Source organism: Cinclus cinclus, chromosome 2, assembly GCF_963662255.1.
Source record: "Cinclus cinclus chromosome 2, bCinCin1.1, whole genome shotgun sequence".
Lineage (NCBI taxonomy): Eukaryota > Metazoa > Chordata > Aves > Passeriformes > Cinclidae > Cinclus > Cinclus cinclus.
In genome coordinates, this window is record NC_085047.1 from 31950996 (window position 1) to 32002856 (window position 51861).

General features: G+C 43.4%; 1 protein-coding gene across 1 annotated transcript; it reads left to right on the forward strand.

Annotated features, from left to right (window-relative positions):
• The first annotated feature begins 27298 nt into the window (after positions 1 to 27298).
• Positions 27299 to 51631, forward strand: LOC134057857 (alpha-2-macroglobulin-like protein 1). Its single transcript, XM_062514901.1, has 37 exons — positions 27299 to 27364; positions 27932 to 27997; positions 28565 to 28716; positions 30661 to 30844; positions 31925 to 32087; positions 32434 to 32486; positions 33416 to 33433; positions 33945 to 34104; positions 34604 to 34688; positions 35482 to 35596; positions 35921 to 36035; positions 36400 to 36509; positions 37057 to 37224; positions 37546 to 37776; positions 38165 to 38228; positions 38991 to 39136; positions 40107 to 40256; positions 40622 to 40738; positions 41266 to 41413; positions 41854 to 41965; positions 42926 to 43151; positions 43625 to 43751; positions 44013 to 44134; positions 44614 to 44668; positions 45359 to 45442; positions 45843 to 46019; positions 46177 to 46258; positions 46639 to 46795; positions 46993 to 47067; positions 48270 to 48432; positions 49010 to 49227; positions 49410 to 49625; positions 50103 to 50227; positions 50585 to 50675; positions 51108 to 51176; positions 51397 to 51499; positions 51591 to 51631. Exons 1-37 carry the CDS (start codon positions 27299 to 27301, stop codon positions 51629 to 51631), a joined length of 4554 nt encoding a protein of 1517 aa, XP_062370885.1.
• Positions 51632 to 51861: the final 230 nt, after the last annotated feature.

Genomic DNA, 51861 nt, shown 5'->3' on the forward strand with positions numbered 1-51861 from the left:
GCAACTCTCTAGAAACTTCTGTGAGTTACTGCAGCAGTTAAGTCTCTTCTACCTCTGTAAGGCTTGATCCTGTAAATTGCTGAGTGCCTCAAATTCTTTATGTGAGCTGAAGGTGTTAAATACAAAGTATTTCAAAATTCCTAGACACCTACTGTTCCTACACTTGTAAATGGGAACTGTAAGTTCAGGATCCTTTTAAAGTTGTCACTTTCTGGCCTTGCAGGATATGGCCTTTCAAATGATGAGGCTGTGAGAAGCGTCAGTTAACTTAATGTGAACTTCCTGTAAAAATCTGTAAATTGTACCATCTTGGTATTAAGTGTCTAAATTTCTTTGTAAAACTTTTAAAGGAGGATACTTCTGTTTTTCTCATTTCAAATCCTGATTTTGGAAGGTATATAGGGGAATTGGTCATATTCTATTTATGGGCAGAAGTGGCACGTTTTTAAGTAATTTTTGCATGGTTGGAGGAGATAAACAGCACTGTAACGTTTGGTATACAAAATGATGTTTAATCTAATGTGAAAAAGAATTACACTAGTTTAAAAGCAAACGTGCATCGACTTGTATTTGTTAGTGTTTTAGTCTTTCTGAGAGAGATCTGCAATGTTAATGTTCCTTTTTCTTTAATACATGCTAGTCCAACACTCCCCTTCTCTATGCCTGCATCTTTAACAGTGGCCAAAGTGAAAACACCGCAGACTGTTTGTTAAGAAAACACTGAGTTAATATAGCCTGTACATTGGTGGGGGGGTTGTTTGTTTGGTTTTATTTTTTGCTTTTTTTTTTGAGGGAGGAATGTGGTAAGGTGTGGAGGAGGGAAGAGCTGGTTAGAAGTGATTAGTCATCCAGAGGAGCTTTAGGATAAAGCCGCAGTTCATACAATCCTTACCAGACTTGCTTTTTCCCCACTGAACATAAAAAAACTGATGTTGGCATAAATCCAAAGAGTGTAACTGGGGAGAAATATTCAGTTCTTAGCTTTGGAAAACGTGGCAGATTTGAAAAAGGAAAAAAAAAAAAGAAAAAAAAAGAGCTCAGCCAGAGTTAAAAAAAAAATACCCTAGGTCCACAAACAGTTAAGGGGTTGATCCTGGACCCTTACATGTGTGTGGTGTGAGTGCACACACTCATGTGTGTTTGTGTGTGCACAGTTGTTTTGCTTTATTTTTTTGAGGGTGTTGGCTGTTTAGCTCCTATTTTTTTTCCAGACTTCCTGATTTTCCTTAATCCTTCTGGCTGTACATTTTCTCATTAGCCTTGAGCTGGTTTGGAAAACAGGTAGCCAAAACGGATACTGAGTCCATTTTTCAGTCCCTGTCTTCCTCCTCCTTTTCCTCCTCCTTCTCCCTTTTCATTCCCCTCTTATTCTTGGGGTTCATAAAGCCCTGGAACTATATATATATATATAAATATATATATAAAGATAAGCCTCTTTTTTAAAAACAAAAAGTAAAACGTTTACAATTGAAAAATCATCTTGTGAAAATAGGTTTGTTTGGAGGGGGGTTGTGTGTGTGCAATGCTGCTGTTTTCTGGATACTTTAATGGAGCATGTCCCATGTACCCTCTGAGGTTCTGCACTGCCCACCTCTGTGGCCCTTCCTCACCTCTCTGCTGCTCTGCTGTTTTACCTTCACTTGGACCTTAAACACAACTCACGGACACTATGCAGAGAGTCTTCAAGAGGCAATAAACAGAACAGTATTAACCTACTTTATGGAGGTTTGATCATGCTTCTTTGTACAGTTTGGTTTTTTTATTTTAAAAGGAATGTAATAAAATGGCTTTTTTTTTGTAGAATTAAATATTATTATTAAAATCAAGTGAAAGGTTGACTGTTGGTGTTAAGCAGGAGGGTGGACCAGCTGGTCCAGCAAAAAATGGATCTTCAGCAGTAAAGGTATTTTCAATCCTTCTTACTGAGCCTTCAAGCGCACAGGTTATACCTGAAGAATATAAAGGTCTTCAACTTCTGTGAAGAGTTACAGAATGACAGAACATGAAAATAACCTAATTCCCTAGTCACTGAGGGGTAAAGTCTCTCTTCCAAGAGCTCTACTTCCCTTGCTTTGTTTATCCAAGGGGAATTTGGGGTGGAGGGTGGCTATTATTTTTTGTTTGTTTTGTTTTTGTTTTTTCTTTTTTTGTCTTTCCTTTTTACTGATAGGTGCCTGCACTCCATGAAAGGCTGATAGGATCAATCCTTCCCTTTCTAGCTGTGAAATACATTGAGCACATGTGGAATAACAGCAGAGAATACACATGTGCTAGTTGGTATACTGGGGCCTTTGTGTTTCTATCACAGGAAACATCTTTTAGAGGAAAAGGCTGTTAACTGAGTATTCTGGATTGTTTTTTTCTTTTTTTTTTTGAATCCCCATAGTATCTTGTAGCACACAGGAACCTTACATTTCTAGCACCCTTTCAGAATGTCTAGGTTACACCTCACAGTTGTAAAATTACTGAAGTTAGTATAAGATTTTTTTTAAAAACTCCAAGTGGGTTGAGGGATTTGCAGTTTGAGTCCCTTCTGATACGTTTCTCCTCTGGTTGGTGCTTCCATTACTAGTTTGGAGATAAGTCTATGCACAGTGGTCACAGAGGGAGACAGGATTTGAAACATCATGTACAGTGTTTGGACATTGGGTGTTGATGCTGTGTGAAAACCTTGCTTGAGGGTTAATTTATACAAATGGGCACACTTGTCTCATGTATTTACTTCCTACTTACCCATTGCTCCTGAAATAGTGAAATGCATAGAATGGCCTGGGGATACGAGGAGGGGATATCTTGTTTGTACTTAAAGGAAAAAACACCAACAAAACTAGCCCATGGTAACCAGGCAGCATTTCCCATTGAAGGTGAACTCCACAGATGTCAGCTTTATACACTTTTTCTTCTGTGTGCTGAAAATCACATGCTAAACTTCTATACATTTGCACTAACACTACGTTCATATGTGGGTTTGGAAGCATGTGCTGAAAAAATGGTCAACACAGTGGTGGATTACAGTAGTGCCAATACAGCTGATGGTGATGCAACTTTTTTTGTATATTTTAATGTTTGAAAGAACCAGTTAGAAACTCTTGTTTGCGAGAATAAGTTTCTTACGCTACATCTGATGAAGTTTCGTTCTTTGTAACACTGGAGATTTTCTTCTGTTGAACTTAGTGTGTTTGTAATTGATGTCTTGCTGTCAGTGTATGGATTGTATCTTAATCCTTGTATTTAATGGTTTAATGTGTTTTATAAAATCTTTTCTTGCAATGTTACAACATCTTATCTGTAAAACAGTGTCAATGCTTGATGTTTACATTGACTTATATTTTTTGTTCTGAACCGATGGTCAGTTTCAAAGCATTTTCTCCCACTTCATGTACTATGTTTGCCATGTGATATTTACTCAGGAAATAACCTCTGGAACATCTGGGTATGTCAGACGCAAAGGAGATACTTCTTCAGATGTTATACCGGACTACCAAATCCAACAAATGAAACCAGTGACGCTTGCTAAATTCCCTCATTGCAAAAATCTGTCAGTTAAATACATAAGGGACCATAAGGGCTTAGAGAGACTTTGAAAGCAGATCGTACAGTACCTTTCTCATGGCTCACTCTTTTTGAGAAGGTTTATGGGCTTTATGGCTGGTGTGAGACACACGACCCACTCCTGTTCTCTCTATGGAATAGTAGGTGCTCGGACAGGTAACTTCTGTTGCTACTGTCTTTTTTAATTTTTCATTTTTTCACTGTTCTAGGAGTTGCTTTAAACTGAACACTGCAGGATTTATAACCAGGTGTTTGCTGCCTTTTCCTTTGTTTAATTTCTTTAAATCTTCCTTAACCTTTGAGGGTGACTTTTGGAGCATTCTGATGGTGGATCTGCTGTTGGAAGTCTCCAAGCCTCTCATGTTTCTAATTTCAGTTGAAAAGCTTTTGTTTTGTTTATTTGTTTAAGACAATGACACAGATTTACTGTGGGGGATTCGGGTGGGATTTGTTGTTGCTATTTTGGGTGACTTATTCTCCCTTTTTTTACAGAAATGTGTTCTAACAGTTCACACTTTGTTACTGTTCTTTGCAAAACTTTTCAGGAGCCAAAAATGTCACAATCCAGAGAAAACCCCTTCTCCCCTTTCCGATGGCAAGAGTGAGAACTTATGAAAAATCCTTGCGAATGTTCCTTCCTAAACTTTTCCCCCCAGTAATGCAAGCGGGTAAAATGGTAAATGCAGCAGTTTGGTGACATCCAAAACCGACCTGTTGTCAGGTAAATTGACACTTTTCTGCTCTTACTCTAATTTTCGTAAGTTTGCTAACTTGTCTGCCTTCCTTTCTTCCCATCAGTTCATTTTGGTGATACTTGTTGAATGATTTCTTTAACCGGATGTAGAGAAAACCCTGCTTTAGTTCCTTATTTCCCCTCCTTATACTTGTTGACTTTTAAGAAAACTGTCATTGTGCTTTGCTGCACTCAGGTGAGACAAAAGTGAGTCCCCCATACAACTGTATGAGGGATAATTTTGAAATACGTTAATTCCATTTCCTCTTTATCAGTTCTAGATAGTTTGTCTTCAAGTGTACTATTTTAGCTTGGATTTTTGAATGATACATTGCTCTCCATTTGCTAAGTGAACATAAAATATAGCTGCAGAAGTAAGTAGTTGATAGGAATGAAAAACTAGTCCTAAGAATGTTAATACCATTAAAATTCAATAGAGCAGGATCCCCTAAAGAGGACAGATGGAATATGTGTGCTGCAGTAAAGGACTGTTGAGCTGATGATTTCTGTTTGTGGAGGATGGGGTGACAAATTTTATCTTGCCCTTACTGCTATATCTAAGCACTTGAACATTTTATCCTTCTCTTCATTTTAACTCTCTCCCGTAATCTCAAACAGTGTAAAAGTACTGGGTACTTAATGGTTTTTTAACTTAATTTAAAGGGGAGAATCTTGCATTTTACTCAGAGATAAAATACCAGACAGTTGGAATACCATTCCAAGTTGAAGAATACTAGCCTACAAACTGGCTTCCAAGTTTCCTGATGCAGTATTATATTTCCCATGACATCTGTAAAGAATTAGCACTTGTTTCAGATTATTTTTCTGTGTACATTAATTACTCCACTACACCATCATAAAACAGTCTATTTTTCATAGACTTAGTTTATATTTTCCTGAAAGAAAGCAAACTTAGCAGTGATATAATAAATTGCAGCTTCAAATTAAGGTGGGAGGGAATAATTTTAGAGCCAAATTTTCCTCTCAATTACACTGAGATAAACGTGGAATCACTCTCTGGAAGTCAGTGGAGTGATACCCGATTTCACTGGTACAATTGAGTGTATAATTTGTGTCTTAATTTTACTTGCAAGGTAATTTTGCAGACCTGTTATACTTATGTTTCCAATGCTTTTTCCTTTCAGACACACCCACTTCTTGCGTCTCAGCATTGGGCAGGCCTATTCCTTTATTTGTGTATATTTTTGTGCATCAGCTGCTATAGGACACGGGTGTAACACTTTCAGGCATGTGGTTGGGTGTCTTTTTGGGGTTTGTAATAATGTCTGAAAATAAGAATTTATTTTCCTCAGATTTATTAATTAATTCATGCTGGATCACAGTTTTGCATCTCTAACCTGATTTTAGATACATATTATGTGAAGATTTTCTTGAAAGAAATACAGTACTAGTTCTTTGCAGAGTCTGCAATTCATCTTTGGTGGGGAGAGTTAACCAAAATTTACTGTGCAATATTCTGCAATAGTTAGTTTTAATATTTAATGTAGCTTGAAAGGTGGTTTTACAGATCATGCTCCTTCTTCTTTATGGAATGGCTTTCTAAGCCCTGTATTGATCTTGGTTGTGCCCAGTGCTTTGCCTAGTGTGTGGGGAAATGAAGAACTTGAATAGGCCATGACTTCTTAGACAGGGGATGATGATTATGTGCATGCTGAACAAGAACTTCTTCTATATGCCCTTCTGCTGCAACAGAATAATAAAACTGGTAGGTGGCAGCAGCAGCAGAAGACACTCATGACTGTGACCTGAGAAACCTCCAGTACTGGGAGAAATGGATTGCAAAATACTAACTGGAGTAAGGGGAATGGAGAAGAGAGGCAGAGTCCCTGAACTGTCCCTTTGAATGGTGAGTCTGATTTACAGAATTCTGACCATCAAAAGACTGCCTGTAATATAAGAGGCACATTGATCTACCTCAGTTGGTGTTTGGTTACCTGATGTCCTAATTCTTATCTTTGATTCAACATTCCAATTTCCCTTCTGCCTTTACAAGGCACAGTATTTGTCTTAAAAAATAAAATTTCACCAGAATTGCCACGTATTTAGAGTGCCAGAAAAATAAGGCTAAAGGAATTTAACTAGCCCAGTCATTTTCTGCTCCACAGAAGACTGATCCTATTTGTGCCATTGGTGAAATGTTTATTGTAACCTAATTTAAAAACCAAGGAATAAATGAGGAAGACTCTGCAGTCCTGTGGAATTTTATTTTATGAATTTAAAAAAATACCTTACTGTCAGCCAATGACCAGCTCATAGGCTGAGAGCCCAATTGCTTTTTTTGCTACTTAAGAGCAACATATATAGATATGTATGCCTTAAAGAGATATATGCCTTAGATATATATGCTTTAGAAACACCATGATAATAAAGAACAGTGTTATTTATGGAGATTTCCTAAACCTTAAGGTAGCAAAAAAAGGTTTGAATCACCAATGGTTAAAATTATTTTTGGAAGTGGAAAATACAAATTATAGAATGTTTCTGACTTAGTGGTTAAAAATTGGTAGTTGCAGCCACCTCTTCACTCCTAAATGGTTCTAAAACTTGTTTGATTGCACATTCCTAACAGAAAAAAGCATTTTGATCATGCACCCCAATAAATAGTTTTTACAAGTTGCGTACGTGTATTACTACATACATTGTAAAACTTAAATAAACCCAAGAAGTTAAAAAAGGAAGAAATAAAGATTAAATGAAGACTGTTTTTGAAAAATTTACTTGTATTTATTAATGGTGAAAAAAACATTTTCACCCTGCATCCTTACAGATTGTCTTGCACAGCTCCCTGGGGAACATGGGCTTCTCTTAGGAGACCACTGATGTAGACGGCATCAGTACTTTTTGTTGTCATCAGGATGTTCCACCGTAACAAATGCTACTCCATGCTAAGTAGTTCTTCTACTACAGATTAAAATGCTGACTCTCTAGTAGGATGACTGCTCTTTCTGAAAAGAAAATAAGAGGAAAGAACAGCACAGGACGTGCTGTTGAGCTACCTTTTATAGGAAAAGTTTGAATCTGGATCAGCTGAAAATATGGATAAACATGTCCAAGTGGATAAGGAAAAAGGAATTGTGTCAGAATATATACTAATATGCAGAATACATAGTAGCTTTTGTATTTCCATAAATGTTTCTGTTTCATTTGCAGCTGAGTATTAGTTGATAAATTACAAATTCTATTTTCTTTTGTTGTCTGGGGTAGTCACACTAAAATCAGGAGCAACGCTCATATAGAGGAACTAAGATGGACCTGAATTTTGGTATCTAGGCAACTAAATAGTCTCCAGTGCATGTCAGGTACCACTTAGGACCATTGAACAACTGGTGTGCTTTTCTCATTAGCTTCTTTGTTATCATATAACCTTTGAAAGTATTCTGTGGACCACAGGTTGGAAATCCCAGAACTGAATTTTTATAGAGTGCAAGAAGATTGCATATACAAAGTGGAAGATATTTTGGATAGAGAATTGATTAGAATCTTGTTAAATACAATAATGAGCAAAGTCTGTATGTGAGACGAAGCTCAAAGAGGAAAGGTTTCAAATCCAGTCAGGCTGGAGATGTGATGAAGAGGAATCATTCCTGATAGTACAGACAAAGAAATCTGAAACCTATGTCAAGTCTGTCATCAGAGATAGAAATGAGGCAGGAAAACAGCTTTTGCTGATCCTGAGCATTCCCAGCTGTTTCTGTAAGGAGGAATCTCACCAGACTTTCTGTACATAACGTATGCTAGGCATAGTGGCCTTTAGGAACAGATCTTGGGGAGAAGAGCTGAAAGTTCCATTGATGCACAAAGTAACTATAGCACCTGCCTACTTGAATGGGTGGTCATGTGGATTAAAGGTGCTACTGCACTTAATTTACATGACAGTAACATTTGGGAAGAAGGGTGTTCCTCTGGCCCTGGACCATGGGCTTGTTTACCCCAGTACACCTGTAACTGCTTCTTCTCGGCGTAGTAGGAGATAGAGGCACCTAAATGTATGTAAGCATTTTCTATTGAGCAGAAACCAAGGTGACTTAGTCACTGGTCAGGAAAGAATTTTTCTTTTTGTTATAAACAGGAAGGCATTTAGAACACTTTCAGATCCTCTGCGGTTCTCCTTGTGGCTGTCAGTACAAGAGAGTTTTGGTTTTGTTTTTTTTTCTATTAGCTATGACATATCAAAGCGTCCTGTTTTCTGCAGCTTTGATGTGGTAGAGATTTGAAGAAGACAGATTATTTTCCATTCTTGTCATAGACTTCCACAGGCAGGCAAGGGGTGATATTTGTGAAAGGAGGGAATGGTTCCTCATGCTGACTGAATAGTAGGTGATGGATTAGGCTGATAAAGAAGTTAACATTCACACTGCAACCATGCAAGGCGTTTTCAAGGTATTTCTGCATCCCTCCTTTGTTCCCTTTAGAAACAGTACAAGTGTTACTAGAATATAGAGTCTGCATAGTAATGTGTCAGTGTATTAAGCTCTGCCAAGTCTATGCATAAAGGGCTTATAAAAGATTTATGTGAATTTTTGTATGTCTACTTTTTTATTTGGAGGCAGGTTGCTGTATGCATCTACGTACAGTATTCTGTTTTAGGGTAATAGATATTTTTTGCTTATTTGGAGGGAAGTGTGTTTGGGCAGTTAAATATATAATACTGTTACCTGTTTCTGTAGGAAGCAGAACAGCTAAGAAAAAGCATTTTTATGTTAAGACAAATTGCAATATAATTGAGGTTTTTAATACAGGAATGAAAAAAATATTTTATTAGTGGTCATTGGAAATTTTTTTTTGCATAAAGTGTTCTAATAGCAAGAAACTAGTTTCACAAAGTCACAGTATCAAGTTAGGTGGGAACAGACCTCTGAGACCATCAAGTACCCAGCCTTTGAGTGAACACCATCTTGTCAGGTAGATCATGGCACTAAGTGCCACATCCAGTCTTTTCTTAAACACCTTCAGGAATGGTGACTCCACCGCCTCCCTGGGCAGCCTGTTCCAATGCTTTACAACCCTTCTGTGAACAAATTCCTCCTCATGTCCAACATGAACCTCATTCACTGTTGTAATATATAAAACTAAAAAATAAATAAATTTATCACATTTGTAATTTTCCAGGCATATGTGCTAATTTCCAGGATTTATTAGGACAATCCCTCTTGTACAAATTAGCATTTGTTGTTGGAGAGGGAGGGAAGATCCATATTGCATAAGCCAGTAACCCAGTTGTTGCTGCCTCTTTGACCAGTCATGCATTTCTTCTATGCAGATTGCCTGGAAGCAGTGACACTGATGAGCTTCCTTGATGCTTAGTTTATCTGTGTTGTAAAATAGTTACATTTTGGGGAGAGAGGAACTGAAGAGGTGAAAACTATCCACAGTGTTACATGTACTGAATGGGAAGGTACTCTGAAGCAGGGATAGAAGATAAGCAGTAGCTGTATGCACAGTTACCCTTTTGGTTCTGTCTTACCAATGTATTGGGAGGCCAGGAATCCAGACAAATGTTTCAGTTATACCTTGATGAGGAATGGGAATGTCACACTGACTGTTCAGCTGTATATATTTCATATCTGTAAATATTTTGTTTACAAGAAGTGTGGTTTGTCCAAGAGGGTGTGTGTAGTTTCCCCTCCTTGCTGCTACTGTGCAAAGCACTGTCTGGTAGTCTTTTTTCTCGGGATTCGTTCTGTTCAGTGGTATTGTGCATTAAGCCTGAAACTTGGAATTTGTGAGTTGTAGGCGGAAGCTTGGTGTGCTGTATATATTTTCCTATGCATGGAACAAACACAAGGCAAAAGAAACAACACAAATGGTTACCCTGTCCACTGACCTTTACAACTTTGTATGGGAGGGGTAGTGCAGTGTAATGTAATGTAGGAATGCTTGTCCATGCCCAAACGGAAATGGTTGTTTACTGGATGGCAAATACTGAAGCTGTATCAGTGGGAGAACTAGGCAGGAAGAGTCTGCAGTTTGACTTTGCTAAACTTTTACACAGTTTTTCCTCCACATGAAATATTTCCACAGGAATCTAATGCGTGTGAAAGATGCTGGATCACCAGGTGCAGAGATTGAACTCTACCCTCTGGAAAGGTAACAGGAACTAGATTTTGTCTTCAGAACACAACCTTCACTGCATCTCACTCCTTGACCTGGAATGGCCTTTTCCAAGGTCAGAAGAGGAGTTTGGTACCCATGGCTTAGACCTTGGTGTGTGTCTGTGATGCAAGCTATCAGGGAAGCCAGATAGGTGCAGGATACAGAATTTTTTTTTTATGATGTCTGCTTGCATATCTGATGTTCATATTTTGGAGCAAAGACTAACTTCTTCAATGATTTATTTCTTTAGGTTTTTCTACAGCAGCAGGAGATCTTCTCTTGCTTCTCGTGGGAACACTTAGCGTTTTGATAATGCCTCCTTCACAATGAAGGGAAGAAAGGCTGGATCAGCAGGGATGTGCAATGGAGTGATGTCCGCACGTGGTGTTAACAGTCACGATCCCTATCCTACTAACTTGGAGAATTGAATAAAAGAGTTGAATTGTAATTCATGAGAGTGTGAGATTCTTTTTGGTACCTCTTGCACCATCTCCCCTTTCTTGAAGGGCTGGTTAACTTCAGAAATCTTGATATTGTATCAAAGCTTCACCTAAGCCAAAAGAGTAAAATCTATTGGATATTTTTCACTTTATTAACCCTTTTTTCTTTCCAGGAATTTAATTCCTAAGAGTTCTAAATGCTTTGTATTGACATGAATAATCTTCCCAAATGCCTTAGAAACTTCAGCAGCAGGTGCTTTTTATCAGTCATGTTACAAGTTCACCTAAGTCATGGAGAGTACAAATCTTCCGAGTTTTAAAAGTGAAGTCACCGTACTGATCATGCTATACTTCATGGTCACTTTGGTGACTGCTACAGAAAAAGTGAAACAACTTGGTTAACCTACCAGAGATAATGTGTCTTTGGATTTTGAAGCCATAGTGGCAGGACTTGTTACAGATACGGGCTTGTACATTCTTACTGTCTGTTGCTTCTGGAGCCAGCTAATCTTTAAGACCATGGCACTCCTGGTTTTGTTGTTAGTTAAGCACCGTAAAGAATTGGACGCATCCTGATGGTATTTCCATAATGTGCCTACTTGAAGTTTTTACAAAATTTACAAAAGTGAAGCAAAAAAGGGAAGCAAGATGCAGAGTTGGTACATTATCAGTAAACACCTCTTATTCTTGACATTCTTCCTGTTCGTTTCATGGGTATTCATTTCATGTAGATTTTTATTCCTGTTTTCTGTGTGCTTGTTCTAGTAGTTGACATGTGAATGTAACCTAGCAATGTGGCTGGTAGCCTGTCTGCAGCTATGCCTTTGCTCCAGTAGCTGCCATTTATGTTTGGGTTTTTTTTGCAAATTTTTGTGTCACACCGTTCCTCTGGCACCTCTGAGCAAGTGGAATGGCTGCCCCCACACAGTAGTGGTCATTTTATCTCTTGTGGTTCAGTGCCTCTTCATGTGCTGATGCATATGCTGATGCTTCCTTAAGTGCATTTCTGCCTTAATATTTCATGTTTAAAAAGTAGGACAGCTAAGAACTTTCCAGATTCCTTCTTAGTTTCATATATCCCATCTTGCTAAGCTGCTTCCAGGCCCTGTTCGTATTTCAATTCTCTTTTTTTTTGGGGGGGGGGGGGGAACAGGAGGTTGTTTATCAGTGTTTTCTGTTGCGCTGCCTCAAGTTTGCTCCTCCTGGCTTCATGCTATTTTTTTTCTTTCTTCCTTTTTTCTGGTCTTAACTGGCCCCACATGTTCTTGTCCTTGTCCCAAGCACACACACATATATGGTAGCCTAAGAATATTTCTTATTCAGTGTCTATTACAGGTAGCCATTCTTTCTATTACTCTAAAAGTGTGCTTTCCTTTTTTTCAGAGTGAGAAATGCTCTGTCACTACACATTTCTGTCTGGCATTTCACAGCCCTAAATGTATTAGAAGTAAAATAGAAATTAAGTTTATCATTGTGTAATGTCTCAGTAGTGAGTGAGAATAAGCAAATTGCAATACTGAGGAGACAGTTGCTGGCTTTTGCATTCAATTATCTTGAGAGGGATTGGTCCTGCAATCCATGTCTTCGCGTACCTCACTTAAAAGCTCAAATTCAAGAGCTGTGGTCAAGAATCTGTTGGTGTCATGCAAAGTTTTGCTTTCCTTCATCTTTCTTAATCTTCCTTTGAATTTAATACTGGGTATCAACAATTAATTAGTAATTGGATATTCATGATGCAATATTTTGATATTGCTTGTACAGTATAGTGAAAACAGAGTAATAATAGTTCTGTAGTGATAATACTGATGATCAGGGTATAAACAATTTCTTTTGCACATCTGCATTTCCTATTAATTGGAATTGCACTGTTGTGCCAGCTGCAGAAATGGAGTACTTGTGAAACTCAGCTTTGTTTAGTGTGATGAGATCTTGGGGTGGGGTATATTTGTATTGAGGCCAGACTTGGAGAGAGGTTGTACTTTTGTTTAGCATTAGATCTGGAAAACCTTTGTAACTTGTCTGGCCTGCATTCCCAGTTGTGCATGATGTATATAGGCAGCTATGTCTTGACCACTGTCTTCTTTTATTTTTCTGGGTCATGTTCTTTATATTTTGCCTTATCACCTTGATTGCTTCTCCAATCCACTCTTTCCCTGTCTAGACAACTTGGTTTATCACTGTGCATTTACGTCTAGGTGGCCTGCAAAATCTAGGTTTGGAATCAGACATTGAATCATCATCTCTGTAACTCTCATCCCATGTTGTCATCACTTCAGTATTTTTTCAGACACACTGCTTTGGAGGCTGGCCTGCTGCAATGGCAGTGTTTACAAGGGAAGAGCATTCAGTGCAATGACCAGGTCACCTCAGATGCCTCTAGGGTGGAATCCTTGAGAGAGAGGCTGATACTGTGTGCTTCTTTGCCCTGCATTGAACCCCTTAGATTAGCTGGTGGTGCACAGGCCAGTCTGATAAACACAGGCTGATAAGGTCAGCCCTGCACTGCTTCCTGGCTTGGGCACCTCAGCCTAGACATGGGCCAGTCAGGGAGATTGGTGATCACCAGGTCACTGCTGCTGTGCTCTTCTGTGCTTTGCACATGCCTGGTGCTGGGATTCCGGCAAGCTCCTTGGTCTCCCGAGTGTTTGCCCTGGCCTGCTTTAGATCTACTATCCCAGATGGTGGAAGAGAGTTTAGCAAGTAGTACTAGGCTCCAAAATTATGTTAAACACATTAGGAAGAGTTTCTGTCAGAGATGGAGTACACCTCTGTATTTTTTCTCAGCATTTTAATTAATAATTTGTATTTTTTTATAACAACATTTCTGAAGATTTCTAATGAAGGCAAAAGTCTGCATTTGGTTCTACTCATCTTTTCCTTCCTAGAGAGTGTATACAGCAGCTGCCAGAGCTGTCTCTAGGGAAGAACCTGCTGCTTCTTCCCTACAGCCCCCAAGGTTCAGGAGAAAAAGGGATATAGTGATGTTCTTCCAGGAGAAAAGACTGGGATGCTGCTCCTTAGCATTCCTGATAACCATCCATGTTCAGCAGTTTAGCAGTAAGAACAATTGTCTCCTACAGTATGAAATGGGAAGCAGGGTAGGAAGGGACAGTATCCCTTACAGCTGTAATGTCAGTAATGGACCAGAAGTCACATTTCTGTGGAGATGAGGAGAACTTGGGCTTTTGGAAAAATAAAAAAGCAATCTCCACAATTTTCTAGTCCCTTCTTTCCAGATTTGTGGACAGTACTGTGTTACAGGGAAGAATATCTGCCTAATCTCCCCTGTAATATCCTTCTGTACAGCTTTCTGTGGTCCCATATGAAAGGAAAGACTCTGAGGGGAGAAGTACTCTCAGAATCATTCAAAGTGCTCTCTGCAGCCTGAATACTTTTGTGGCTTGGATTGGGGATCTCTTGTCTTAGCCCAGTCTTAGTAACAGCTCGTGTATTTTGAAAACAGCTGAATTTGTGAGCAGTGAATGGAAATGAAGAATTGCAGCCCAGTTATGAGACTTCACTCTGGAAACAAGCAACCCCTGAAATAGGAGAGGAGGCCCAGTAGAGGGAAGGAAAGAAAGTATATCCAGTATCTAAATTCCCAGATTTAGTCAGGGGTGTGTGTGTGTAACTTTCTGGTACAACACTGTTGGTTCTTAGAACATCAGTTGTCACATGGAGCCACTTTGTGTGGGAGATGTTAAAGGAGTACAGCCTTGGTTAGATGCAGGTGACTGTTTGGTGCAGAAGCAAAAGGATAAGAGAGGTTCCTAATGATGCTTTCCTATCTAAACTCTATTCCTGTTCCTTCCATTGCTCTACTGAGATATGCTTTTGCATTGTGATTTGGTAGGAGGATTTTTTGCTTTAATTTCCAAGATTTCCAATTTTTAACTGTTGCAGATTTCTCTCCTGCAACCAAATTAAGATCTTGAGATTGGCCATTGTTTTTAAAATGTCTGTGTATCTGTTACCTTGCCTGAAAGGATGGAGTTGGGGCACCGAATTACATTTTTCTGCTCAGTTTTGTGGGCTGTGGTTAATGTTCTTTTGTACAAGGCAGTTTTGCATCACTGGTGTGGAGCCCCTGCTGGTTTTTACACCATCTGAGTTAGCTGTGTTTCCTTGGATGTTTATGAGATGAAGTTGGCATCGAGTATGTGTTACTATAGACTGTGTCAAAGATGAGCTTACTCTGGAAGGTAAATAGCCAAAGCAGATGGCAAAGGTGACAGCACACAGGGAAAGAGCATGTCAGTAGCTGCAAGTTAGCTACTATGGTGCAGTGACAGCTGTCCATTTTGCTGTAGAGTCCATTGGATGGAAAAAGATGAAAAACAACCAAGATTATGTCTGTTGGCTGGCCACTATTCTTTGCATGAAACCTGTTTTTCACCTTACTATAGGGAGTTACTTCCAGAATCACACCACATTTGCAGGTAGAAATGTTTGTTCTTGAGCAACTGTGCATTGACAGGAAGGACAGCAGGGACTCACCTACCCAGGCTTAGGTGTAGTTTTCTTTGTCACAAAGGGAGCGCCCAGTGAGCTACATGCAGCTGCAGGTGCCAGCAACAAAAGCAAGGATGCAGCCACAGGAATTTAATGTTAAGGACTCTGTACACACCCATTTTCAAACATGTTTTTAAGGCATCCAGGTCTTGCAAAATTACTAGTCATAGCCATCAACTTTGGATTAAATTTCCATCTCTTTCCTTTGGCCCATATGATTGGTGTTTAATGTCACTGCATTCAGTGTCCCTTGGAGCAGAACATACTGTGGTGCTTTGTTTTGTTTAGTATGGAGTTGGCAAACAGGTCATAATGTGTTGCTTTGGTTGCCTGGAGAAGTTCAGCATCTTTTCATTACATGTTTTTGGAAGTGTCATTTAACAGATGTAACCCTTAGGAGCTGGAACAGTGAAAATGAGGAGCTAGCTGGTCTGGAGGGATTTAGAAGCAGCTGTTGTGAGCCCAGAATGGTGAAGCACTTTCAGAGAGGTGAAATTCAAGCTCATATGTAATCCTGCTCTTGGAAGTTTTTTCTACAATTCCTATCCTCCCCATTGGTTTTGGAAACCCTCCCAGAGTTTTGGCTACACCTCCTCGGGCTGTAATGCTCCCCTGCCACTGAGATTCTGATAAAACCTGTCCTAACCCTGCACTTGTCTTTTGCATGGAGAGGGTGTGGGCCAGAAGGGTTTTGTTTTGGTATGTCTGAAGAGCTACCTATCGTGTCTGTTTTCAGACCTGGTTTTGTCACAGGCACCTACCAATGACTGGTGCTTGAATGACATCTTCAGAGGTGAAACAGGTTAATTCCAACATCTCTAAGTCACTTATAACTATGCTGGACTTGGATCGTATTTTGCCAAGTGCATTTTGCACCCATTAACTTAACGGAGAGTAGGAAACACAAACATGGAAATAATCAAGCCTAAGATGTCTGAATCACATATTAACAGACACATCTTAATGCAGAGATCTCTTTTACATCTTTCTGTTGGTGTAGGTAGTAAATACAGGAAACAAGATTGCATGTCCTACTGTATCACAGCGGGTCTAATTTATCCCTGGCTTAATCAATCCATTGCAGTGGATGTGATGGGTGCAAAACAACTCCCAAGAGAGCAAGTTAGTTTTCTTGAGACTGTGTTTCCCTCTGCTGGTGTGGAGTTAATACTGCTGATGGGTTTTTTCCTCAAAACCAAGCTTCTGAAGCTACTGCTTTCTCATAATCCCAAGAAACATTTAAACTTGTCCCTCATCCTAAAGATTTTATTCCATATATCCAGTCTAAATCTACCCTCTTTCAATTTGAAACTTTGACCCTTGTCCTGTTCCAGTGTCTCACCACCCTCACAGTAAATAATTTCTTCCTAATATCTGATCTAAACCTGATCTCTTTCAGTTTAAAGCCATTCCTCCTCATGCTGTCACTGCATGCTCTCACCTGTGAAAAATCCCTCTCCAGTTCTCTTGTAGCACCACTAGGTACTGGAGGGGGCTCTGGAGCCTTCTCTTCTCTGGGCTGAGCAATCCAAACTCCCTTGGCCTGTCTTCACAGCAGAGGCTCCCAAGCCCCCTGATCAGCTTTGTAGCCTTCTCTGGACTCTGAACAACAGATAGGTCCTCATCCTTCTTATGCTGGGGATGGATGCAGCACTCCAGGTAGGGTTTCATAAGAGTGGAGTAGAGGGGGAGAACCTACTCCCTTTACCTGCTGCCCACACTGCTTTTAGTGCAGCCCACAATACAACTGGCTCAATTAAAAAAAAAAGAAAAAAGCACTGTGTGTTGGAGCCTGGATCATCTGACAGCATTTTAAAACTAAGTTTCATTAGGGAATTAAACTATTTAAGTTAGAGAGCTAATGTGTTTTGAGATCTGCATATCATAGATCCTGTAAAATCACTGGCTGTGCATCTCTGGTTTGCATCAGATGGTATGCATCTCCATCTCTGGAGGGCAAGGTTTTGGCAGACCATCTAAGCCTGTGTATTCCACAAATGATTTCTGCAGGTGTATTTTGATCTTAAAGCACCTACAGTACTCTGGGTATTCCATAGATATTTACCTCCTCCAAGGTGGGCCTCCTGACCAAAGAATACATATTGTCTCCCTTTTGCTCTTGTTAACAGAATAGCTCAATATCAATAGCAGGTACTTCCTTGGCTGTTACATGGCACCTCTCAGTATATGTGGGGTTCAGGGAGAGAGTAGAGAAGACAGTGCTCAGTGGTATCAATTTCAGTTTAACCCTGAGGGCTCTGGGTTTTATGTTCTCTGTCTACACAATCACCAGAAGTCATTACTGCTACTGAAAATGATAGTTTTAAATTGCAGAATTTAGAATTACTCTTCCATCAAGACTGGCATTCCTCAGCTTGTAGTGTGGAGTATTTTTGAGGGACATCTATGAAAACAAGATTGATTTTTAGATACCTAGACAGTGCTACAGCAAAGCTCTTCTGTGCCAGAACTGTTAAGTAGAAATATCTTCCAAACCTGAAAAAGAAAATGCTTTAGACAATCTTCACATTCAGTTGCTTCAGAGTGTTTGTCATTGTTAGAACTTAGTTTACCATAGGATAGACTTGCATTCAGTAGCAATAAAAATCCAGTGTCTCAGACCAAGCCAGGAAGATTTCATCCCTGTAGCACTTCAGGCCTTTCAGCCCTTCACAAAACCTTTGTTTGAACTACTATTTTCTTATCAGTCTGTTGTTTATTCACAAAGATGACGTTTTAGTGGCTATTATTTCAGCTTGAAAAGACAAACTGTATGTCAAAATTGAAGTTTCCAAAGTATTCTATTCAGAACCATTAAACATAATCCCATATTTATCTAAAAAAAAATTGGTGCCAGACTTTTGTGATATTCAAGACTTAGGAATGCCCTTGCTTTTAAGTTTGTGTAGTTGAATATTCTTCCAATGAGCCTAATCCTTCTGAAATTAAGCAAAATTGTCACACCATTGTGAACTGATGTTCTAAGCCCAAAGACTCAAACAAAATGAGATCCCTTAGCAGGTTCTTTGATTTTACCTTCTTTTGACAGCACAGAAAATTTGGATCAAAGTCCAGCAGACACATCCAGTTGGAAGAGCTTATCCTGTAAACAACAGAATCTTCCAATGCATGGTCCCCTAAGCAGTTTCCAGAGCTGCTGCAAGTATTACGTACTAGTTGTAGGGAGGGTAGTATTCAGGTAGACTCCCAACTCAGTGCACTGCCAAGACTAGGCTCTAGGTCATTACCATAAGCAGGATCCATAAAAAAAGGTTTGTTTTTGAATTCCAAGACTTACTGATATATTACTGGTTCTCAGCGAGTGAAAATCCCATGACTTCTTTTTGTACTTTGCCTGTGATTTAAAATTCCAGAAAAATAGGAAATTAAGTGAAGACAGAAGGGGGTTTATTTTACTCCTTACTGCTTGGGAGTGGGACACAAAAGGACATTGGATACACTTTATCCTTAATGCAGAAATATTTCTAAGCTGCTGTGTGTGTAGCTCCAGTGTATCTGCAGGTGCTTGAGAAGTAGTAACTGAACACAGAGGTGGTTCAGCACGATTATTTCCCTGTTCCCAGTGGTTTCTAGGCTGAGAGCTCCTTGTCCCCCACCTTTGATTTTCTCTTTCTTGGCTTCTGGCTGTATATATAAACTTCCCAATAATTTATTTCCCTGCTTTCCCTGTAGTCTTGGTCCTGCTGGTTCTGGTTCACAGAGAGTTCTGTAGCCAAGTCTGGCAATTCACAGTCGCTGCTTGCAGGCTGTCCTGCACTCCTCCACCCCTTTTGTGTGCCTCTAGGTGCTGCTTTAGACACTTCTGCAGCTGAGCATCATTTGCCTTTCACTAACTGAATGATAATGCAGAGAAGGAAGTGAAGGTTTTGAGCAGACAAGGCCAATACCTGTCTCAAATCAGGCATTTGCTTCTTGCTGTTGAAGCTACATCTGTCCTCACTTTTGGAGTGCTAAAAAGGAATTTGCCAAGTTGCTGTGTGGGGATGGTACGTGTGGTGGGTTAGTCAGCACTAGCAGAGGGGCTTCAGCAACCCCTTAAAACTCCAGCATGTTCTGAGTGAGCCTGTGCTTGTTTCCAAGCTGTAGTACCAACGTGAGCCAGGTATAAGGAAGGATCACTGGGAAATTCTGATGTTGAAATTCAACGTTACAGTTCCCTACCTTCATACTTGGGAAGGTGTGCACTTTGTGGCAGAAGCTTTAGGAGCATTTGATGCAAGGAAAATGGAGCTCTGGAGAATGTGACCCAGGACCAGTAACTGCAGCTGAAACCAGCTGGCTACAGTGAAGAGAGAGACCTTTAATGAGGTGCTACAGTTTTGCTTGGAGTTAACCTGGATTCTTAAGTCATTTCTAGCCTGTGTAAGAAACAGGTTTTGCATGGTCTACGTGTGTGCAAACACATCCTATGGTTATTGCACACGTGGACTCAGCCCCAAGTTTGCCCAAAAGTAAAAGTTGCAGCCACAACTGTAGGCTCTCCTTAGGTAATCCCTTCTGAAACAGTGACTGCTCATCCCTTATGCAGAGAGGGCGTGTTTGCCCACAAGGCACGGCTGTATTAGTGACATTCCTTTACTCTGGAAAGCAGATGTTTCCTAGGGAGCAAACTGCCCAACAGTTCCTGGTTGTCCACAGAATTTGAGTGGAGCCAGCTCTGGGCACCAATCCCAGGTATTTTTCTTAGGCCGTAGATGAGGAGAAAGAGGATTCTAAAAGCCCGGTAAAGATTTCTATAGTAAAATGCTCCCTTGATTTTTATCATCTGATGTTGTTTGACTTCAAAAGCGTCTTTTATTCTTGTTAATTGATGCAACATCTCATTATTTGTCTGCAGCTGATCTCATTCTGCTTTGAGGCAGAGAAGTGCTTTGCCTTCAGAGTTGTCTGTCTTCCAAGTCTGTTGTCTGCAATTTCTGAGCGTGCCTTTGTTGTTTCTAAGTCCCAACAGAAATTAAACTATAAAATTATCAATAGTTAGTTACAGGCAAAGTCTTGAATGAAAAACAATGAACTTAGGTTCTCTGAATTAAGGGAAAATTACTAAAGAAATGACCCATCCTTAGGAATATGCAGTTTTTAGACATCACAGTCATGCCAGTTACAAGTACCATGAGAGCAATGAAACTGTGTGTCTTGTATCTATGACTGCTGGCAGGTAAGTGTATGTGAATGCTCTCTTAGAAGGGTCTGTGTGTCCTTTTTTCCTTCCCTTTTTGTATGTCTTACTTTGTGGAGACAAGGTGTTAAATGCAAATAGCCAATAGTTTAAGCACTTTCCACTCTCTCCTATGGCCATTACAGTGACTGTGAATGGAGTTTCAGAGCAAAGACCACCTGGAGATGCTGGGGACTGAACATGTAAAACAAGATGATCACAGTTCCCTGCATATGCTGGAAAAGCCCAGGGGAATTGATATCAAGTTCCCAGAGTTTATTTGCAGTCACTGTGGGACTCTTGCCTTAAAACATGAGGTTAAGTGCTCAGTGGAGGTTTCTTGGAATCCCAGTTTGTCAGAAACTTTATTCTACCTGTTGCCTGCCAGGTTTGTCTCCTAAGGAGACATGAAGTGAAGGAAGGCAAAGGATAAAACATTAGAGAATGAGAAAAGGCAGATCAGGGAAAAAGATGTGCAAAGAGCAGAGTATATAGCTTGCACTGGAAGCAAAACATCCCATCTATTGCTCCTAGCATGTGGTCTTGGGGACCTTTCATAAAACACAGGAGGGTCTTTGAGTGGACTGCACTTGGACTTAGACGTTTTTAGAAAACTTCAGGATAGGCTCTCCTCAAATAATGAAGGGTCAGTTTTCTTAATGGCTTTTATTGCTCTTACCAGTATTGCTGAGAAGTCCTATTGCTAAATAAGATTTCTCGACATTCAGCCTGAATTTGCCATTGCCCTTCAGCTTTACCTACTCTGCCTGTTCAGCTTTACTCTAAACATTTTTCTGCTGCCTTGATCTTAACAACTTTCATATAGTTTCTAGGTTGTGATTCTACTTCCCTGTCTTGAAATTCATGCTCTTTTTATGAAGGTAAAATCATATCATGGCAAACAAAAGACAAATGTGTTGTAAATAGGTATAATCTTTTTCTTCCCCTCTAAATAAATTAAAATAAATTAAATAGTGAAGTGTGGCTTCATGGAAACTCTAATGTCCTAAGGGCCTGAAAGCTATGTCCCTGTATACAAACTGAAACAAAAGAGATCATTTAGGCTGGACAGACATTCTTGGTATTTTACAAGATGCCTGGAGAGACACTGGGAACACAGTATGGAACTAGGGTGCCAGTGAGAAGAGTAGAACCATTTTCAGAGCATCCAGTTTTGTTTAGCTGAGAGAATCAGGTAGGAGTGGTTAAAAAGTGATGAGAAAGTCTCATATAGCTGTTTGCAAGCTTTCTTTAAAAAAAAAAAAAACAAACCAAAAAAACCCAACTGCCAGCATCCAACAGCTGGTGGGGACTGTGTCTGTCTGCCTTGCAATGGGGTTAAGAACTTTCTTGAACTCTTCCCATGGTTCTTGGGATACTTCACAGAAATCACTCTACCTATATGCAAGGATAGAAGAAAGTAGAATATGTCAGTATGGGCTTGTCAATACATAGAAATATAACTTATTTCTGAAATTTCTGTTCCTTGGTTCATTAGCTGTGGCCAAAGTGTGTTGAAAGAGGAGCTTCCCGGTTATGATCTCTATTAACATCTTGATTTCCAAATATTTGTGATTGTAAAATTGCAGAAGTGGTAGTTGAAGGTTACAGTACTGTGCAAATATGCAAGAAGACTTAAAAAAAGCCACAAAAGAAATCATAGGTCTAGGCATATGTGTACATTCACCATGCAAAAAGAGGGATATAAGCAACTTTGGCTGGAATCCTGGAGCTTCCAGGCTACTGTAACCCCTACTAGAAGGCAGATGAATAGAAAATAACCTGCATGAATCAATAAAACAGAATTTTACTTTTACGATCTGAATCTCAGCAAGCAGTAGACCCTACAAAATTTCAATCTGTAGACAATCTTCAGAAAGGGCTCATTCTGAGCAGCAGAGAATTGTTTCCATCATTCCCTCTCAACTTTTTGCAGCCTCCTCTTTGAACAGCCTCATTCCAGTAATTGCTTTCCTCTGGCTAAACGAGCTGTTCATCCAGCTGCATAACTGTTTGTAACTGTTTGCTCTTTTCTTCCCCGTTTTCTTGCTGTCTTTCTGGGAGCAATTAGCATCTGAAAGCCTGTCTCACCTGCCTCATGCCAAGTGACAAAAACTCAAACTGTGACCTGGCTTCTCTGGGATCAAACTGGCATGCTTGAAAAGTTGGAGCTGTAAGGCCAGATCGAATTGATTCCTGGTGACAATCTGATCTCCCTCAAATCAAGATATCTGGGAGAGATCCCAGGGCATTGTGCTGTGTGTGTCTTGTAACCATGTTTCCAAGGTGAGGCAATGAGTACCTTTGAAGTGTTTGTTAAATCTCACATAAATGAGCTATCAAATTCCATACCTGTGGTCTTCTTCCACTTCACACTCACTGGGAATAGCAGCCACCACACAGCTGTTCTACGGTGCTGGTGAGTTTTACACAGCTTGGTCTGCTGAGAGCACCTACCTGGAATTTTTCCTAACTTGAGTACTTTACAGCTTTGGATGTATGTTAAATGAAAGGTCTGATGGCAAAATCATAGCAAAGGCACAGGGAATACCATGGGAAGAGGAAGGGAAGGAGGCTGGCAGCTTGGTTTGAGTGTTCATATATTATTTTTCACTTAGGGGGCTCAGGATATGGTAGGTGCCCAGTGGGTGTAGGTAGTTCGATATAATGTGATATGGGAACCAGGAAGAGCAGTTATGGGTTGTGCAGACAAAAGGACTAAAGGAGAGAGAAACTGGACATTTGTGTGATTTAGTATAACTTTTTTGGGGGGAATATAGCAGCAGTTTTGAAAAGCCACCAGCAGTCTTGTCCTGAGAACCTTTTGATATAACTACTCGAGTAGATACAATTTTCCCTCTCCAGTTTCACCCTCTCTTTCCTGTTCTTTGTAAGATATAAATAGAGGGGAGAGATAGTGAAAACCACCTCCTCTTATTCCACTTGCCATGGGTTTTGCCCTACAAGGAGTAGCTGTAACACTGCCATAGTGTCACAGAAGGCCTAAAGAATTAGTTCAAATGTACATGCTCAAAGATGGCCAAGATGAATCTCATGCTCACTAAGTCATTCTCTATATACATAGCTGGGTCTGTGTTTCTTTTCCCCTATTTCTTTTCAAGAGGAGTTTGCACATAGGAATCGTGTATGAGCTGGGGACATACTGTCAGAGGGGCTATTTACACCTGCAGCTATAGTGCAGCACCCCAGGAGATGCCTCAAAGCCAGGGGTGTGCTTTGGGTGCTGGCCTGTGCTGGAGCAGGGGTCTGGATGGATTTTGATACTGATTGTGGCCCTGTGGATCACTTCTTTGTGGGACATGGGAGGGGGACTTGTGCATGAGGCAGTGGTGGCCAAAGCCAAGGTGCTGTGGGCAGTGGCAAAAGTGGTCTTGACTGCAGCTTTTGTGCTCTGTGCTTAGCTCAGACAGCCCTGGAGGTGGTTGTTGGATACAATCAGCTGTGCTCCTATTCCACAGCATCTCTCCACCCCTTTATGCTGTTGGTTCTCCTTTTCTTCCCGGCTTAGTAACTTCCTGTGACCTTTGTACTAATGTTTTAGATATCCGCAGGTTCATTTCTTTGCTGCTCCCCTTCTTGCTGTCTGATTTCATTGTATTTTTCATGGCATTAATAGAGGATGAAGGAATGGAAAATATTTTCAGAGAGGGGAGTTTTGAACTGGACACACATTGCACTTCTTTTCCAGGTAGTGGGAATGACAGGCTTGTTGTGTATCTTCAGAAACTCCTTGACTTTGAGAAGGGTGTTGGAAGTATAGAAAATTGCTTCTGAAGTAAAGGGCATTGCATCCTTTTGAATGCAGGAACACCTCCGAATCAGATGGCATAACAGAGGAAGGCATGTCTTGGTGGGCTGGGGAAGGACTCCAGGAGGGAACAGTATTAGATCTGGCTGATTAGACTCTGACTTCCTCCTATCCTTGTCCTAGCTCTGAAGTTCTCTCCATCCCTCTTTCCTCTTCTTACTCTGTTCCCAGTAGACAGCAGGTCTCAGTGCTGGGAAAAGAGCTGGAGACACAACTGCAATGTTTCCAAGGTCAACTAATGCCAGTCGAAATGCTATAAATTACTTGATTGAACAGATTGCAATGAACAAATAAGAAGCCTTTATTTAATCAATTTCATCTTCTTTTGAGCCGGTAACCAGTATACACTGAACAAATATTGTCAACGTTGTCATTTAAACCTATTTTTGCTGTCCAAAATTGTGTGCTGTCCTGTGCATGTTTGATCAACCCTGCTAGGTTAATGTTTTAGAGTATTCGCTTTTTGTAGTTTTTCATGACAAGAATATAATGAGATAAATATAATTCTTTTTTTCATTCCACAATTCATTCCTGTACAGTTTAATGGAATCTAGACTTCAATTACTGCACAAATCCCTCAGCACCTAAAATTCGTTTTTAAATAAAGCTACCTTAGATGTTTTGGATTCACTGGAAGTAAGCTTGTCTAAACATATTTGACATTTACACAGATTCAGTTTAAACAAGGCAAGATTTATCTCTCAAAAAATAATTAACTGATTGATTTTTTTTTCTCCCTCTCTTTTTCTGGCCAATGTGTTCCTCAGTGTTTCAGAAATCATAGAGCTTAGCTCCTCACAACTAGTTCCTATTTGCAGATACAGAAGGCAAAAGCAATTTCCATGCTTTTGCAGTCCCCAAAGGCTTTTTCAGTTTGAATAAGCTAGTCAGTACTTTGAACCAGGTGAATAAACAGGAAAAAAAGGGAAATATTCTGTGGAGGCATGAACAGACCTCTCTTGTTAAAAACTGGCTGAACACTTTATAATAAAGTGTTTTCTGGACATTCACCACTGACTTTTACTTACTCAATAGACTGCCTTTAAGACATTGTAGTAAACATGTAGGGTTTTATTTTTTACTGTAATTACTTGACTGTATTCTAAAACAAAACAGTGTCTCACCACCCTCATGTTAAATAATTTATTCCTTACAGCCAAACTAATTCTACGCTCTTTCAGTTTAAAGTTTTGCCCCTTGTACTGTCACTCCAGGCCCTGCTAAAAAGTCTGTCTCCACCATTCTTATAAGCTCCAGTTAGGTACTGGGAGGCTGCAGTAAGGTCTCTCTGGAGCCTTCTGTTCTCCAGGCTGAACAATCCAAACTCTCTCAGCCCATCTCCATAGGAGAGGAGCTCCAGCCCTCTGATCAACTTGGTGGACTCCTCTGGACTTGCACCAGGAAGCAAATGTCATTCTTGTACCAGTGTCCCCAGAACTGGATGGAGCACTCCAGGTGGGGTGCCACTTAGAGCAGGGTAGTGAATAATGCAAGGGAACATGGAAAACTGGTTTTAAGGTCTGAGGTATGAATCTGAGCCTGTAAAATTGCATGCTGCTTCTTTCTTTTTTTTTTTTTTTTTTTTAAGTCCTGCAGACCTTTATCCTGGGGTCTGGTTTCTTCTCTGCAATGTCTCAGGTCAGTTTGCTAGAACTATTCCCCTAGAAGATGAATGTTGTTAGATTTTTCCTTTGAGGAGTTCTGTGGTTGCAGTCAAAGTTGCCAGTTAACTGAGAAAATAAGTGGCTTGGTAAAAATTAAGAGTCTAGCCTAAGACCTGACGAAGGTTCCCACAAATACATTACAGGTAGTTAAATCTTCGCCACAGTTTTTCAAGTTGGAACCTGCTTTAAGTAGGACCCCAGACCCCAGACTAACCCCCCAAAACCCACTAGGTTCCAGTTTGGGTTTTGATTCTTTGTTAAGACTAGAGATTATTCCTAAGACACTGTGTTAAGATCTGGGAATTGTTGTGGGCTTGCCTGAGCCAGTTTATCAATTTGTAAACAGTTTTCAACTTCTATGAGTACTTATCTACTTGATGACCAGATTTGAATTAACAAGTCAGGATGTTGTGGTTAAGAGAAGTCACTCTGCCAGGAGTGCTGCTGAGGTTTCCTCCTCTTGGTGGAGTGAGTAAGAGAGGTGAAGCAAGAGCCAGGGGTTTGTATTGGGCCATGAAAGTTCAGAAGGGACTAGATCCTTTCAATGGCATGTGTGGATTTTCTGAGTGTTAGCTGGTGCACTAGTTACTGATCCCTTTTGTGAGAAGTATGTGAAGTTGCAGGTCTCAGGGTTCACATGCATCCTTTGAAGAGGAATACATGCCTTGCACAGTGTGATTTGAGCACCTTCTTATGACAGTTTCCAAAATGCCTTGGGCATCATTTCGAAATTTGCCCAAACTGAATTTCAACTAAAGAAATGAAAACCTACAGTCTAAAAGCTGGGAAAAAAAAATAAAAAATATTTGCAGCTCTTTGAATGATCTTGGTGTAGGGGCCAAGCATTGAGAGAGGCATAGAACAGTTTACACTATGTTGCCTTCAAGCTTTCTGACCCAGTCAGTTCCTGTCCTTCTGCTGTGTTTGTCCAGGTGTGTTCTCAATTCCTTGCTTGGTTTTGGTGCAATGGACAAATCTGCTGTCAGGGCAGCAGAAAGAGGGTGCAGCAGTGTACTTTACCATCATGGAGAGATTCTTTAAAGGGATTCCATTATGTTATGGATGCTAGTCAAGTTGCAGAAACACTAAGGCCTGGCAGATTTTTATGAACCTTACATAAACTATGACATATTCTTAATGCAAAAGTTTACTTTGCTATCAGAATACAAGGATAACAAATGTCATTGTCTTTGGAAATGCTACACAGCAGTTATGGAGTGAGAGTGTGTGTGTGTGTGTGTACGAGGCGAGTTGGAAATGTCAGTGATTAGGAACATGAAGTTTATGATTGGAAAGGAAAGAAGGCAACAGCAGAGGAGGCCCAAGGCCTGTATGATGTTGGTGATAAGTCTCTAGAGGAGGATGAAGAGTGATTCAGTTGCTTTGATGAATTACTGTGCACTACAGGCTCTCCAACAGACGTGATTCTTCAAAGAAAGTGAGGGCTTCCTCCTCTCTGAACAGTCTCCTATCAAAGTGCTCTGCACACATCAGTACTTCTCTGGTACTCTTCTCATGCAGTTCATTGAGACCACTGCCTTTTTATTTTCTTCAAAGTTATTAAAACACAGGAGTAATTTCCAAGGTCCTTTTCCTCATTCTGAACCATGGACAGTGTTACCCATTTATCATGTGTATGACCTTTACTAAGACTTATCTTCTTCCTTTTCAATTTTTGATTCAGGTTTTAACTGTGGAGAAGATGTGTCTATATGGTTTTGCATGGCCGGTATGGACTATGTCCTTCGCTCCAGCTGAAGTGTGTTTTCAGCTGGAGTCGATCTCTTACTCCCCATGGGAATCTTGGCTCAACACTTCTATCACAAAAGCCTTCTTGGAGTCCATTTAGAGAAAGAAAATGAAGAACTGGAAAGGCTGCACAACCTTGCTTTGCTTTCTCTGTTGCAGAGAATGTCTGAGTTTGTGACACCCGTGCAGCTGTCAGTCACTGCCTTCGATGCAGATCCTTCAAATGTATGTTCATGTGACCAAAAGCCTGGTTTGCCAAAGCCAAACAAGGAATAGAGAGCACACCTGGGCAAACACGGTAGGAGGGCATGGTGGGACAGGGTCAGAGAGATCTCCCCAGTGGGTGCAGCTCCTGCCAGAATTCTGCCAGTGTCTGGATCTCTCTGGCTGTGATTTGTGACAGATCTGGCTCATACTTTTTGTAGGAAAATCTGTTTTTAGATTAAAAATTTGTAAGTTTGCCTGGCAGACTCATGTCAGTAGTGCTAAGCAATAGGAAAAGAGGCAACAGGCAGAAACTGATGCACAGGAAATTCCACATGAATATGAGGAAGAACTTCTTACTGTGTGGGTGACTGAGCACTGGAACAGATTGTCCAGAGAGGTTGTGGATTCTCTCTCACTGGAGATATTTGAAAACTGACTAGATGAAATCTTGTGCAATGTGCTCTGGGAGGAATCAGCTTCAGCAGGGAGGTTGGACCAGATGACCACTGTGGTCCCTTCCAGTCTGACCCATTCTATGATTCTGTGACTGTCATTCTCAGTAATGTGACCTGTTTCTTTGAGAAGGACACAAAGAGACAAGAATGGGGAGAATGTGTTCACCAAAATAAAAAATATCTAGTCTCCCTTGCCAAGGAGCCTCACAGTGATTTAGACCAACTCAGAGTTGACTTCCATCAGTCTCTGGCCAGTTACCTCAATCAGCTGAACAGTGAGATGTACTCTTGAGACAAAGGCAATACTAGCTAGCAGTAGCATCCTGTACATAATGTGTAGCCCCCATGATGCATGTCAGTCTTCGCAACTCCATCTGGGAACAGACTATGGAGAGACTTGGGAACGGGGCTCCCGAGTTAGCTGAACATTTCTGTGCATCCTGCCGTTTTTGCCAGGTGAAGAGTTCCCAACTGCCTGCTTGAGTAACACCACATTGGGATGCAGGTATGGAAAGCTTAGGCTGCATTGGCACTATTAAACAGCACTGGGAAATATTTCCAGGCACAGAACGGTAGCTGTCTGTATTATTAGGACAGTCCCTTGTACATTTCAGCTCAGGCTAACTAATACTGTGTCACACAAGACTCAGATGTAGTTTGTGGACTGCTCACAGCAGGGAGTTTATGTAGTGACTGCTTTTCTGCAGGCCAAACTGGACAGTTGTCTGCCCACTGTAGAGGCTGCCATCAGTGCTTACAAAATGTCCCACATATTTAATTTGTGAGTTTCAACCCAACCCTCAGGTTCAAAAGCAGAGCCAAAAGGCTGTATCCCTGGATGCCAGATGTTTTAGACCCAGACATGAATAATCCAGAACTGGAAGCTGTTCCTCAGGCCCCCTCCTTGCAGATGGTGCCATAACTAATGGGTGTTGCAGGGTGCTGGTGGAGACCTCTGTGGGCCAGTATTTGTTTTCATTTTCCTCATGGTATGCAGGGAAGGAAAAGGCAAAGTCATTAGTGATTGCTGGCCAGCAGCAGTGTCGCTGCATTGCTTCCTTACTGACAGGGAAGGATTCACTCCATTCTCAAGCCTAAGGAGATCCACATCCCCCTAATCTGATCCAGAGCTCCTGAGCTCTGTCCTGAATGAGGACACTGCTGTGTGCAGGGGGCAGCTCTTGCTGCAGGCTGCACAGCAGCAATCCATCTCCAGCTGAAACAAAGGGATGCAAGTGACAAGTGATCAGGACCTGGCCTGGGTCACTGATCAGCAAAGTTCTCACTGTTTTTTTTGCCATAAGAAGTCCATTTGGTCAGGTGTCTCCATGGCAGCCTTGCGGGAGGGGATGTTCTGAACTGGTGGATGGCAGCCAAAGTGGCTGCTATTGGCTAAGGGGCACTTGGCACAGTACACTTATCCTTACAGCTGCCTGTGTGGAATCTCGGGAGAGAGGGGGAGGCTGGCTCCTCCCCACATCCCACCTCTTTATTTAGGCTGTGCTAGAAAAAAAATTACCCCCCCCTATAAACAGCCTCAGAGATTTCAGAGGAAGGGAGCCATTTGAGACTGGGCAGCAAGAACCCCCAGGATGAGGATATCCATCCTCCTGAGCCTTCTGTTCCATGCTGCAGCTGCTTCTCACCAACTGTGAGTGATGCTGAACTCCTGTTTCAGTCTCCTTCATGAAGGCATCTGTCTAGCTAGATGGACCAGATCCTATGCCATCAGCTCTCATGCTTACTGCTCTATCAAGTCACCCCAAGGAGTAGCTGAGTCATATACCTTGCCTCCCATGCCTTAGTCTGACTTCTGCAGGTCAGTACAGGCCAGCTTTTTGGGGGACTTCCAAGTCAGACATTAAGCCCAGAGATATTTCCTCTGCAGTTGCAATGCCAGATAAAATCATTGGTGTCTAGACTGCAAGGTTATGAAACTACTTCTTCTGAAGACTGCATGGGATGTTTTTGGAGAGTTCAGGAGATTACTGGAATACGGGGTTTGAAATAGATTATAAGGCTATACTTCAGGTAATCAAGCAGAAACTATTTCTCAAGTTTCAGTGAAGCAACCGCTTTGCTGGGCTCACTGTTGCTTTTGAACGTTGATGGAAGCCATGGCCCATTGCTGAGGGATTCTGCAGTAGTGGGCCACAGCAGGGCAGCTTTCTGACACCTCTTGAGACCTCAAACTGATACCACCTCTGCTGTCTTCCCCCACCACAGACATTACCTGGTGGTGATCCCTGCAGCCCTCCGGTACCCATCCACTCAGGTTGCCTGCCTCCATATCACCTGTCATGATGCAAAAATTCAAGTGAATCTGGCCTTGGAGCGCTCTGCAGGACAGGAGCTCTTAATACAAGAAACCATCCAGAAGAAGAAGACTTTCATGTGCACTAAGTTCTGGGTGAGCCACCCTAGGCAAATGTCATCACTGATTTTCCTTTCAGGAAAATGCTTGTGTTGCTCCCTAACCAGGGGTGATGTGGGTAGGGTCTGCTTTGTCTTGGTGTGAGCCTTTCAGGAAGGGCAATTGGGTGGTGTCTAGGGATGCACAGCCCAACCCACTCCGTTGGTTAGCACTGAATTTCCTTTCTCAATCTAATTTTTAAGTGGAATTTACATTTGATAAAATCTGCCAGAGTTTAATCAGAGTTAAAATCAGCTGTGCAACTGCTTGATCTCTCTCTTTTGATTCTCTGCTACCATCTCCCACTTTCCTGTCATCTGCCAGAGTTCTGGATACCACCTGTGTCCTCCTCCATTACAGATCAGATGAAGCAGCTTTAGCTCTTTCTGAAGGACTTGTGCAGGTTCACAGCTAAAGCTCAGGGAAATGGTGTCTTGCAGGGCATACTGCAGTTTCTGTAGTACCTCAAGTCAGGCAGCAACTCAGCTCTTGGGAGCTACTGAAGACTAGTTGGATGGAAATAGACATGCTTGTTGTTTCTAAACAGCATCTTAGAGGTTATTTATTGTTGGTGAGAACTTAGCAAAGATCTGAGATAAGGCAGACATGTCTAAGCAATATCCCTTCTGTTTTACTATATTCTGTGCTGAGGCTGCTGGGGTCTTTGGTGTCCAGAGCCTTTCTGGTTGCGTTTTCTACTTTGGATTTCTTGTTTTTAAGTGCTGGGTAGTTCTGAAAGCCTAGCATTTGAGGCTGTGCAACTGCTTGATCTCTCTCTTTTGATCTCTGCTACCATCTCCCAGTTTCCTGTCATCTGCCCATTTTCCTGAGCATGTCTGAAGACTCGAAAGTGTGAGGTGCTTGCTTGTCACCAGTGGGAAAAAGGACAGATTCCATGACATGCAGGGCCTCCTGCTGTTCATGTAGGATTGTGTGGGATCTGGCTGTGATCTGGTTTCAGAGGTTGTAGGTGATTGTTCCCTCCTTGCACAGTGGGAGGGATCTGGTTAGTTGTTAGTTCTTTACTCCCAGAAGATTACCTGGGGCCTGTGTGCTCTCCTCTCTCTGTCTGCACAGGTTGCCCCTCCGGCTGATGGCACAGAGGAGGTCGCCACTGTAAAACTGACCATCACAGGAGATGGGGTCAGTGTTGAGGAGCAGAAAAAGGTCCTGATCTGCCAGGCCAGGAATGGCACCATCATCCAAACAGACAAGCCTGTCTATGAACCAGGGCAAACAGGTGAGATGCAAATGGGAGCAGCTCAGGGTCCCAGGCTTTTTGCTGGTTGCACCATATGAAAAGACTGTGATGCCCTGAAATGCATGAGCAACCCTAGCAGAAGGCTTTGAGACCATGTCTCTTTGCTGACTGATGTTTTTGGTGTTTGTAATGTCTGGCTTGTGATGACAGGAGGCAGTAGATAATGGTAACCGTGTCCATGGTACCTTCCATGTGGGAATGTTAGTGTCAGATGTTACCACAAGTGTGTCTAGAATAGAGACAGGAGCTAGGGAAGCAGTAGAACAAGGGTCTGTAGGGAAAAACACAGATCTGATAATATATTCCTTGATTTCCTTGCCTTCAGTGAAATTTCGCATTGTGACTCTGGATGAGGAGTTCCTTGCACTCAATGATTCGGTAAGCGAGTCCTGGGGGCTGTGGAAGAGGCTGCCTTGTACCATGCATGGATCCTACCTCCTTTCCACACTGCTCATCTGCCAAAACTCCAACTTTTCCACATTCATCCCTGGCAGGTTTTATGAGTATGCAGAGGGGGGTATTAACTGCCAGGAAGATGGCAGAGGTGTGCATGTCCCTTGCTCATCTTGGCAGAATAGTCACACAACTGCAAGTATGGGACATATTGATTCCTGATGTGATGGTGTCACAGGGGAGTGAAGAGATTTTCACTATTCTGGTGAAAATCAGGTTTTTTGAAATTCAGGTTTGTAATTTGATTTGTAAATCAGGTTTTCCTTCTTGTGGGGAAGGGTTATTTTAATCTGCACCCTACAAGATGGAATGTGGGAAATGCTGCTTAGACATTAGGACAAACGTTTTGATTGCAACAATGTGGAAATGCATCCTGAAAATGCATACTCATCATTGGAGATGTTCAGAACCCATCTGGAGAAGGCTATGATCAATCTGCTCAGGAAGACATGTTTCAGCAGGATGTTGGATTAGGTGGCCTTCAGAGGTTCCTTCCAAATTATGTGATCCTATTCCTCTGTAACCCTCTTAATACCATACCTGAACCAGAGCTAGGTTTGTTTGGGTAGTGACTTCTGAGACTTTTTTTCTGTCAGGAAGTCATTAGCAAGTGCTGTATAACCTCCAGATTGGTTTTTCCTTTTCCTTTCTTCAGACCTTATTGTAATGAACCCACCTAGTATTTTTCCTTTTTGGGTGGCATTTGTTTTACTCTGTACTGTTGTCAGTGCTCTTCAGTCTCCAAATCATCAGCTGCACATCCTTCAGAGAGGGTTCTGAGTCTGAAGTACCTTGTGTGTAGTGCTGGCATGTGTTTCTCTCTTCTAATGTTTTTGCATTTTTTTCTTCCCCAGATTTCCCTGTTTCTCCTGGTGAGTGATGCTGAAATCTCATGTTAAAGTAATGGTGATGGCAGTAGTTTCACTGTGCTGTTCATGTTCAGTTTCTGGTAGATTTTACAGACCTCTGAGTGGAATAGTAGATCTTCTATTTTTGTTGTTGGATATTAAATTCTTAAATTACCCTACTACTTTCAGCTTCTTTTTTATGCACTTCTTTGAGGTTATACTCCCAGTAGAAATGTGTTGTTCTAGACTTGCAAGAGAATAAATAGAAAACTTAGATGCTTATGAAAGAAAGTTAGAACTGCGAAGAATCTTTGCTTAAGATCAGCATTTAAATAAGTCTAGAAGGAGGCTCAGATGCTGGGGCCAGAATCTGAGCATTATCATGTCTTCCAGATTTCCTGATCAGTCTATACCAAACCTCATTTCCTTAGCTATAGAACCTGGTAGTCGACAACACTGAAATCCTGAATCTTAGTTTCTGTGGGATGTGGATCAGTGGGATGTTGGAACAACACTTCCTTTCTTGTGGGTGCAGGACCCTAAGAACAACCAGATAGAGCAGTGGCAGAACGTGGTCCCTCGGGATGGCATTGCAGACCTGTCTTTCCAGCTGAGTGATGATCCCCTGCTGGGAACATACGTCATCAACGTCACCAGCACCAGAGCCTACGGCAGCTTCTCCGTTAAGGATCATGGTATGAGCACGTGGGGCTTTGTCTGAGCTGCTGAGAGCACCTTGCACTCCCGGTCCAGGAAGCAGGGTGTTTTTTCCTTGATAACCATCCTAGGAGCAAATGGGAAAAGTAGTAGCATCTGTCATAGAAGAGAGTCTGAGCTGAGGCTCAGGCGTGGAGACCATTTTGGGACCTCGGTTTAGTGTGTGGGAGGAGTGTTGTTCATGGCCCCAGACCTCTGACACAGCTGATTCCTATGGGTCTCGGAGTCAGAGGAAACAAGGCAATTTGGGATGGACATTTCCAGAGAATGTAAAGTTTGGTTTTAGTTTTGGAAGGAGGAAATCATCAAGGCCTTACACACAAATCTGTTAAAGATACATGCAAAATCTTTCCCCTTGTCAGCACCTTCCTTCTCCATTTCCTGTCCCTTATTCCACCATGGTCAGCCTTTATGTTAATTCTTTGCTAAGGCTGTCCTGGCCTGTGTTTCCTACAGTTCTCTGTTTTCCCCTTCCAGTGCTGCCAGAATTTGAAGTGATCTTTGAGGCGCCAAATCAGATTTATGCACTAGATACAGCCTTCCTGCTCCGGGTATGTGGCAGGTGAGGATTCTGACTGGAGGGATGGCCCTGTGTTAATTTCTAGCATAATGAGCACAAGCTGGATGGGTAACCATGAGGAGCTAAGGGCAAGTTTACTACACTTCAGTCACAGGAAGCCGGAATCTTCCATGGCAGCTGTTTGCACTCTGAGGCAACACAAAACATTCCTGTAACTATCATTCTGATACTCCAATGCCCCTTTTCTAAAAATGCTATGCAAATCTCCACACATAAAACCTGGGGCAAAAGTCTACCCTTTGACGAGCAACTGTTTGTGGGACAGATCATGGCAGATATGTAGTGTTCATCTCCCTGAAAAACAAACTCATGGGAAATGATGGGAAGCTTTTCCAGATTATGCTCAAGTGGAAACTAGAGGGAGGCAAACGGGAATTGCCCCAGGGAATTGATCCAAGGACAATGCTACAGTTAGCCCCATGTAAAGGTGAATTTTTTAATAGAAGGCACTTTCTTAATCACCCATGTTTCTGCTCATAAGATGAGGAATGCCTTCAGCACATCCTGGGGTTATTGCAGGCGATGCTGATACATAGACCAGTCAGTACCTACACTCTAGTTACCCAAAATAATTGTTTGGTGCTAATTATATCATAATGCCCTTGACCTCCCATCACTGCATAGCCCTGGCCTGACCTCACTTGCTGTTTGGCTGCCACTCTTGTGCTGTATTGTGAATACCCAGCAGTGAGTGGTGTCTGGGGCCATGCAAATCAAGCCATATGTTCTCCCACTGTGTGTGACTGTCTCTTCCTTTCCCTGCTCCCCCAAACAGATACACTCGTGGGAAAAGCGTCCAGGGGATGGTTCATGTGAGCCTTTGTCAGAAGATAGCCCCATTCCTGCCCAGTGCTTCCAAACCTGATCTCTGTCACAAATTCAGCAACCAGGTGAGATGCTTAGGAAGAGCTGAGCTGTATTCAGAGGCATCTGTGCTCAACCTCAGAATAAGGCTGCTGCTTTAGCTGAAGTAATAACAATGTTAACCCATTGTTTCAGCTGCTTGGCCACTGCTCCTGGTGCTGCCTTTCATCAGCTGTGCCTGATGACTGTGACTGGCCCTCATCATGTGCCTGCTCCACATCCTGGGCTTCAATGCCAAAGGGCAAAGCAACCTGAGAGCAGGGGTTTTGTGACACTGTTCCTCTGCCACTTCCATAATTTCTCATCCAAGTGCCCTTCTCAGACCTTGTTTCTTCTCTCTGTACTTTCAGACAGATGAGGCAGGTTGCTTCTTCACAAACGTGAGCCTTTCCTCCTTCAGCCGAGACTTTCGGTACTATCGGGACAGCATAGTTGCAGAGGCCTCGGTGGTGGAGGATGCCACAGGTAACTCTGGAATTTCTGGTGCCTGGGAAGAGGCAGGTGAAGATATGCTGGTCTGACCAAAAGCATGGGAGACTTCCAGGCTAGCAATGGATCTGAGCCTTCTGAGCCCATTGGGGCCTGCTATCTAACTCACAGATAGAGACAGCAGCTCTTGGTGGCGTGCCACACTCACTCTGAGTATGGTTTGGCTGTCTAAAAGTTAGAAGTTAAGTGGGAAGAAGACCAGATACCCAGAATCTTGAACAGATCACCATTGTGATGTGAAGTGTGTGTGCAGCTGAACACGTCCATCCGTATTACCAGTGGATCACTCTTGGCTTTCTTGCTCCCTCTCTCATGTTTTTATCTTGCTGCTTTCATTCAGAGATACAGGTCAATGCTTCCCACAAATTACTTATCTCCAGGATTGGTGGGATGGCCTTGTTTGATGATGTGAATTCTTACTACCATCCTGGACAAACGTACAGAGGAAAGGTAATTCCCAGTTTTAGTTCTTTGAAGGGGAAAGTGTGAGCAATATTTCACAGTATCCTTTACTTACTGTCTTTTATGACCCCATCTCTAGCCAGGAGCTTGGGAGGGCACAAATGACTCCCAGAAAGAAAACTCTTGAATTGTCCAATGTCAGAATAACACCCAAGACTGCCATTTACCAAATAACCCATGTGGGGGACCAGCTATGGTCTTTAATATGTGGGGTGCAAACCCAAACATATGGAATTTCAGCAGCCAGGAAATCTTCTGTTGTGAAGGAGTAGAGAGAACTGGAGGTTGGACCAGATGACCCACTACTGTGATCCCTTCCAACCTTACCCATTCTGTGATTCTGTGATTCTGTAAATGAACATGGTAGTGCAAGTGGTAATATGACAGGAGCAGTGGCAGTGTTGATAAAATTATTAGCGACTGAAAGAGTGATCTTGATGTCTTTGGAAGCACTGCTTCTGACTTGGGGAAGCCAGAGATTCTGTCTGCTAATTAGATTCTTCTGCACTTCTCTTGCTCCCCATGATGTTCTCAGATTAAAGTAATTGATTACCAAGGCAAGGCACAGAAGAACAAAGAAGTCCTCCTTGTAGTAAACTGTGCTGAGCAGCAATTTAGGCAGAAGTACATCACTGGAGACTCTGGAACAGTTTCATTTAGCCTGGACACCTCTGCCTGGAACAGCACCTTGGCCTCCCTGGAGGTAAGTGAGGAAGGATGTGTCTTGTGGCAGGGGTATGTGTGCATGTCACAGCTGTTTACTGCCCCATAGACTGCCCCAATTCCTTGTTCCTTCCTGAGGGAGAGTAACTCAAACCTGAAATACCTCAGCATGTTCTAGATCTTGGCTGAGATCTTGGCTCTCACTCCGAGAGATTATTGTCCAGGTCCTGGTTGCTTTCTTCATGAGCTGTCCACAGAGATGTGTCCTTTGGCATTGCTCAGATCATCTAACCAAGGTGATTTGCAGCTGACTTGCTTAACTACAGAAATTAACTGGTTTGTTTTTTTTTTGTCTCACCAGGCAAGTGTCCTGCATCAAGATTCAGCCAGAGAGTCTGGGACAGCTGACTTGAATTTCCAGCGAGCCTCTTACTTCATACATCCATTCTACAGCACCAGCAGGAGCTTCCTCTCTATCATCCGTGTGCCAGAGACAATGCCCTGTGGTAAAACGCAGTCTGTCCAGGTGGACTTCAGAATTTTTGAAGAAGACCTGGAACATGGGCCCAAGCGTGTCATTTTCTCCTACTTTGTGAGTTTCTGGGAAAGTGCTAGTGGGTGACAGCTGAAGGACCAAGATCAGCATCTCTTAGAGATATGAGCCTGATATTTGATAGTCTTGGCTCAGGGAGTCCCTCCAGTCATCATGGAACTGGATCCTGTTTTGATTCTGGTACTTCAGTAATAGCAACAAAGGCAGAACCTTTCTTTTAGGCTCTGCACATGTGCAGGGCAGGTATTGACCTTACCTGACCTCCCTCACACAACTTAATTCCTGAGCTCTCCTTACTAGCTGAGAGCAAATAAAGCTAATATTCCTCCCCCAACCCCCATTTAAACTCCCAATTTAATTTCAGGTTTACTTAGATCTTCTTAGTCACAAAGGCTATGTGACCATCCCTTTCTGTGTTCTTCTCCAGGTCACAGGGAAAAGAGGGATAGTCCATGCAGGTCAGCAGACTGTTTGGGTTGGGCTGCCAAGAAGTAAGTGTACTCCCCAGTGTCATGTCTAGCAAGCACTCAGTAGTCTGTGGCATCCATTCTTATTTGGATAAGTGGAGTAAGCCTCCCTGCAATGCAGGGGTGGCTCACCACTTGTGTGCTGCATCAGAGCACCGTGCCTTTCCAGATTTCATGCTCCGTTTGCCCTCCTGCTTTGTAGCAAAAGAATAATACTCAGCATTTCCCAGCCCATAGGCTCATCCTCTGTTGTCTTCAAATCTCCTTTTCCTGCTGCTCTTGCAAGCAGCATGAAACTGTAGCTTTACCCTCTATAGCAACTGTGCCTACAAATTATCTGGGTCATTGGGATGCCATTTCTTATAACTTTGATGTCTCTTGACCCACTGTTGCCTATTTCTCCAGCTCTTGTTTTTTAAAGCCTGAATTGTAAATATTTTGGGACAAGGTCACCTCTTTGTTGGTGCTGGGATGGAAGATGTTGGGTGAGAGGAAGCTTTGAAAGATACCTGAGACTCTCACTCTTTGTGGAGCCAAGCTTGAACTCCTAAGTACTGTTTTGTGTCCCCAAGGCAATTTACAGAAAAGTCTTTTGCTAGCCTTGATCCAGACCAGATCCAGAGATATGCTGATTGTTTCAGTAGTCTCCAGAAATCTCTTTGGTCTTGAAAGTCTTCAGTAAAGGAGGAAAGGTTTTAAACAGGCACATGCAGAATGGCAAAGCTGATCCGACTCTATTTTCACTACCAAATCTACTTCCTCTTATTCCCTCTCTTCTCCATCTAGTGCTGGAAGGCTCCTTCTCCATCCCTCTTACGTTCAGCTTGGTCTATGCCCCAGCTCCAAGACTTGTTGTTTATGTCATCTTCCCTAATGGAAAAATCATTGCCGATTCTGCCATATTCAGTGTCTCCACGTGTTTCAGAAACAAGGTAGGGTTTGTGTCCAAGGCTATGACTGAATGTGTGAGTGTGGATGTGTCTGCTGCAATGAAAGGAGAGCTGTGTTGTTGTGTGTGGCTGATAATGTGTGTGATGCTGTCACATGAACTGCAGTTTGTGATTGGTGAGGCGTGCTGTGATGTTTGGAGCAAGTGTGTCCTCAGCACTGTGGGGGCTGCTGCAATGTTTGGGAAAGGCAGAGAGTTACTGTCTGTCTCCATAGACAACTGCAGTGTGGTAGGATCATGGATAATCCATCCCAATACAGGTCACTTGTGCAGTTCTCAGGAGAGCTCAGGGCTGCTCTGCTGCTGCAGCAGACAATTCGAGTTGCTAGTACGTGGTATTGGGATGACATCTGAAAATGGATGATGGAAGAAGTGGATTTTACTGGCCATTCAGGAAGGGATGAGTGCATCTAGTCAGTGTGACATCCTTGGGAATCTTCTTTCTTGGCTGTGTCTTGCACTCCAAAGGTGAATTTCTGAAAGGGCATTACCCCTGCTTCACAGCTCCAGAGCTGTTTGTCTGCCACAGACAGTCAGATTTAAGCAAGAGTAAGGAAGAGTTTCAGGAAACTGAGGCCAATCCCACAAAGTGCCCGGAGATAAGGACTAGGCTTACTTTAGATCTGGGACCCCGGAATAAGGGGTTTCATAAGACAGCTGTGAGGTGTGTGGCCACGGGTGGTTTGCTGGATAAAGAAGAGAGAACTGTGTTCTGACACAGGGGTGTCTCCATGTGCCCACTGATGGCTCCCCCTCTGCCATCTTTATTGTTAGAACCTCAGTGTGGTGTTTTTAATATACCTTCTGGGGGTCCTGGGGAGGTTCCTTGGGTTTCTATGCAAGGCAGGTCTTTGGAAACTCTCTTCATGTAGGTCCCTCCCCTGCTTGGGAAGTGGTAGGGTGGCCAGCCTTAGAAATGTCACTCAGGCATTGCCTGCATTCTTCCCATCCAGGTGGAACTGGGCTTCTCAACGCCAGAGACTCTTCCTGGCTCACAGGTTGGCCTCCACCTGCAGGCAGCTCCTGGCTCCACATGTGCTGTCTGGGCTGTGGATCCAAGTGCCTTTTGGATGAAGCCAGGAAGAGAACTGAGCAGCCACTCGGTGAGCGAGCCTGCTCTGGCTCTTTCCCTTCCCTACTGGCACAAGGCAGGAGGGACACCACTGCACCTGTGCAGAACTTAGCTCCAGGAAACTGAAAGCATGGCCTGGAGGGATCAGCAGCACTCCCAGTGTGGCTGCATAGGGATTAGGCATTAAGGAAGATGTTGATCATCACTCTGTGGTAATACAGCTTCTGTGCTGGCACTATCAGAGGAGAGCCCAGGAAGGGTGGCAGCAATCCTGGGCTTTCTGGCATGCATTCATACACAGTAGCCAGAAGCAACTCAAACAGGCCTTGGATGCATGAGAGGAAGGGAATGCCAGGTTTAATTTGCACTGATTTTTTTTCCCCCTTGCTTTCTCAGATCTATGGGCTGTTCCCATCTGTTTATAGCTCCAGGTATCCTCACCAAGTGTCTGAAGATGATCGTTCATGCGGGTTCCCAAATTCTGATGAGCCTGATGCGTTTACGGCATTCAGGGTAAAAATGGTTGATTTGGTGGGCTGACATAATTCATGAAATGAGGGAAATATGATCCCTGACTTAACCAATGTCCAAGGGATGCCATTGCAGACAGGACAGTGAACAGTTTAGGTCCTTGTAACCCTCTTGTTATTCGAATAAGTGAATACTTAAAATGTAGAAGGAAAATCATTGTGTGGTTGTCACACTTGGGTTGTGTGACTCAGGATGTGAAGTTTAATTTGGTTTCACATGATTTGTTTAATCTTCATTGCATGAGCAATTGCACCCTGCAGGCAGAGAAGGCATAGTACCCAAATTACCATGTGTTTGAAAAGGAATAAATTTGGCTGACTCAGGCCAGATTAATTACCTCAGAAGACCTTGTTTGCCCATTGCTGGGGAACTGAATTATTCCTTCTTGAAATGAAGCAAGAGAATACAGAGGATAGCCAAGTCCCCACCGCATGAGGGGACAGGAAGGCACAAGGGCAGAGGGCAGAGAGGAGAGGACAATCTTCTGGTGATTAATTTTTTTCCTACAGGAAATGGGATTGAAAATTATGTCCAACACCAATATCAAGAAACCCAGAGTATGTCCACCCACTCCATTGACAACTGTGCTGCGGGGAATAGGAATGTCTATTTCCAGGCCCATGTTGACGTTTGCCCAGCCCCGTAAAGTGTATAACAGTAAGCAGTTGCTAGCTGTTTCTTCTTACATGGGAGGCTTAGTCTTTCATGTGAAAGCAGTCCTGGGTTTGAGCCAAGAGAAAGCACTTGCTGTAAGTGCAAATGAAGGAGAAAGAGGGTTTCCTGTCCCTAAACCTGTTGTGCTAATGTGAGGGCTGTTAGTGGGATGTCTGGATCCCACGTTTTACCTCGAGTGAGGGAAAGGTTGCCTGTCCTATGGTCAGGCAGGTGTTGTCTACATGCAAGTAAAGCCCAAAACACCTCTGACATTTGAAATGAGGCAAGGGATTTTAAAATTTGAGACAGCACATTTTGTTCTGTTGCCATGCTTCCCAAGAGCTGACTGAATTTGCTGCAGCCTGAGCTGTGCTGGAACGGTCTGCTCTGAACCAGGACCCGAGGACTCCGTGGTGACTACAGGTCTTTGTTGTTTCCAACAGAGCATCTGACATCAACCTATCAGCCTGCTATGTTTCCACCTTTTTCTTCAGCTGAAGAGAAAGGACACAAGCATTTTCACCAAACCTGGCTGTGGGATTTATATTCTGTGGGGTGAGTAAACTCAGCAGTGGAGGTTTAGTCTGGGTCATTTTGTGTGGCTGGGAGCTGCAGCATATGCAGCTGAGTTTAGATTACAGGCAGCTGTGCAAGACACTTAAGGACATACATCATGGGACTCATACCTGTAGGCTGTTCATTGCTGCTGCTGATATATTCATTAAATGCATTTTCCTCTACTAGAAGTGCTGGTCATCCATGACAGGTGGCCAGCACAGGAAGATAGAAAAGCACAAAGTGCAGGAGAACAGTTTAGTTTACTGCCAATGCCCTGCTTTTGGTAGTCCTGTGGGCTTGCATTTCCCCAAATGAGCTCACAGATGTATCCTGGTATCCAGGGGAAGCTGATGCCCGTAGAAGTCCTTCACAGGACTGAAAACTGTGTCCTGTGAGAAAGGCTTAGTGTGTACATAGGGTCTGCCAAGAGAGCTTTTAATGATTCTTCACCTGAGACTGCAATATTTCCTTGTGTGTTCATCGAAGACTGAAATATGCTCAGGCCAGACCCTGAACATATTTCCCATCAACATTGGCCTCTCCCACCTCCACTGTCCTTACAGATACATCCACCTCTTCACCCCTGGCAGCAGATATTTCCCCTGTGACTTGTTCACCAACCTGATCTGAGCCACCAAAACATTTCTGTGTTGTGTGTGTTGCCTTCCTGTCCATGCATGGTTAAATAAGCCAAGTAATACCAGTATCTGTAATTGATGGCATCTTGCAGCCAAGTAACCTATTGACCCAAGTGTTCTATTGATATAAGCATCTGAGGTGGGGCCCCCACTTCCACAAGGACTTACTTGTGACCCTGCAAGGGCTGCAAGTTCAGTAGGGGCTGGAATGAGGTGAGGGGAGGGGGTACTCTGCAGAGAAGGACACAGAGCAGGTCACCTGGCGTGGCATATGGCATCAGTCAACTAAATGCTTCTGTCACTGTCTACTTCTCCCCAGCCCCAGTGGGAACAAGAGTATCACTGTCACTGTGCCTGATGCCATCACACAATGGAAAGCAGGAATGTTCTGCACAGGACGTAACAGCTTTGGGTTGGCTCCAGCCTCCCGACTCATTGTTTCCAAGCCCTTTCTTGTGGAGCTGCCAGTGCCATCTTCTGTGGTCCAGGGTGAGACCTTCAACTTGAAGGCCACAGTCTTCAACAACCTGCAGCAATGCATCAGGGTAGGTGAGCCCTGATAGCCTCTGCAAGAAAAGCAGGACATGGCTGACTGACACCTGTGGCCTGTGATCAGAGAATCATAGGGGGAGGGACCTGAAAGGTCATCCAGTTCCAAATCCCCTTTGAGAAGTCATAGCAATTCAGTGACGTTCCCTCTGACTGGAAAAGGGAAAACATTACCCCTACTTTTAAAAAGAGAAATAAGGAGGCACCCTTGACAGGTATGAGAGCTGGGTCTGTGCAAACCCCATGAAGTTCAGCAAGGCCAAGTGCAAGGTCCTGCACCTGGCCTGGGGCAATCCCAAGCACAAACACAGACACACTTGTTGCCCTTGATAAACTTGGCCAGGACTTTAGTTTTCCCAACCTGATCCCTGGCTAATCAAACACTCTGTGTGTATTCCACCCTGTAGGCTTCCTTTTTGTGTTGTTGATGTTTATTTATTGCCACCTGCCCTCCCTGCTGCCCCTTCAGATCCAAGTGACCCTGGAGGAGTTTGCACACTTCCAGCTGAAGCCATGCAAAGGCTGTGTCTACAGCAGCTGCTTATGTGCCGGGGAAGCCAAGACCTTTCAGTGGAGTGTCACAGCTGAGCAGCTGGGTGAGAAGCACAGAGAGCTGGGGTGGTGGAACTGGGAAGGGATGGGACCAAGGTGGGGATGTTTTGTAAGAGCTGACATAGAGTAAGCAGCTGTTTGCTCTCTTATCCAAAGAGCACTTATTTGCACTTATCCTATGTTCATGGCTACTCACAAGCCTGTGCTAGGAGGTACAGAAACATATAGGGCTCTGATCAAACTTTTTGTTATCAGCAGGTTTCCTCAGAAGGTGTCTTACGCACCTAAATGTGTGTTATTTTCAGGGCTCATGAACATCACCCTCAGCACCGAGGCTGTGGCCACCAAGGAGCTCTGTGGTGAGGAGATACCATTTGTCCCAAAACAAGGACAGAAAGACATTATCACCAAACTCATTCAAGTCCGGGTCAGTCAAACTGTTCTGTCACCTAAGCCTCAAAATAGGCTTTGTGCAATTCCCAGATTTTGTGCATGTTAATTTTGGGAGTTACCCCTTGCTATTCAAAATGTGTAATTATCATCTCAGGGCCTGATCTGGGCTCAGCCTGGGCTGATGGATGTAGAAGGTAAAGGGATGTCCTCCACTACTTACCGTGGAAAACTTTAAACACTCTTTTATGTTCTTACCTCCTGAGCTCTCTGTTGAAACTTACAGCACCATTTTCACAGCTATTCAGAATTTAGAATATTCGGAAAATGCATGCTAGTTTCTGATCTGAAGTGAAAATGATTGAAAGTAGTTTGTATTTTTATGTGATAATGATGACATTCCAGCTGACTGTCCACCCTGAACCAGGAATCTGAACATACCTTCTTCTAATCCACTTATAATCCCATTTCCCTCCTGGCCGCTCACTGAAATGATACTTTTATGTGCTCCAACAGCCAGAGGGAGTGTTGGTAGAAAAGGCTCACAGCTCCATCCTGTGTCCCGAAAAAGGTAGATGGATTATTTTCTTCTTTCAGCCTGTTCATCCCCCTCTTCCTGCCTGATCACCTTCTGGGTATTTCCACTTGTTGAACTATTTTCTCTGTTCCCATGAAGAAGCTACAGAAGTGTACTCTGTGGTGCCAGCTAGGGCTTTCTCCTAGGCAGGGATTTGGGGAGGTCCAGTCTTTTACCATCAACATCCCTGGCACTAATGTGACAGCTTGAGGCCTTTTTCACCCGTGGAAATAAAACCAAACTACTGAACATGGGGAGGCTGGAGGACATGGCTTAGAATAGCTGTTCCTGTCTTGAATTTTATGGTGTATGATGGGGCCATCACCTGATTTTGAGAGCATGAGGAACATTGAGAAGACAAGCCTGAAACTGAAATCTTACATGAGATGGAGTAACTTCTATAGAGAATAACAGGTGGCTTTGATCCCTGAGGGTTTTTGGGAGAAAATCCTCTCAACCTCTTTATAAAGAGGGGCATTAGGACTGCACAGTTACCATGGGGTGGATGGAGGAAGTTAAGGGTGGAATGGCACATGGATTTTTGAAGTGATTTGCAGCCTCTGTGACAGGAAAATGGGAAGCTATCACAGAACAGCCTTGAACAGCTTCTGGGGATCTTGAAGACATTTTTCACCAGAATCTCTTTCTTTTTGCTCTCCCCACACCTTACCTGGCTGGTGTCAGGGAATCCAGCTGAGGAATCTGTGTCCCTGGTGCTGCCTCTAAATGTGGTTGAAGGTTCAGTCAGAGCCACGGTCTCAGTCACTGGTAAGGATTTAAGATGTGGTAGTATCCTTGCAAATACCATATCTCTGAGTTTAGCCCTAGGAAAGCCCAAACCCAAACTCTCCCCACACCCATTCTGAGGTTTCCAAAGCTCCACTGCCCTGTTCTTCCCACATGTGTGGCTGTGTTTCCTGATTACTGACAACCTAAAACACATAGCAAGGGAGAGAGTGTTGTGCTAATGAGCCTTCTCTGCCAGAATGGGAGTGTGCACAGTTCATATGAGGGGCACAGTGGAACAGATAAGGTGGCTGGACAGAGGTGTCCCCACACTCCTGTGCTGGGCTGACCTTGTTTGGTGCACTGCTGGGAACGGTCACAGGTAGGAGGAGGAGGATCCTACTGCCCAGGCAGTGGTCAGGGTGCTTATGTTTTGTCTCAGGTGACCTCATGGGGATGGCACTGCAGAACCTGGACCACCTGGTGCAGCTGCCCCACGGCTGTGGGGAGCAGAACATGGTGCTGTTTGCCCCCATTGTCTATGTGCTGCAGTACCTGGAGAAGACGAGGCAGTTGAGCCCTGAGATCAGGGACAGGGCAACAGGATTCCTGCGCAATGGTGAGTACAACAGACCCACCCTGCCCCTCTGCTTTCCCCCTGTGTCTGACAGTCCCAGGCTCCTACTCCCATATGGAGCACTCAAACAGCTCATTCCTTCACAGCAATGTTATTGTAAATACCACTGTGAGCACTCATGTCCTGTCCTGCTTCTCAGGGTATCAGATACAGCTGCAGTATCAACACCCTGATGGCTCCTACAGTGAATTTGGTAGCAAGGATGAATATGGTAATACTTGGTAAGCCCTGGGCTCTCTCCCTGCTGTCTACCTGCTCTCTGACAGCCAGGAGGTGGGCAGCTTTCTGCTTCCAGCATGTCCTATTTTTAGCTTCCTTGCTGTCCTATTGGATCCAAACTGTTGTAGAACTTTGTGGACTAGGGCACCCCAATGGGTAGGCATCCCCAGTCCTGGGGATGAACTGACCTTGAACCAGCACATTAGAAATAGCTCAATAAGTAAACAGAGATCCACCAGTTTCAAACTACCCCTTTTTTTCCCCCTCAACTTCTGCTTAGATTCTTTCTTTCTATTAATTCTTCCTGCTCTCTCATGCACTCCACCTCTCCCTGATTCTCTCTTCCTTCTTTCATGCCATTTTTTCTGTTTTCCTCAATCAGGCTGACTGCATTTGTGGTTAAATGCTTTGTGCAAGCCAAGCCATACATTTACCTGGACAACCAGATTATCCAAGCTGCACTTACCTGGCTGAAATTTCACCAGCTTCCCAGTGGTTGCTTCAAAAATGTGGGACAACTTTTCCACACATTCATGAAGGTAGGAGCCAATGCACCTTGAAGGACAACACCAATCAGTTCTTGCCAAGTGTGCTGGTAATTGTTTAAATTCACTTGTCTGTGTTGTACTGCTTTCTTGAGATGGAGTAAGCCAGGGATAGGTGAGAGCTCTCCTGAAAAGCTTCAGTATTTTCTTGTTAATTTTTCCATCTTTTTGGATGTCTATGCCTTTTCTAGGGAGGTGTAGATGGGGAAGTCCCCTTGGCTGCCTACATCACTGCTGCATACTTGGAGGCAGGAGCAACACCCGAGGTAAATATGGGATTCTTTGCCATGTTCTTGCCTTAAGATCTGAATCTTAAAGAGCTTAGTGGTAACACTGGGGCAGGCAACAGAGCACCTCAGAGGGACTTGTGGGCAAAGTGAGAGTGGATGAGGAAGATTTTACAGCTTCTCAGGAAAAACTATCCCTTTGAGGAGGACATCCCTGGCAGGGAGAAGGTGAGGTTAAACTACTGGGGTCCTCTGGACTTCATGGCCAGATGCTGTGTTGGCCATTTCCCAGGAATGAGCTGTTCATTCCCGCTCCCCTCACCTCCCATCCCCTTGCTGGTCCTTTGCAGTTGAAGGCTGATGGTAAGGTGGGTGGAGCTGCTCCCACAGTCAAGTAAATTGACATAAAATAACTCCTAATAGGGTTTAGTTTCACAAAAAAAAAAAAAGAAACAAAAAAGAAACAAAAAAATCCCCCAAAAAACCAAAAAAACAAACCAAAACAAAAAAATCCCCAGTAGTGTGGAAAAGGAGTGCTGTAGGGCAGCTGGAACTACATTCTTAAGTAATAACAATAAGAGGGAGCTCTTACAAGTGCTAAGGATTGTAGTTACTTACTAGGCTGTGGTACAGGCAAATAGAAAAACAATTAACTTGATGGATAAATACAACTGTAGACATTGAGAAGTGGAGTTCTCTGGAAATCAGAAAAGTGAAAAAGCAATGCTTTTCAGTGGAACGGAAAGCAGTGGGCTTAGGTAAAAAAAAGGAAGATGGAAAGTAACCTTCTTTCTGGCAATAGATTGCCTTCAGGTCACCCTTTTTTCACCATAAGTACAATTATTCATTGTGAAGGTGAAGTAAACACAGTTGCCCTACTCAGCAGGTTGGGTGTGTGCATTTGCAGTTGTGTGATTTTGCTGTTGTTGTGTTTGGACTGGGAAAGTAAGACGTGGTGGTGTTATTCCACAGGAAAGGTGTTCATTTCATTGAGAGAGCACGGCTGAAGCCCAAAACCAGCTCAGGGGGGAGGTCTGTCAAACACCTTCCACCAAGGGCTGGAGACACTGCTAGTGGTGCTGCACTGGCACAGAGTACAGGTTTGAGCACAGAGTCACCTGAGGGAATGAACGAGGTGCTTTCTGCACTGGCACACACCAGTGGATGCTTCTGGTTGTGTCCCAGGTTCTGCCTGGCTCAGAGTTTGTGTGTGACCAGCAGTGTATGCCTCTCTCCTGCAGAGCACGGTGGTGCGCAGGGCTCTGGGCTGCATCGCTCCTGCCCTCCGTGGGGCTGCCAGCACCTACACCCAGGCCCTGCTGGCATACACCTTCGCCCTGGCTCAGGACTCTCAGAGCACCCAAGAGCTCCTCAGTGTGCTTGACCAAAAGGCAATCAGAGCAGGTATGGGGGCCTGGGTACCAGGGGAACATAAGAGAAGGGACAGGTGACCTTTCTGAGCCCTTGGTAACATGCAGCTTGGCTGGACCAGCCACAGTGCTGCCAACACGGTGGTGTGGGTGCTGATTTCCTTCAGATCACTTTCCCATTTCTAGTACCTAAAGTGGAGGTTGGGGTTTGGGAGACTTGGGAATTCTTGTGCAGGATGCCAGAGAAGAAAGCAAACTGCCCCATGTCTTGTTAGTCCCTGACCCTTAGGGCTGGCCAGTGGACAGCTGGCTAGAATCAGGTAATTAGTGGGCCTGGCAAACAAGGCAACACAGAATTTGGACAACTGGGAGGTAATGCATATGCAGACTATCAGCGTATTAGTTTTTGTATGTCACCTTGGTGTGGAATATGGAGTGTTAGGTATCACAAAATGCATTGGTTTTCAGCTGCCCTGGTGATATGATAATCCAGCCAAAAGGTGTTTACCCAAAGGTCTCTGCAGACACAAGCCACTCTGTCTAGGAGGCTAGACCACAGGAGTTCTTCTCTGATATGGCTCAAGATTCCCTATACTACCTTCCTTTCCCAGATGGGCAGATCCACTGGAGTCAGACCTCATCCAAGCCCAGAACCAGTACCAGCCCTTGGTCACAGCCAGTGTCTGTGGATGTGGAGCTGACAGCCTACATCCTGCTGGCCCTGCTCTCCAAGCCAAATGTCACACAGTCTGACCTCGCCACAGCCTCTGGCATCGTGGCCTGGCTCACCAGGCAGCAGAATGCCTATGGAGGCTTTGCCTCAACACAGGTAACTCATGGCCAGGGAAGGGGATGTTCCTTGAGAAAGAACCTCTGCAAGATTTGCATACAATGTATGCAAGTGTAAATGCTTTGGGCAAAGGAGCCCTTGGATATGGAGGTCCTCAGGATGCTGATTTCAAGTATCTCTGGGTGTCAGAGATGCAAATGTAATTGTGTTTTCCTTTTCAGGACACAGTAGTGGCCTTGCAGGCATTGGCTAAGTATGCAGCACTGACACACAGCACAGAAGGGGATGCAGAAGTGAGGGTGAGGTCCCATGGAGGCTTTGGGAAGAAGTTCCAAGTCTCCTACCAGAACCGGCTGCTGGTGCAGGAGGAGGCACTGACAGAGGTCCCAGGCGAATTCTTGGTGCAGGCCCACGGCAGCTGTTGTGTCTTTACTCGGGTAGGTCCCCACAGACCCTGCTGTGACCACCCTCATCTCCTCATCTTGTCTAAACCAAAACTCTGTTGCACCTCTGTGGAAGGAGATGTGCATTGACTGTGCTTTAATCCCAGCCTGGTGCCAGTGCAATAAACCTGTGTGTGGGAGGAAACAGACAGAACCTGCCCAAATATGAGGACTGTGATGCTTCCATGACTCTCAAGACTACTGGAAGACGAAAATGTTCTATAGTGGTCCCACTGCTGTGTGCCTGACTTGCACAGTCTCAATTGGAAGTTTGAGAAGGAGCCCACGGATGGTTTCCAATCTGAGTGACCTTTATTTTGGGTACTGGGATGAGTGTGCTTACTGCATATCATTTATCCATTCACTGTTGGGGGTCCAATTTTCAGGAGTCCAGCGGATAAAAAAAGGTGTCATAGATGGTATCAAACTAATTATCAATGTCTTATTCTGTCTTTTTGTCTCTCCCTGCAGATGGTGCTGAGGTACAACACGCCCTCCCCACAAGAATCATCATCCTTTGCCTTGCAAGTGAAAACCGAGCCATTCAATTGCACCAAGGACAGTACACGCTCTGTTACTGTCCACGTTGATGTCAGGTGACTCTAAAGATCTTGTCCCACTTGAGAGAGAAATCTGGGCATGGCTGGAGAGATGAGGGGTGCTTCTTGGCTGCAGTGGAGGCACCAAGCAACTTCAGAGCCAGATGGAGAGCCTTGGTTCTTGCTGGAGAGAGAAGTGCAGTAGTCAGCTCAGACTGGGGATGCTCAGAGCAGTGCAGCCATCTTCTGCACCCTGTGAGAGAGACCAGTGGCTGCCTTGGCCCCAGCCCTGGCTGGGCTGCCTGGCTCAGGGCACTGCACACAGGGGCTGGTGGTAAATGGAAGGGAAAGCTGGGAGGGACTCTCTTTTTAAAGTTCTCCCCCAGAGACTCTCCTTTTAATCTTCTCCCCTAGGTACAATGGGAAGAAATCCACTTCCAACATGGTCATTCTGGAGGTGTCCTTACTGACTGGATTTGTTCTGGCTCCAGGATCCGGGGTATCTGTAAGAAGAGTGGAATTGTGGGGGGGATGTGGTGGCAGTGGGACCATTCGTGCCCAAGAAAGGAAGGTTGCATAGGAATGTGTTGCCTGTCTCTTCCTTGAGCAATCTCACCACCCCTTCCCCTCTGCCACACAACAAACTTGAACACATACTGTTGGCTCTTTCTTTGAGTCTTGAGGATGGTGACACTTCTGGCCCAATTAGCTTAGCATATCTCTGTCAGCTAAGAATCCTAGGCTCTTGTCCTTGAGGTTTGCAGGAGCTGAGTGGCCCTGCAGGGAGATCAGCCTGAAGAGGTAAGAGTCCAAAATACATTTGGAAATGAGTGAATGAGAATCTGCCCAATCGAACTTAGATAAACCTTGTTGGGATGCCTCACACTTTCCTTTCAAAAGACAAAATTAAATTGCTTCCTCCTCTCTCCTGTCCTAGCTGCATCATGGGCACTCTGTGAGAAGAACTGAGAAAACACAAGGAGGTGTTGCCATTTACTTGGACAAGGTAATGTTTGTGCTGCTAGAGGAGCTGCAGGAGTGGAGGGCACTGCCAGAGTTGTTGGGAGAATCCAGCAGTGGGGCCAGCAGATCAGGGTACTCAAGATTCATCTTGAAGTCCAGTGTTCAAGTCTACAGAGTTGTTATTGTCAGTTAGTAGGATCAAATTCAGGTGAGGAGTAAAAGGAACAGCTTGTAAGTGAATTGTTACTTGTTTTCTTCCCTAGCTGAGCCATATCTCTGACACATATGTCCTGCAGCTGGAGCAGGAGATTGAGGTGACCAACCTGAAGCCAGGCCATGTCAGGGTTTATGACTACTACAGCCCAGGTCAGTGTGGAACCGTGGGATGCCAGGACTGCCTGGCAAGCCTACTTGGCTCTGTGCAAGGATAACTTAGATCTCTCCTGTTCTGTTGCAGAGGAGCAGGCCCTGGCTGACTATAATGTCTCCTGCACCTGAGGTAAGTGCAAATCCCCTCCTCAGTCCCCTGTACTGACCTAGCAGCCTTGTTATGCTTCCTCTGCACCCCATCCACTTCTCTGTGTTCTATTAGAACCCTGTGTAGCTCTGATTTAGCATGTTCTCTTCATCTAGGACTGTATCCGAAACTCCCTAAGCAGAATTCATGATACTAGTTTCAGCATATTATATTTGGGTATGGAGAATTTCTCTTTCTGGGGAGAGCCTGA

What these genes read in the sequence shown, in the direction of transcription:
- LOC134057857 (XM_062514901.1), top strand. Translation starts at nt 27,299, where the DNA reads ATGAAGTTTATGATTGGAAAGGAAAGAAGGCAACAGCAGAGGAGGCCC. An exon ending in CTGCTCCGGGTATGTGGCAG is followed by an intron (nt 34,689 to 35,481) that starts GTGAGGATTCTG and finishes TCCCCCAAACAG; the next exon opens with ATACACTCGTGGGAAAAGCG. An exon ending in CCAAAAGGCAATCAGAGCAG is followed by an intron (nt 48,433 to 49,009) that starts GTATGGGGGCCT and finishes TTCCTTTCCCAG; the next exon opens with ATGGGCAGATCCACTGGAGT.